This window comes from Tiliqua scincoides, chromosome 4, assembly GCF_035046505.1.
Source record: "Tiliqua scincoides isolate rTilSci1 chromosome 4, rTilSci1.hap2, whole genome shotgun sequence".
Lineage (NCBI taxonomy): Eukaryota > Metazoa > Chordata > Lepidosauria > Squamata > Scincidae > Tiliqua > Tiliqua scincoides.
In genome coordinates this window covers 56,569,044-56,641,132 of record NC_089824.1, presented here as the reverse complement: position 1 = coordinate 56,641,132, position 72,089 = coordinate 56,569,044, and the positions used below count along the sequence as shown (strand labels likewise).

At 43.4% G+C, this 72,089-nt stretch overlaps 1 pseudogene; it reads right to left on the bottom strand.

The window, feature by feature from the left end:
* Positions 1–33,885: 33,885 nt before the first annotated feature.
* Positions 33,886–34,005, bottom strand: LOC136650199 (5S ribosomal RNA; annotated as a pseudogene).
* Between the last annotated feature and the right edge of the window lie 38,084 nt (positions 34,006–72,089).

The window sequence follows — 72,089 nt, the reverse complement described above, 5'->3', positions numbered from 1 at the left end:
TGAGTTTCCTTGAAAAGTTCTTTGCAAATTCACCACCAAATCTAGCACCAAACTAGTAACAGCATCAGAATGTACAAGGGCAGCCTAATTCTCTGCAGTGCATGGACTTGTGCAGCGTGTGCTGCACGGGTGCTTTGTGAAAGTGCCATAAGGCAGTTTGCAATGGCCTTGCAGTTGCTGGCACTGGTGTGAAGGCCTACACTGGCCTGTGTGCAGTGGCAGAAGAAGCAGAATGTGCTGGATCAGGTAAGATCCACGCTGAGAAGTGCAAAGGCAGAAGGAGGAGGGGTGGGGAAGGGGTGTAATGGGGTGGAAGGGTGGTGATGTGGCAGGGTGGGCAGTTCAGGCTTGAGAAGGGGGTGGGATTGGTGGCAGCCAAGCATGCTGTGTGCTATCCCACTTCCCAGCAGTGGTGTCGCTAGGGGTGTGTGGGCTGCACCGGGTGACGTGCACAGAGGGGGTGATGTGCACAGGGGGTGATGCACTAAAATCTCAGTGGTTAGGAGTAACCCCATAATATTAGATAGTGTTGGATGTGGAATTTCGAGCAGAATGCAATGCAAAAAACCAGAGTGAAATATCTCCATTCTATCAAAAGTTATGGTCAAAAAACTGGAGAACAAAAAAATGCATGGATCCCTATGGAAAGTGAAAGTGAGCCGTATCGCGCGTTTACTTGCAAGTAGTAACTTGCCTTAGTCTGTCGGGAAGGGCAGACTGAGAGGAATCCAACGACACCAGAATAGTCCTGATCCAATGAATGCAGCCCCCAAAAACACCTGAGAAGGAAGTCCCTCCCTCCAAGCAGATGAATGTATTGAGCCGAGTGGAAAGCGAAACTAAGCCTCACGGCCGCATTTACACACAAGTAAGCAAACGTGCCTTGGCTGGCATGGAAGATCAGGTGAAGGAGAGTGCAAGGCTACCAGAATGGTCCTGATCCTATGTACCTGGAGCTAAACAAGTGCTCCAGAAGGCAGCCTCCTCCCCAACTAAAAAGGATCAAAACAGAGGCCTCAGCTGATAAGATGAACTGTTTTGAGACTTGCAAAGCCAGGTGGATCCTGACAGTGATCTGGTTTAAACAGATCTGGTTTAAAGTTCTTAAATTGAACTGGGCACTGAGTAGGGCTGAAAACCTGACTGATTTTTGTGGGAGCTGTTATTGCAAGCAGGCTACAGAGGAAATTCACTTGGTGGAACAGGGCTGGCTTCTGCTTATTTAATTATTACTTTAATTATTTATACTTATTTATTTTAATTTGCCTGATGAAGTTACTTCCACCATGACTTCACTTCTGGTGGGTCTTGGACAGGTTGTTATTCTAAAAAGTAGGTCCCAGTGCTAAAAGTTTGAGAACTGCTGCAATAAGGTGTTAGTAAGTTGACACCTTGGTGGGGGTGTGTGTGACACCACTAGTGATCAAAATAACTAAAATCACAGTTTGGAGGAATAATACCATCACGTTATTTTTCAATCAATGCGTAATTTCATGCAGAATGTGTTCTATCTTTGTTCTATCAAAAGTTACAGCCAAAAAACCAGTGGGGGCAGAGTGATGGTACATCACCATGCCCACCGCCTGGGGTATTGCCCTGCCCACTGTATGGGGGGTGACACGCTGGCATCCTGCACCGGATGTGATGAACCCTAGTGACACCACGGCTTCCCAGGCCCAATTCACTGACACAGACCCACTCAAACTTGCACCAGCTATCTAGCTCACACAGGTATGAGTAGACCTGTTAGGACCTGCACAGGTTGGGACTAGTCTCAGGGCAAGGGTACAAATGCCTCCTTGCCTTGAGGAGACCTCCAGCCTTCCAACTTCCCCCATAGGTTGCAGTGCGGCCCACACCGCTGCATTGGTGCTGGGAGGGAGTTTGGATTGGCCAAAAGCACTTATTCATATTGGTCTCCATACAGCCTGGCATGATGTTCCAAGGGTTTTGAAATCGTGCACTATCCCCCTGCGCGCACAGCATTCAAGGTATATTTATTTATTTAATATTCACCTCACCTTCCCTCCACTTATGTGTTATACTTCGTTGTGTGTTATCTAATTAGACTCCTTCTCTAGTCTGGTGTGTGTGCATGTGGGTATTTTTTGTAGGCTGTGAGATTACCAGGAAATTCACAACAAAAGTGAAAGTGTTATCTTGAAAGTACTCCAGCACAAGTACCGCGTACTTGAAAACACAACAGTGTTATTATTTACTCCTTTCTGGAACAGGAAGGTAAAGTGGCTATCTAAAACATAGCTCAAGGTCCAAATACACTTTGGCCAACACATTCAGCTTGGGGTCATTTGCAAGTCATTTGTGCAAGTCCTTTTCAACCATACAGACCCCAGAAATGCTGCAAGTCATTTGTGGCGCAAGTCCCTTTCAGCCATACAGACCCCAGTGTGAACCAGGCCTGTGAATGAACATCTGATTGTACAAAGGTTCTTGTATGATTCTTTCTCTCTTTTTTGAAGGAAAAAAGTCATGTGAACCTGGCCACCATGTGACTCCAGGTTCACATCAGAGGGTATCCACCTGGTGGAGAAGCAGACCTTGCACTTTTCTCCTTTACGTTTGTTTGGTGTCACCCCAGGCTGACTGTACAAATTGGAGCCACATATCTGTAGGTCAAAGATATAATTATGCAAAAACAGATGCATTGACACCATGTTTTCCTGCAGCTTACCTGTGTCTACAGCAAATTTGTGCAAATGTCACAGCTGATTCTGCTCTTCAATTTTTTTTTGTTTCTTGCCTATCTTTTAAAAGTTTTTGTACTTCTTGTTTACATTTTTATTGTTTTTTATTGCCTTATGATCAATGCTTTGTGAAGTTGCCTTTTGAAAGCTAATAGAAATACAATAAATAAATAAATAAATAGTATGCCCATTTTCTGTTCCACAAGAAACCTTTTCAACCAGCTTCCATTTTCTCTCCTTCGATGTGCCTAATTCCCTTCAGATATTTCTGTTGCCAGCTGCGCATTTTTCATTCAGGCACTGCTGACAGCTAGGAAAGTCATCTTGACAGAGCAGCAGAACCCCCCCTCCCATATATCGGTGTTAAATATTACAAGTGACTATTATGTCTGTGTTTTAACCTCCTTCCCCCAGGACTTCATGAACCCCTCCCACAAACCTCTTTCCAAAAATTCTCTTCAGCAAACTTTGGTGGAAAGTATTGCCTCAAATCTTCAGTGGATATTTGATAGTTTGCATCAGCATTTGCCATCCAAAGATTTTTACATTTACATTTGAAAGTACAGGCACCCCTCGTGTTTGCTTTAGATGTTTTTGGAAGAATGTGCTTGTTTGATTAATACCAAAGCTTAAATTTATGCTTGCAAATTTTTGAAATAATGCTGCTAAATGCAATTTAAAACATTTTTTAATTTATGCATTTTTTTAGGTACGTATTGCCTTTCAAAATGTAACCCCTGTGTAAAATGAAAGCTGCCAGTATCAGACACCTGGTATACGATAACAGTCAGTATTCAACATTCAGCAGTCTACACCAGAGAATGCTTGACTTGCTATAGCTTAGCAATTCTCAAACTGTAGGTCCAGGACCCACCAGTGGATTGTGACCCAATTTCTGATGGTTTGTGAAACTGACAGGGCAGAGTAGGCTAAGTGCATCAAGGGTTAAACAAGTGGCTGCTTGGGGGGGAAGCACTGCTACTCAATCACCGTTATAGCCACACCCCTGGGCATTTATAAATCAGGCAGCAGCCTCTAGGGCTGAACCACTGTCATAGTAGACAGCAAAAATACAATAGGAATGAGAGGTAGTTGCAATATACTAAAGGGCACAATCCAAACCTGTGCTGGAGCAGGCAAGCCAGGAGGCTTGCACTGCATCCAACGCAGGTTTGTTGGCTGCAGCGGCTCAGCCAGGGGCAAGGGGAAGCTCTTCCCCTTACCCTGGGTAAGGGCTGCACACCCCAATGGGTCTCCTCAGACCTGCGCCACCTCTGGAGGTGGTGCAAGTCCAAGGAGTGCGGAGTGGTTCAAAGCTGCTCTGTTCTCCCCAAGGATGGGGGTTGGGATCTGGCATAACCACCAGGTCCCAGACCTGCCCCTGTCTCCCCATGCGGATGCCCCCAGGGCCGCCCATCGCCTGCCTTACACCCGCCCAGAAACGCCCCCTCCCGCCTCCTCCCTGCCCCCCATGCCTACCTTTGCTGCTTGTGTCAGTGCGGGTGCGCTGGCACAAGCGGTGGGGAGGAAGCCGCTGCAGAGGCATATGGATGCGCCAATGCAGGTTCCTCCCACGGAGGCACAAATGTGCTTTACAGCACATTTGCGACCCTTCAGGGGCTTCTATGCCGGCATAACTGCCGGTTAGGATTGCACCCGAAGTAAATTTTATATTCATTTGTTGAATTAAAAAAACTCACATTTCAAATATCAGATTTCAGTTTTAAATTTGAACATACGCATGTTCCAATAATTGAGCTCAAATTTTGAAGTCCATTTGATTTTTGCAAATTTTTCAGATTTATTTATGTCTTAATGTTATAATTAACAAAACTATAAGAATTGCCATGCTGGGTCAAATGAATAGCAATTGTTGTAACATTCTTTCATATGACAGCAGTAGCGTGCATTCCATATTGTTAACTATTGTATCTGCTGCAGTGGTTCCCAATGTTTTTTCACTTGCGTACCCCTTAGTAGCCCATTTCTGTAAATTGTACCCCTCCTATTAGCCCTGCAAGGCATTTTAATGCCAGCCCTGTAAGGCATTTTAATACAGACCTGCCTTTTCCCACCATTATTCAATTCTTTTCCAAGTATCCCAAAGGTTCTGGCAAGTACCCTGGGGGTACAAGCAGCCCAGGTTGGGAACCACTGTGCTAGAGGATTGAACATTTGATAGTTATGACTAGTAGCCACTAGCAACTATAGTTGGCCTTATATTTCTCGACTGTATTTTCCCCTCTCCTGTCTCAGAAACTGGTCTGTGGTTCACAGGGCCATCCAACCATGCAGTCAATTGAAGCTGTCACCTTAGGCATCAGATTGGTCAGGGGTGCCCATCTCTGTCTGCCTACTTGTCTTCCCTGCTCCTCTTTCAACTTCTTGGACTGGAAAAGGAAGAAGGGGACATAGAGGAAATAGGAAGGGGAGGAGAGTGTTGGGCTAGAACAGGGGTGTCCAAACATTTTGGGAGGAGGGCCACATCATCTCTCTGACACTGTGTCGGCAGCCGGGGGGGGGGGAAGAATTATTTAGCATTTAAAATTTGAATAAATTTACATAAATGAATTTATTAGAGATGGAACTTATATGAATGAATGAAGGTCTTGCAGTAGCTCAAGGCCTTTAAAAGGCCTTGCACAAAGCAAGGCCAGCCTTTCGCTTGCTGCCACTGCTGCATCACAGACGTGAAACAGCAAGTAGTGAAGGAAGCCCTCATCCCACAGCTCAGGTGAAAAGTTGAACAGTCGTCCTCATGCTAAAAGCAGTTGTGTTGGGCCAGCACAGGCTCCAGCAAATCTCCGAAGGGCCAGAGGCTCATTGGAGACTGGGGGCTCCCCGCAGGCCTGATTGGGAGCCCCCGAGGGCCGCATGTGGCCCCTGGGCCGGGGTTTGGGCACCCCTGGGCTAGAAGATTGGAGAGTGAGAGGTGTAGAGGCGGCACAACAACATCAAGTAAGGTGGGTAGCATCTGGTATTCCTCCTCAGGTGTCAGATCATCTTGGGCCATCCCTGGCAGTTCAGTCAGTAATCTTTCTTCCTCTCATGAAGTTTACAATCATCATGAACTGCGGTTTTTCAGGCCAACTATCATTTCACCTGTCACTAGGGCCTGAAATGCCACACTGGAGTATGCAGCAATGCAGTTCCATTGCACGTGTACCAGTAGGGGGCAGTAAGACTAAGCAGATAGTGGCAGAGAGGGACAAGGTGTTTTTGCACTGTCTTTTCCATCCATTACTAAATGCTTGTTGATGTTCCAGAGTGCAATTCTCAGACCTTGCTTTCTGCCTGCTCTCTCTCTCTCTCTCTCTCTCTCTCTGGAGATAAGACATGTAGCTAGATAGCTAGCTGCAGAATCCACACCCCTCCTTTCTGTCAAAATGCATTTCCTTTGAATAAGCTTATCTTTGACTTTTGAACATAAACCTCATGCAATGCTTCCTGTCTGGACTTCCCTGCATAATGTGCCTTTTACAGCCAAATCCTATGGTCCCCCCCCCCCCCGTGATGTGATGCTGTGATGTCAAAATGGCTACCTCTGCATCCTGGGGGAGAGGGTAGTTGCAGGAGTCTAAAGTTCTCTTACCTGGGGGTAACTTGGACTTGCACTAGCATATCTAACCACTTCTTCTGTCTTCTGTGTTCCATGCACATACACAGGCTACCATGCTCATACCCAGGCTATCACAGAGAGGACACCCACAGGAATATAATGCTTTTGATGATCAAAGCCCACATCAATTACAAAATGAAATCATAGGCAAAAGGAATTCATGTACTGCAGGGTTTCTCAAACTGTGGGTCGGGACCCACTAGGTGGGTCGCGAGCCAATTTCAGGTATTTTATTTTTAATATACTAGACTTGATGCTACCATGGTATGTGACTGCATTTGGGGAAATGTTACAGACCTGTACTTTGAACAAGCTGCTATGTATATTCTTTTAATAATTATGATAGTCAGTGGGACTTATTCCTGGGTAAGTGTGGGTAGGATTGCAGCCTAGGATTGTTAAAAATGTTCCTGCTCGATGATGTCACTTCCGGTCATGACATCACTTCCGGTGGGTCCTGATAGATTCTCATTCTAAAAAGTGGGTCCTGGTGCTAAATGTACTGTACATGTGCACATGAAAATAAACAATTTTCCAGGTAAGATAGCCAGTGACGCGTGGTGTGGTCCAAGGCTGGGGAGGCACAGCACATGGAGCTCCTGGATGATGTCATGCTACAAGGCATTCTGGGGGCTATCCAGAAGCCTCAGTTGCCTGTGGAATCACAGCAGAAGCTGAGCTGCCGATGCGATGCTGCAGCTCTAGTCTCTCGGAGAGACTTCAATAGTCACAAAAAGTCTCCTGGAGAAACTATAGCTTGCAGCAGTGGGCAGCTCAGCCTCTGTAGTGATCACGCAACCACTCAGAAACTGGGGGGGAGGGGGAGAGTGCATGTGCAATCATAGGAGAGGCTGAGCTGCCTCCCCTGACCGCACATCCCTGAAGATAGCTTAGCCTTTTTTGCTTCTTCTGTTTCTACTCTATTTCTTCTAGAGAAATCTACCTGCCTTTTCCAAAACTTCAGTCTATTTTATTTTTAGTCTGCATAACTTCGGATGTCATTCCTATTGATTGTTAGATGTAGGTGATTTGGTGGGAAGACATTTTTGTTGAAAAATGAAGGGTTTGTCTCCAAGGAAGACAGCTCATCCATTATTTTGAAGATGCAATTTTGCCAGGTACAGGTGACTCAAAAGAAAATCAAGGCATCATGTTCACAGTAACAGAATGTTTTCCATCCCCAAAGTACAATTACCTTTGGTTTGGGGCATTAGGCTAATTATGTTTTTGCTAGGTGTATCCAATTATTTTTTCCCTGAAATTAGTATGACTAACTGCTGAGCTTAATGCAATTATATAAGTGCTTGGGATCTGAAATATCTACGATGACTTTGCACCAGGGACGTGTGGTGCAGGTGTGACAGAACTACCCCATTGTAGTCCGTGGACAAGCACCGCAGCTGCCCTGCCTACTTACACCCAAGGAGGCTTTTCTTATACCTGAGGAGGTTTTCCTTACACCAGCTTTTTCAGGTGTAAGGAGAACCTCATCAGGTGTAAGCAGGCAGGGCAGTTGTGGTGCTTTTCCATGGACTACAATGGGGTGGTTTTGCCTCACCTGCTACACCTGCACCGCACGTCCCTGCTTTACACCAGAAACTGACTGATTCCTCACATGGAGTCTTGATAGGAAAGATTTTGAAGAGCTTGAATTAACCATGTGTCATCTGTTAAATAAAACTGTGGCCTCTCAATTTCTGGTGTGTCCCCCTTTTGACTTCTGGGTCCCCTTTCTGACCCTGGGCCCAGATACAAATTACCCCCTTTACCCCCCTCTCCTAGGCCCTGCTCTCAGAGTTTTTGTTGTTTGCCTTTTGAGTTTAGTCGTTTATGGAATGTGGCTTGGTTCTCAGTTTTCCCCTTGATAATAGCTGGGTTCTACAACGTCTAATTATTTAGAGACTACTAATAAAAATCACAGGAGTTGAAAATAGTGATATTTATAGAATCGGGTGCTAATTGACTGCCTTGTAATAAGTATTCTTTTCTTGAGTAGTGTTGCATTTCAAAGGAATGCTTTATCTAATCTCTGTCTCTAATGGTTTTGAATGTTGATCTAAAATGTTGGGGGAAGGGAAATTTTGTATGATTTCATGTCAATTTTCAGAGAAGACAGTTGTCAAAAATGCATTCTGAGATGTGTTCAAGGAAAAGAAATAACATTTCAGATAAGGCTGCAACTGGTGCACCATTCAAAGCTAGGCAAAGGCCCCCTTCCCCCAGCCACAGTCACCACTTGGTTATTCAGGAATAGCTGCGAATTCTATAGTACCATCAACCAGTGAACATACTCCTGCAAAGGGATTGCAACCCCATTCAGGACTGGCTGATAGTCCTATACTTACATCACTGATTTCTGGATTTGGAGAACTTCTGTTTTGACTGGATTTAATTTCAGCTTGTTTGCCCACATCCAGTTTGGAACCACCTCCAATCAGAACCTCAACAGCCTCCTTAGTACTAGGTGGAAAAAAAAGATAGCTGTCATCACTGGTGACACCCAATGCCAAATCCCCAGATGAACTCTCCAGTGGTTTAATTAGAAACATACATCACTAGCCCTGATTCTTTTTGTTGGCAACCTTCAGTCTCGAAAGACTATGGCATCACGCTCTGAAAGGTGGTTCTGGAACAGCGTCTAGTGTGGCTGAAAAGGCCAAAAAGGAGTGAAAATCCCTTCCACACTGGGAGCAAGTGCAGTCTGTCCCTGGTCTGTCTCCCTGGCTATGGGTCCTCCTTCTTTGCCTCTCTGCCTCAGTCTGTTGGCCAAGTGTCAGCAGCTGGATTGGGCCTGTCTTTCAGTTCATTATCAAGGTGGGGATAGGGACATTTAACTCTATATGTTCTCCATGGTCCTAATCCACCTCCCCCCCCCCACCGCTGCTATTCAGCAAGAAAAAATCTCCCACAGGCACAAATGAGAGATTTTTCCCCCTTAGCAAATAGCAGCCGGGGGGGGGGGGGGGGGCTTGATCCAGACTATGGTGGGGACAGGGTTAAATTCCCCTATCCCCTTGCTATGGTGACAGTCTGGTGCAGACAAGATCTGGCAGCTGCTTGCCAAAGTTAATTGAAGCATGTCACAGTCAGTGATGTATTTAACTTCAGGCACATTTTGGCCCTTCTTAATGTATGTGATTACCAATTTTATCAACAGTTTTTTAGCTCAAGCTCCCAAAGCACCGACTTTTGGAGTCTTCTTTCTGTCACTGACTCCCTATAGCATCATCTGGCACTGTGACAGAGCTAAGAAAAGAGTAATCTCCATGTCAGAGCAATCACACAAGCTGACACTTATATTCTTCATTTCTCTGCTTGCTTTAAGAGGACAGAGATCCGACTCCTTCGGGAATAGCAGTCAAATCCAATTCACATTAGCGGATGCAAGAATGTTTACTATGGTGTTACAAGAATAATGAAAATAAGCAAACATGTGTCACACAGTCCACACAACCCACACACACCCAATCTAGATCCCACACATGGTCCATAAAGGAAGTCTTTGCTTGTAAGTACATAACAATCAAGGAACAAACAATAATCTTATCTGACAGTCTCATGATGGAAAGCAATTCCCTCTAGATAGAATGTTTGCCGCTCATACCTGTCTCAGAGTTTGACATCGTCTTAGTAAGCCTTGAGAATCAATTCTAGACTGAGCTATCATACTGTTCATATGAAAGTATCACAGTTACCAAGAAGATTGCTTTTTTGAGGTTGTCCATATGCGTTCAGTTTTAACAATCCAGCTCCTCTCCTGCAAATTAATATTCTGTTTCTCATGGTCAGAAGCAAGCCGGAATTCTGTCTGTACGTTACTCAGATATTTTAACAGATGCTTTCATTTCTCACTCTGTCGAATGCTGTCACTCCAAATAATTGAAAAGAAAAGAATTTTCTGAAAAGAAATTTCAGAATTGGAAAGTGGGGTGTAAAACAATTTAAATGATAGGTGCACATAAGGCCAGTTTCACAACTGTTTGGTTCAAGTCCCCTCTCAGCCTTGAAGCTTCCTGGGTGGCCTTGAGCCAGTCACGATCTCTTAGCCTCACCTACCTTGCAGGGTTGTTGTGAGGACAAAAGGAGGGGAGAAACTATGTAAACCACCATGAGCTTCTTGGAGGGAAGCTGGCATAAAAATGTGAAAAATATATAAGTAAGTAACTATAGCTAATATAGAGTAGCAGGTATACAAAAAAAATCATATTACATGTTTACTCGAAAGTACTTTCTTTAGTTCTCAAAGCCTGTCTGCCTGTCTGTCTCAAGACTCAGTAAACTTAATAGTCCAATCCTATCTGGGCCTTGTGCTGCCACAAGTGATGCTCTGGTAGCACTTTGTGGTGGTGCAAATGTTGGGATGCAGTCATGTGATTCCAGGCTACTGGTGCAAATGGCTAGAGGTGTGGTGCACAGGTCAGTGTCTCCCAGAGGCTGTGCCAGAGCAGGTAAGTTGGCAGCAGAAGGAGGTTCAGAGATGGCGGTGGGAGCAGACTGGAGGAGTGGATCTTGGTAGCAAAGGCACACACTGGATCCTATCCTCCATTTTTCAACTCACCCCGCCCTCTTCCTGTCCTCACATAGGCCAGTAAAATTGCTAGAATGAGTCTGAGGAGACCCAGAGGCTGTCAGAAGTCCTACCCAGAGGTAAGTAAATAATTATTTTGCTTACCTCTGGTTGGCCTTCTGATTGCTTCCACCCTCCCCACCATAGCATGCAGCATGTGCTCAGTTGATGTGGCTGCATGCTGTAGCATGGCGGGATACAGGATTGTTATTCTCATGGTAAAGGCAGGATACTTCTGACCAAAGGTTGGCTCAAGGTCTAGTCTGGTCCAAAGCTTTGAACCAAACTCTGGTCAGAAGTGTTCTTCTCTACTTACTCACTCTTTATCTATATCTAATCAGTAAGATAATCCATAATGCCATGGATAGCCATAAAGCCATAATATCTTCAAGCAGTATTAGATGTATAGACTTTTAACCCATTTGTGCCCAGCCCATAGGTGTACACATTTGATTCCTGTGGTGTTTATGCAATGTTGGGCAGAAATGGCTTAAAGAATACGTTAAAACCAGGCAGCATAGACTGCACTGTGTAAGCCTGCATTTAGACATTATAATGTCCACGCCCAACTAAAATAGCAACATTAGTAAAGTCACCTGAACTGAAACATGTTTTTCCTACTAGGAAGTGTTGTCAGGAAGACCAATAGTGCTAATGATCTTCTAGCACATTTCAGAGTTCAGTTACTACCTAATTATCACCAATCCGGTCTATTTTAATTTCAGCTCTGGAAGATGTTTGACTTGTGGTAGCACTAATGGTCTGTGGTAGACCCTGAAGTAAAGGAAAGCACAAGAGAAGCCTAGAAAAACAAGAAGCTGATGTCTGATTGCAGGAAATGAAAGTGCAAGACTTCTGTGGTCATCCCGAATAAAACAATTGAACAATGTCCTTCCCTATAGACCGAGTAACCTGAATCACTGACATATCCATAAGACTGAGTTTTCTTATAATAGCCACTGCCTTGGCTATTATTACTTTTAGAAATGATTTATGACAATGAACGATGGACTCAGTGGCTGAGTCATGGAGAAAAATCAATACACATGCTTGTAAAACTCCAGCAACGATCTGTTAGTGATACAGGTTGTGCATAAAATCTGAATAAAATCAGGTATAAAGAAAAGCTGTGGTTTCATATCTAAAAATGTGTCCTCAGAAGATAATAACACATGTTAAATCTGAGTTCTGCCCTGGAAACCATTTCCCCTAATTCCAGATGAACAGTGCTTACTCAGTGGTGAAGAAAATGCATTTTGCACATGGTCAAAGGCAATATTTGCCATGACTGGCATGTTCCAGGATCAAGCACTAGTAGTGAAACCAGGTTCCAGGAAAGAGCCTTTGGACCACAGGTGAAACAACTCTTGAAGGCTTGGGTAAGTTAAGGTGCATTACCTAGGATACATCAATATATTTAAGGATAAAGCAGGCCCTGCTGAAACCTGGCTGCTGTCTGAGGCAGCACCAAATTTCGCTGCTCTTTGGCCCAGGTGTACAAGCTGCCACCACCTCACGCAACTGGCAGCGGTAGCTTCCCCAGCACTGCTGGAAGAAGGGGAGGGAAAGCAGCCACGGCCACAACCACCTTGTCCACCCAAATGCTTAGGAAACTGGATGGGTGAGGCAAGTTGAGGCGACTGGAGTGGCTCAGTGATCAGGAGGCTGGAGCAGGTTAACGGGCAGATACAGGGTGTGGGCCACATCTCATCAGTTCACTGCTTCCCCCATCTCAACATGAGTCTTTCCATTGATGTCATGGGTGGGCCAGCCCCGAATAAAATGATACTGTCAATCCTATCAGCACTGCAAGCCTCTGTATGTCTTGATAGATCCCTTTAAGGGCAATCAGACTCACACCCAGGCACACCTTGGCTTCTCCAAGTTTGGCAACCACACATTCACAACCCTTAAAATTCAGCATTACTCACTGAGCAATTTGCTGAGTGTTCTTCCTTGCCCTTACATCATGGTGCATGACATGCATACCATAAGTGGTATGAAGGTGCAGAATCAAACTGAAACACCTTGTGTTCTGCAGGTGCTTGTCTACAAAAGAAAGTTCTAGACTGTCCACTTTCTCAATGCTGCATCCCCAGTTTTAGAGTGGTGAAGAGCAACTCTATATATGTCGTTCTATAATGTGATTATAATGTGATTATAGAACGGCAAATGTCACATGGGGGAAAATGTGAAAGTGTCCCATGTGAAAATTGCACCTTGTGTTAAAAGTTTATGGAGGATCAATTCAAGTCTTTGAGGAAGCAAAGGGAACAGGAAGTGTTTCCTTTCCTGTCCTTCGCATGATCTCCATCACACATGGTGTAGAACTTCTGTATTTCCTCAAGTAGGGAGGTGCAGTGGCTGTCTCTGCATTTCAAGCTTGCTTATCTGTGTGCTGGGGAGATGCGAATTCCTATTTTGCATGCAGCAACAGTGTGGAGTGAAAGGAGGGCCTAAAACCACTCTGAGAAACTGATCAGCCTAGGACTTTCAAAAGCTTGTTACTTGCAAGTATGAAAGGTACCTGTAAATTTTAATCACCCCTGCTTCTTTGCCATAGCATGGTGGTCTCTTAGAAATTCTAGACAGGCCAGGGGGCTTTTTTGCCAGTATTTATGCCATTGTCCAGACTTCGGTTTTGGATAAAGTAATTGTTCAAGTAGACACACAGCCCAGGATTGGTGGAGCTCTGCTTCACTGGATCCTGAGCCTCTGTTTCGGGTCACTGGCCCGACATGGAGGCTCTTGATTCTACTACGACCCAAGGGAGCTGCCAGTGCTGCCCACATAGTGCTTAGGATGCCACGGCAGCTTTTTTTGGCACCATGGCAGTCCAGCACTCTGGGCAGCTCAGGATTGGGCTATTAGTCCATTCACTGATAGAAAACAACATAGGACTAGAATATGCAAGTGTTCCTTGTCTGCATTTTGATGATATTCACAACTAGACCAGTACCCCAAGACATTTTTAAAAATAGGGATAATATTCTTGTAGAACAAAGAAAGCCAAATCCCTTGGGGCAGCCCAGATTTATTCTCAATAATGCAGCACATGCTGAAATAATATGTAGATTTTGGGTGAAAGTGCTGGAAGGATCAGACAGTCTGTAAGCCGTTTGAACCACCACTGTGCCAGACAGACATGAGGTCATGTTAAAGACACACATTATATGAGATTCTTTATATAGATTCTTATTTGAGGATGATAGGATTGTTGCTTCAAATGTTATTACTTGTTCAAGAAATATGTTCAGAAAAGAGAACAGTCCCCACAGAAAATGTCTACCTGAAGGTACTCACGTGACTACTTGAAAAAGTCGGTCAAAGAAAGTTTAGGACCTGTAGTGGGTCACATAATTACTGTTGAGGAGAATTTGCATTGAATGGCGCATCTTGACGTTTGGGTCCGGAAGCACAGGAAGAAGTAGGTAGCTACCTTGAAACAGTTTAAGAGTAACTGCTCTCAAATTTGCTGTGAAATACAGCAGTGGTTTGATGCTATTCCAGGATTGACTAGTTGAAATTTCTACTACCATATCCTTAATTTACCTTGCAAGGCATCTGCCTGATGTCCTGGTTGTGGGCTGGTTCAGTGTTCACTTAGGCTGTTGATGATTCAGCCCAAAAGATGTGGGCAGACTCTATTGAAAAGAGGCAATGTGAGGTGATAGGAATGTTAAGAAGAGTCCTGCTAGATCAGGTCAAAGACCCATCTAGTCCAGCTTCCTCTTTCACACAGCAGACCACCAGATGCCTCAGGCAGCATGCAAGACAACGCAATACCTGTATCCTATACACCCTTGCCTTTGGCATTCAGATATAGCCTAGAACCAGGAGGTTGCATATACCCTGTATATACATATGGATCTGTATGGGTTGCAGTGTGCATAGTATAGGGCAGTGTTTCTCAAACTGTGGGTCAGGTCCCACTAGGTGGGTTGCGAGCTGATTTAAGGTGGGTCCTCATTCATTTCAATATTTAATTTTTAATATACTGGACTTCATGCTACCATGGCATGTGACTACATTGTGGAAATGTTATAGATCTGTACTTTTAACAGGCTACTCTGTATATGCTTTTAACAATGATAGTAAATGGGACTTACTCCTGGGAAAGTGTGGGTAGGATTGCAGCCTAGGATTGTTAAAAATTTTCCTGCTCGATGATGTCACTTCCAATCATGACATCACTTCTGGTGGGTCCTGCCAGATTCTCATTCTAAAGAGAGGGGCCCAATGCTAAAAGTGTGAGAACCACTGGTATAGGGTATCTTGGGATGAGAATTCTATACTAATTACAGTGGTGCCTTGCAAGTCGAAATTAATTCGTTCCGCGAGTCGTTTAGTATTGCGAAATTTTCGTCTTGCGAATTGCGATTTAAAACAAACAAAAAAATGCAAAAAAATTCGTCTTGCGAAGCACGGCCATAGAAAAATTAGTCTTGTGAGTCACCAAAAAAATCACAAAATGCTTTCGTCTTGCGAGTTTTTTGTTGCGCGAGGCATTCGTCTTGCGAGGCATCACTGTATATATTTGTCGGGGTTAATAAAAAAAAAAACTAGGAAAAAAACTCGAAGAAAAAACAGGACCATAGAACAGGGTGATGTGGCCACAACTACTATAACAAAGCCTATAAGGAGGGGAAGGAGGGGGAAATGTCAGGCAAATGGTAGGCAGAAATAACTAAAAAGCAATACTTTATTCTAACTAGGAAGTGGTCCTGGGTTGTAAGACAATGTATATTTTCGTCAGCCAATGTTACATTTTTGTGGTGGAACTCCCTTCCAAAGAGAGCAGAATGACCTCTGCACTTTGTTTTTTTAAATATTAAACCTATTTATTCTGCAATGCAACTCAGTCTTAAACCCAGTTTTGTGTATGTGTGTGTGTATGTGTGTGTGTGTGTGTGTGTGTGTTTTATTATTGTGGATATTTTTATTTTTATTTTGACTGCCTGTTGCTTTTATAAAGGTTTCTGATAGTTTTCTCATTTTTATTTTGCTTTCGTATTTGCACACGGCTTTTAGTAAGCTACTTGGAGTTTTAAGAAAAGCCTGGTCGAAATCTCATACAGAGATAATGGCAAAAATGAATGCATTTCTTGCTGAGCATATATCCTGAGGTGTCTAGATACAGGGAATTACCTCTTTATTGGTAAATAATGGACGGCTATGTTCAGAAGCATTTTGGCTATCATTCTGGTTCTTTTGGAACTGAGCACGCTTTCCTACAATAACTGGAATTTTTTTTAAAATTAACAATCTGCTTAGGTTACTGCATCAGTGAAATGGTGTCATGCTGAGGAGGAGCAGGGGGTATGTGTAGCTCCAGAACCTCTTCTACAGCAGGAGTGGTGACATCATCAGCAGGGCAACTGAGGTGCTGCCGTGGAAAGGTTTTCAAAGCCATTAGCTAAGATGAATCATTGGGTGCAGTAAGAGGCAAACTGATCAATTTGCCTAGGGGTATGTGGCAATGTCTCTAGGTCATCATCTTTCCAGAGGGCTATTGAGACACAGTTCATGTTATATTAAAGCTGCAAACTTATGTAAATATACCTGTAAGTCCTATTGAACACAGTGGAACTTACATTGAGCAGACATGCATAGGTTTGCACACTAATTTACCTTTCATATTTATTTAGGCTATTTAGTAATCCCAATTTCCCAAAAGGTGACCGAAGCAGCGCAGGCTTGACACACTGCACGGTGATGTGAAAATCACCTGCCTACACCCGGACCAAGCCCGCAACCGAGAGAAATGGCGACTCCAATCCAAAATTGCGGACTCCGCCACCACAGGGGACATACACAAAAGAAGAAGTAATTCCATTTCTCAATTTTTATACAGTTGTTTTAAAAACTATTGCAACCTACTCCTGCCCCTGACCTGGCCCCATCTCGCCCCGATCTTCCCTCACTCTTAATCAACCTACTGTCGCAAAAGTTCTGTGCCTACCACTGATGGTGTGGGACTTACCAGTTCCCAAGTTGTCAATAGGGAGTTGCAGAACAGTGGAACATCAGTCGTGCCAGTGTAAGGCTAGCATAGGATCAGGGCCTTAAAGTTTCATGTTTTTTTTGTTATAGGCTTAATGAAGTATGACCGGGGGGGGGGTGGTGGTGTCACAATGAGCTCCTGCAATTTACCACTGCAATTTACCACTTCTATGGATCAGCTTTATGAATAATGGTGCCTAGAGATGCTTTGAAGGAATTGTTCTCAAAAATTATTTTCACAATGGCTTCAAGGAATAACAATGAAGATTTGTCACTTGATGGGCAACTGTAAGTTTGCAAACAATAATTGTGCCTCGTGCTTGGTTAATGAGGACATTGCATAACATTGCTTTCTTATTCAAGGAAGCATCAGTTCCTAATGATGATGACTTTTTGGATTCTTGCCAGGCCCCCATTAATGAGGTGGGTCTAATTACCTTGTTTCACCTTTTACATTTAGAGATTTTTCTGCCCTGTCAGACATGTTGGTGAAATAAATGCACACTTGTTGCTTGCTTGTTGAACAGTTTTCTTAAAGTGCAAGATTTTGGGCAATGCTCCCTTCAGATAATGTATGCATTGCTCTTCCAGAGTGGCATAGAATATGGTTGTTTGAGGAACATGGGTACCCATTCTTAATGCAACACTCCACCATCACTACATCCATACCATTGCGTAGAATTCTCTTCAAAATAATTCATTAAAAAGCTTACTCCGGCTGTGCCTTCCTCCATGACCCAAACTATGCTGTAGTGCTCATCCAGAATGTATTTATTTTTTTTAAAGGCAAACAAGAATGCTTACAGCACAATCCAAACCTGAGCTGGAGCAGGCAAGCCAGGAGGCTTATGCTGCATCCAAGGCAGGTTTGGGGCCAGCAATGGCTCAGCCAGAGGCAAGGGGAAACTCTTCCCCTTACCCCTGGCTAAGGGCTGCTGGCACCAATGGGTCTCCTTGGACCCGTGCCACCTCTAGAGGTAGCACAAGTCTGAGGAGACAGGAGCGGCTTCAAGCCGCTCCGTTCTCCCTGGGGACGGGGGTTGGGACCCAGCATAACTGCTGGGTCCCAGCCCCGCCTCCGGCTCCCTGCCCACCCACCGCTGGGGCCGCCCATCGCCTGCCCTCCCTCCGTCCTGAAACGCCTCCTTCCCTCCTCCTCCCTGCCCCCCATGCCTACCTTTGCCGCTTGTGTTGGCGCTGCTGCGCCGACACAAGCGGCTGTGGGGAAGCCACCGCGGAGGCTTCTGTCAGTCTCCGCGTGTTGGCACATATGTATGCACCGACATGGCTTCCTCCCATGGAGGTGCAAACGTGCTTTATGGCACATTTGCGACCCTCCTGGGCTGGCCCAAGGGACTTGGGCCGGCCCAACCCAGGGTTTGGATTGTGCCCTCAGTCTCCCTCCACCCTTTTTTGTGGCTCTGTAGTTTTATAGTTTACTTCATTCAGGCCTGTCCACTCAGTGGGTCAGCTGTGACCCCTAACATGGCACATGGGTGTCAACCATGCATTGTGGCTTGTTGGTTACTGGCCAGGCCCCTCCCCCTGCCCAGTTTTTGCAAGCACAGGATTATGAGAATACTGCTGCAAGCACAGGATTATTATGAGCTGCTATTGGGCTGTTTTCAGGTTGGTGGGTGACAGATTCAGCAGGCTTAATTTAATTCTTTGGAGGTTGTGTAGTTCATCTTTGCTTCAGGTTTTTAAAAGAGTGGGTAATCAGCAACACAGCTACTTCCCTTTACACCCCATCCATTATGTACCAATGAGATATTACACTGTTTTGCTGGATCAGAGTTTGTGGGATTGTCAAACAAAGTCTGAAATGTGTTTGAGTAAGGCACTTAGAAAGGGCACTTAGGATCCAAGGGTAAATCAGATGAGATCTCCCTATTCCAATTTGAATTATCAACAATAACAATTAAAACCTTAGAAGTGTCATATTTATGTATCCTGGTATCTATATCCTAATTACCTATGATTATTAGTATTTCAATAGGGTCTAGCAAAATCTAGCAAACTAAGGGCGCAATCCTAATCCCTTATGTCAGTACTTTCCAGCACTAGCATATTCCAGCCAATGGGACATGTGCTGCATCCTGCAGTTGGGTGTCACTCAGGGAGACCTCCTTAAAGTATGGGAATGTGTATTCCCTTACTTCAGAGCTGCGTTGCCCTTATGTCAGTGCTGGAAAGCACTGACATAAGGGGTTAGGATTGCGCCCAAAGGCAAGTAAGAGAAGTTTCTGCCACAGCAAAACATAGGCTATAACTTGGAATAATAGAAAACTAGAAAGCCCAGAACATTTATTATAAATGTCAAAAAATAGAAAAATAGCTTCAGAAGATCAAAAGTGAACATATTAAACCTATTGTTTGTTTTTTAAATGAAATTGGCAAATTACAAATTTACAGCACAACAGGGAATAAATGTTGTACTATATTATTAAAACTATGGATGAAGCCACTATACAGACCCCAATCAATCACCCTTGATAGGGCAACATCATTTTGTGCTGATAGGTGTCATCCTATGCTGCTAGGATGACACCATTTTCATACACCTTCCTTTGTGTCTTTCAAACCTGACTTACGTTTTAGACTCCTTATACCTAAGAATAGCTCCTAATTAATTAGCTGAAGGGAAAATGCAACCCAGTAAGAAGGGCTAACAAGATTTATTATCTGTTCAAGTAATGTGGCACTGCGCAGCCATAATTCCCATTGCAGTTAGTGATTGAAAGTAGGTTAGTGAAGTGAGATGATTTTCCTTTTGCTCTGAGCGTATATAAAGTTTCAGATGCTCAACGAAAGAGAGTTTCAGAAAAACAGCCTTTTAAATATATGTAATGGTAAATGAAAGAGGAGCTGGGCAGAATGCTACATCATTCCCATTTATCTCTGTCTTGTTTGAAGGTCTGATTCATGTGTTTGCCAACTTGGGTTCAATGGCAATGAGTCTTATTTTGTGCTGAAAAGAAATGCCTTACAGCAAGCACTCAAGTCTGTCCATTTGTGTCTATCCCCCTGCCTGCCTTGTACTAAAACATGGACCTGCTACTTTCAGGACATATTCAAGGAAGTTTGTTTTAAGTGGTATTGGAATATAAGCATTTAGCAATGTCAGAAAACAGACCCACATTGGCAATACTCTCCATGACACAGGTAGGATAAGAACATAAGAAGAGCCTTGCTGGATCAGGGCAAAGGCCCACTGAGTCCTGCTTCCTGTATCTCATAGCGGAAGCTACCTCTGGGAGCACAGAAGACAACAAAATACAGGTTGAGACTAATTATTCGCGTGGGTTCCATTCCAAGCACTGGAATGGAGTGGATGGCAAAAAACGCACTATAGCAAATCAATTTAAAAAACAAAGTTTCTTTGCTCCAGTGATTTAAAAACAGCCTTATTGACCTTTGTGATGTGAGATAAGAGTCATTAAAAAGACAATCCATCAATCAGTAGTCCTCCAAGAGCTTACAAAGAGCTGAGGGCTTACACTCAGCCCCTCCCTTCACCAATGCAAAGGGATCACCTTTCTTTCACATGCTCAGGGGGAAGGGAGGGGTCGCCTGGAGAGAGGAGGGTTGATGGATTGTCAGCCAGCTGCCCCCCCCCTCTCATTAAGGAGGCTATTGTTAAAGGACAGTTCAGTTTTTTAAACTAATTTTAAAGGGATGAATTTTCCCCTTCTCCAGGGATCAGCACATTCCTTCTCATTTGCAGGGGCCATTCGTGTTGAGTCAAATCCGTGTATAAAAAAATCTGTGTATAAATAGGCTGGACCTTGTTAGAGATTTTAGGGGTTAACCTAACTTCTCTCAGAGAAGGAACATTAGGAAAAAATGAATAGTGTTTTTCTGTTAAAAACAGGGTAGAAAATGTCAAGATGACCTGCAGAGAAAAACATGTGTGTCATAGCATTCCCAAAAAGAACATTCCAAGGTGTTGTGAAATCAAAGTGCAAGCCAGAACTTCTCCATACATGGATAACGGATTTCCCAGTAAGGGCTAGAGCCATGCACCAGTATGCCAAATAAGGAGAGGGAAGTGACATGAATATCACATGGGTCACTTGTTTTCCATCCAAATCTACAAGTACAGGAGTTTTGGGTGTGGTTCGAGGAAGAAATCAAAGATCCACCTTGGGGTAACTTAGAACCTGTATCCATCCAAATCTATTCTTAATCTGTAAATAGCATGTAAATAAATTTTCTATATGCTTATAAAGAAGTCTATGTCTGCTTAGCAATTTGACCCAGAGACCAAGTCCCAAAAATCTCTCTATCAACCTGTACCTGCATCTTGTTGCCACTCCCTTGCATGTGGCCTTCTGAAGTAGCCTGTTTCTAAAACCAGGAGATTGCACAAACTCATTATGGCTCGTAACCTGTGATGGACTTTTCTTCTAGAAATCTGTCCAATCCCTTTTAAAGGCATCTATGCCTTTAAAGGATAAGTTAGCCTGCTTCTGTAATTCAGAATACTGTTTTGTCCTGCACCTAACTCACTGCCCAATCCTGTCAGCCCCCGCCCTCTATTAGCATGAAGATGGAGTCATGCTGGAGCGTGTGCTTCATCCAGTGGTGGTGGGAGTGTGATTAGGAGTACTGTCAGAGGTAAATAAATTTTTTTACTTACCTCTGTCTGTGCTGGTGGCCTATGGGTCTTCTGGTAGCTATCTGCTTGGTAAACCTGTCTCTGAATGAAGATGTCATGAAAGTACAATTAGCAGTAGATTTGCAGATTTATTAAAATGTATCATCCTGGTAGCAGTTCTGTGTAACTGGCAAATATTGTTGACAAAATTAATAAATCTTACAAAACTCAGAGTACATTTTTTATTCCAAGGGGTTTCAGAGGCCTTTCCTGTTGAGGTTTGTGATGTGGTCTTAATTACTTTTCAGAGTAATGCAAGATGTAGTTCTGTGTGGGAACTACTATACCCTCCTATCTATCTAGGACAAGCCAAGACATTATGTCTGGCAAGCAGCGTCAGTAATTGCCAGACTGCCTATCTGGACAATTGATCATTCTTAATGTATTGGTGTGACAGAGCTATTAAATGCAGTGTGTGTTCCAACACCTAAAGAGCATTTAGTATTTATGGAGAAGGCTATTTCTTTTGGCTAGCCCAATGTAATGTTCTTACTGGGGCTTATTCTTACTTGAAAACAGCTATGTCCACATGTTCATCTATAGAGAGTTTCAAGGATTACTTCTTTGGAAAACACCCCAAATAATTCCAACTGAATCTATCTTGTTTAGTAATTATTTTATAGTATGGATGTCATTGATGTGATCAAAGAAGCCAACAGGGATTCTGCAAGCATTATTCAAGTCTTTCCCAAGCATGCATCTTAACTGCATTTTAATTCTTATACAGGTGTGCGCCACTTAATGACGGGGATATGATCTCCCATCCCTGTTGTTATGTAATTAGGTCATTAAGTGAACGTAGTCCAATCTGTTGCCTATGTTGTGTAAACAGACACTCCCTGCCAGACACTAGCTGGCTGCATAGGCTACTGGAGATAGATTGCTCCTTCTTTGCATTAAGAGCCTCTCTGTTGTGTAAACAGACACTCTGCTGCAGGCTACGGGAGACACGATTGCCTCATTAAGAGCATCTTTATTGTGTTTTGACCACCGTCATATATGCAGTCTGTTGTTAAGCAGGTGGTTATTAAGCGATGTACAACCTGTAACTCCCAACACTTAGCTACATGCATATGAAAAAGACAACATTTAAACATGCTGTGTAATAGCATTTTTTGATAATTCACATGCTTATTTAACTCAAGTTGCAGCTTCTTAAGGTTTATAACAGCTTCCTTGGCAGGTGTTCTATACATAATTTCTATGCATGTATTCATAACTATTCTAAAAGATACCTATTCCATGACTTCCCCAGTTTGAATTTCACCCTGCCATTAATTCAAACTAGGTGGCCATAGGCATGCCACTCCATTATTGCAAAGCAGCAATAATAATTAATACAATTCTGGGTTGTTGTAAGGACAACCTCAAGGGTTAAATACACATAAAAAGACCTGCAGATCCAGACAGGAATGTATAAATGTTGAATATGCTTCTGTTCATGATTAAAAGTGTGGCCAGCATCCCAAATCTAACAAAATCCCCCTCTAATGCAGCCGCACCACTGACATGTGTGCTACTTTCTGCATGTGGACAGTCCTGGAGCTCTCAACTAGGTAAGGGAACATTTGTTCCCTCCACTGCCCCACTAGGTCTATTCAGACCTGCACTAGCAATTTTGCTGGTGCAAATTCCAGTGAACCCGGGTAGGTGGATTGAGTCCAGGCAGTGGGATGGGATATCAGTGGAGCTTCTGCTGCTGCTAACTGCCCCCTTCCCTTCCACAATACATTTAATCCACACACCAGTACCCACTCTATTCAGCCCCCACCCCTGCTCATCAACTTGTGCCAAGGTACCTGCTCTGGGGCTGCCACACTGTCACCTGGCTGCCTGCCACCTCTTACCATTGGGCAGCAGCCAGACAAGTATCATATTTTGCTATAATAATAATAATAATAATAATAATAATAATAATAATAATAATAATAATAATAATAATACAGGTATTTCTATACCGCCTTTCTTGGTCCTCAGATTTCTCCTCAGACTTTATTCAAGGCGGTTTACATAGGCAGGCAAATTTAAATCCCCGTAGGGATTTTTACAATTTGTAAGGTTCTATCTTTCAAGAAACCACAACATTTCAGTTGTTGCTTTCTGATCTGGCTTCACATTCTGGCCTCCATCCTCCCACGCTCAGAGCAGATGGAATAACTCGGCTCAGCTTGTCAGCTGCTTCAAGGTCGCACAGTGCCGGTAGCCTTGAACCGGCGACCTTCAGATGTTATCTTCAGGCAAATGGAGGCTCAACCTTCTAGACCAGACCTCCTGCCCTGTATAAGTGCACTGTAAGTGCACTGTACCTCCTGAACATGTGTTCTGGCAACGCAGCCCCTATAAGTGCACTGTACCTCCTGAACATGTGTTCTGGCAACACAGCCCCCAAAACGTCTGGGCTATAAGGTGCAAATAAACTGAAACATCTGGATAGCACTGAGAACTGGGGGACAAAAGTAGGATGTGGCGCCTGATTTCCTGAAGCACTGTCTGGTGCAGTTGCTCATTCCTTTCTAAACTGGAAACCGATTCCAGCGTCAAGCAGAGCATATGGTCCGTGTTACTCAGAAAGCTGCACGAAGATAGCGTGTTTGTAGCACCATCTGCTACAATTTTCCTTCATGTTCAAAGTTAGCTTGAACTCTGTCTCTGATGTGCCCAGTTTTGGAGTCGCCTTCCTGAACTTTGGTATTGACCCAAGGAAGGAAATAAGGAGGCCATTGGTTTGTCCACTTTGTTCCTCAAAAACTCTCCCATCTCTTTGAATGCAAACAATGCCTATCCTGCAACTCTTGTGAGCATTTCCCCTAGCAATAATATCTGCTGTACTGGACAGTCCTCTAAAATGTAATACTGTCTTTTGAAAAGACCAATGAAAATGATGGTAGTGTGGTGGAAAGAAGAGGAAATTCTGCTGTTAACTGCAGAGTGATCAAAATCACAACTGGTAAATCATTCTCGATGTAGTCTTAATTTTGAGTGGTAGTATAACTCATTTGCTATGAGGAAGAAGGGAATCGCTATGTAGTTATGGCTGTGATTAATACAGCCTTGGCCTGCAGTTTCACACTGATTCACAAATGGATATTGTATTTAACCTACCTTCACTTTATTACATTCTACCTACATTTGATGCTGCTGGAGCTTGCTGTAATGCAAGCAGATAGAACCTAATGTGCTTGTCTGAGATAGAAAAGACATATGGGCAGCAGGTGAAAGGAGTGAATGCACACCTCAATGGGGCTGGCTCGAGGTTTGAGAAAATCCTTGGCAAGGTGCCTAAGGTCACACTGACTGAGCAGCAATCCAAACACAATCTGGTGGGTTTCCTTTGATTTGGGTGAGCCCCACCCGTCCCTCCTTATGTGGTAGCAGATGTAAGTTTTTTTTCTGTCTTGGTTGGCCAGCAGCAACAGTGTTCTAGCTGGTGGCTGCCACCTGCCATATTTTCCCTACCCAGAATGTCTCATACAGTGTTACTGGCCCATTGAGAATGAAAAAATCCCAATCACCACAATAAGGAGACCATACCCAGCTGGTGGTCGCTCTCGGGCCAATCCACCCCAGGAGCAGGGCACCCAGGGCAGGCATTAGAAGCACACCTGCCCCCCAGATGCTAAGCTTTCTGTGACCTTTTTGCCAATATGCTGACACCACACTACATAACAAGATTCATGGCATTGGCCTGTACCACTCACCCACCACACTTGTATGAAACACACAGGGGAAATGGTGAGGACATTAGGCAGAAACAAGGGACATTGGTGATTGAAAATAACAGTGAAAGTGCACTGAGCACAAAAGCACTGAAGGAAGCACCAGACATCAAAAACTTCAGCTGCAATAAATTTTGTAGTCTTTTCCGCAAGATTCTTTGTTATTTTTTGTTTCAGTACATTAACATGGCTACCCTCTGAGACCAGTACAATTGGGAGAATCTGCACAAGTGACAAACACCCAGCTTTCAGGGTAACTTATTGGGACCAATTCAAAGAAACAATTTTTTTTTTTTAATTAAGAGCAGCAGAGCCCAATGAAAAACACTTTTGCCCTTACCCCTTGCAGGGTTCCACTACTCACCAGAACAAGCAGCAGCAGTGAGCCCGGAACTGATGGTGCCCCATTCAAAGTGTGGAGCTCAGAAGTAGGTGGCCATGACATGATAATATCACCACCAACTGCTTCAAGCTTTGTAAGCAGTCGCTTGGTCCAGGAAGCGTCTCTTCCACCGGCTTGGCGCAGTGCTGCCTGGAAGTGATCTCTCAGACTCGGACAAGTGCCAAGAGCCACTGGGCTAGCAAAGGCCCTTTAGGACCATGCCCAATTTGGCCAAAATGGTCACATTGGCCTAAAGCTGGCCCTGAACAGCAGCAGTTCAGGCCTTGTTAGACTATATACTCCCATGGAGCAATATAATTTTTATCAGAGGAGGGCTATTAATATTCCATGCTGGCTCTATTGGACATAAGAATAGGATTCAGTTCTGACACTACTGGTCACTTGGAATTCTTTTTTTTTTTTTAATCCTAACATCTCCATCTCCTCTCCGGCAATAACAGGGGCTGCATAGGTTGCTGCAGACTTCTCCCCAGCAGCAAGCTGCTGCCACCTGGTTTCCTTGCCAACCAGGACTGACCAAGACCTCCTAACATCTGAGGCAACATACTAAATGTGGACCCCCTTAATCAATGGTGTGCCTGTCTCCTACCACTCTCCAGTATTCCAGCTCAGCACCCTCCTCCCCTCCACATTTCCCCTTCCTCTCTGTCTCCCATTCCTTCTTTTCCAGTCCAAGGTGTCAAAGGATAAGGAGGAGCAGCTGAGGCAAGTAGATGGACAGAGATGAGTACTTCCTATCACTCTGCTGCCAGGCAGTCCAATCCTGAGCAGCCCGAGTGTGGGGTTGCCATGGCAGCAAAACTGCTGCCGCAGCATCCAGCATGCCCCGGGCAGCAGCTGCTGCTTCCTCAGGAGAAGGGGACATTTGTCCCCTTCCATTGAGAAAAGGAAGTAGCCCTGCAATGGGGCTACGCAATTCTATGGTAGCTCTGGAGCTGCCACAAAATCAGAGAGCTCTGTGTCGCTCAGAATCCGGTGGAACAGTGCTCCACTAGTCCCAGACTCCCCCTGCCCCTCTCCCTCCTCCACCACGCCTCTGCCCTGTCCTCCGCCTGCCTTCGCCCCACCTCCCCCTGCCCAGGAATGCCTCTTCCCCACCTCCCCTACACCCCCACTCACCTCTCCACGCTGAAAGAATCACATACAGGGAAAAAGTCATGTAGGCTATCTGGAGTTCTCTGGGGGAAGGTTAGTATATAAATGTGAAAAATAAAGAGCCTTTGTGAGTTGCAAAAGTCCATCTGCCATAGGGTGCAACTGGACCCCTACCACTGACCTCTAAATTCAGATCCATTCCTGCTCGTAACCTGGAATATCCAATTTTCAAGTCACGTTCTAGAATCCAACAGGTTAAACAAAGTTGCATTAATACACAATCAGGACCACACTGACAAGTGTTCTCACAACTGAAACATCACATGCTACCTATGCTATTTTTGACTTACCAAGGATATACAGAAAAAGACGCGGTGGAACTTGTAAATTAATGTACATACCATTTTACTTAAAATAATTTGTTATCTTATTTAGTGTTATTTTTGCACATTACAGGTTTATAAAAAGAAACAAAAGCTAGAAGAAGGATGTGTTGGTGAGACATGTGTCTTCCTTGTGCATGTCATGTGAGAATGACAATGTGGTTTAGGTTCTTTTAAAACTGCATGTCCAGTTGTCCACATAACCATAACCATGAAAAATCTAATATAATCTGAAACGTACTGGAGAAGTAATTTTCTGTATTTTTTGTTTTTAAAAAAATCTATTTTAGACTGCAGATAGGGACTCACATGACTGAATGCTCCTCCATACAAGAGATTCCATCCAAAGTACTGAATGCCAACCAAATGCCATTGATACCTAATCATGACTCTCTTGCTTCCATAGATTTCAGTGGTGTTGGTCCAGATTCAATTTCTGTGGATATGACCCAAATAAAAAACATTTTACACTTATTTCCTAGTAGGCTATCTGATCAGCAATGGGATTCCTCGGACATATGCCGCCTATTTTGGTGGCATATGTCTGAGAAGAGGAAAGGAGCAGGGATGTTTAAAAAGAATAAGATCCAGTAGGTGCTACTGCTGCTGGACACCCCCTCGTACCTCTTCCCCACCACCAGAGATCAGACTGAGGTGGAGCGCAGATTGAGGCTGGGAAGGGGGCAGCAATGGGGCCACCAGTATCCTATCTTCCTTCCCAGCTTTGATCTGCCTTCCCAGGTGGAACCTGGACTTGTTCCACCTATATAGCTGGTGCATGTTTGAGTAGATCCAACAAGGCAGTGGGGGCTTACACAAATGTTCTCTTGCCCGGCGGAGACCTCTGGGATTGCCCCCTGCAGGATGCAGTACACACTTCAGTGGTGCAGCTGCACCAGCAGCAGAAAATTAAGAGGGACTAGGTTGCCCAAGATTCTCTTTGAGAAATAAAAAAGAGGTTATAAAACACTCCTGTCCTCAGTGTCACCACACAAGCCCACCTCAGGCTTCTGGGTGCAAATATCCACCAAAAGTCAACTCTACATCTGCAACAGAGTAGAAAGACAATATAGCTAAGAATTCTTGATCTACACCTTTCGTGCATCCTTTGTAAGTTGAACACGGTCTAGGCTTTTCAGAATAAATGATAATGGTACTGGGTTTGTCACTACAATACTGAAAGGGCATAAATGTTCTGTAACAGTCCATTTTCTATCCCAAAAGGGTGTGCATTAACCAATGTTAATTATGTTAGAAATAAGTGAAAGAAAACAAAACAAAACAAAAAAACAGGTAAAAGTGATCTCTTTCATCGTACCTACCATCTTTTGCAAAGCAAAGTCAGTGACAACTTTAGCGTATTACATTCTTCAAACCTGTCTTCTATACATGGTTTATATACCACCATAACTGGGGGGAAAAAGACAGGTTCAGAGGTAATCTGCCACTAGTGTCTAGAAGGCAACCACAAGAGAAGACTATTTCTTTATACCCTATTTGTAGGCTACCCTCAGGCATTCAGTTGGCTGCTATGAGAAACAGGATCCTGGATGATGGACCATTCACCTGCTCCAGCAGTGTTCTCCCCCCTCTCCTTAATATCTCAGTGCAATTTCCAGGACTGTGATCTAATACTAGTGAATACTGATTTGAAAAAAACAAAACACCCATCCTCAAAAAATTATATCTACTTTAACTGAGCCTGAAGTGGTTTGTTATGTTATTCTGAAATAAAATTTAATTATTATTCTCTTCATAGAAGTTATGTTTTAAAGAGTTGTTTTGATTAAATCTTTTGTCTCCCTTCAGAATAGCCCATAGTTCTCTTTCTTTTTTCCTCTTGGAAAGGGAGATTCTTTTTAATTATCTTTGTTTAGTCATACCTGAATTGTGACTACTTTCCATCTTGGGAGGAATGCCTGGAAATTAATCCTGACACAGAAGCTGTTTATAGTGATTAAAACAAAAGTCTGCCTTCCTTTTAAAGAAAGGATTTGCCCGGTGAACATTTGCCATTTAGATTTTATAGGCAGGCTCCAATATATGTGCCATTAATTGGCTGTTTTTTGTTAAAAAGAAGAATACTTAATTATAAAGGTAAAAAAGGGTTTTGTTCTCTGTCAGGAACAAGTGCTGTTAAATGAATCGACCCACTCTGTTACCAGCAGACATCAGCATATGATGTGACCTTCCTGATTTTTCAAATCAGTAATTAATGTTGCTCTGAGATTCATGTTTTTCTCATTTGGATAAAGGTGCCTCTGTTATATCTTCAGTTTCTCCATCAGGGATCAAGGCTCTTTACATCAGCATCCATTCAAACTGCTCACCTAATGCTCTCCTCAGCAAAATGACATTTTGCGAGTTCTTTCCGTTTCTGGTTCTGATTTCAGGGTCCCTGTTGCAGCCCTGAGACTTCTTCCATGCCACCTTTCTTAATTGCTCTAGGAAAGCTGCTCTGTCATTTAATTAGTGACCAAAACTTTTCAGACTTGGAGTGGTGGTCTATTTCACATGCGCTTGCATCCATCTCATCATGTGTTATTTTAAAATCATGCTATCTTTAGTCAGGTTTAAACTCATGTTGTGTGATTTTTTAATTTTATAAAATCTTATTTTTTTAATCTTATACAATGGTGTCCTATAATTATAAAAATAATGGCTGGATCCAAAAGATCAGATGAATGTTTGGAATGTGCACAAGGTCTTTTCCAGCTCCACCTTTCTGCTGCAGCTCCTCTGCATCCCTTCAGACCTATATGCACTGTGGCTTAGAGCGAATGCCTCTGGGTAAACATTGGCAGCACCCTTCGCGTGCATGTGGAAAGGCTTTCTGTTGTGGACTTCGACCACTGTTCCTATACACCCCCAATTCACTAGCTGAACAACCCCAGTGAGTCAGAGACGCATGTTCGCCTTACATTCCTGTGTGCTCTCCTACCTCACAGACCACAGCACTCAGTGGGATAGAAGTGCACAGTTCTCTGGTAGGTGCCACCAATCTTTTTAATAGCCCGGCCTTCAGTTATGGGAAAGCTGAAGTCCTACGGGGCTACTTGGCATCAATGAAATTGCTGGCACAGTTCACAGCAGCCCAGTATAATGTGGGGCTGCTTGGGCGGGGGGGAGGGGGTCAGGATCTGGCCTAAGTGCTGGAAGCCAACCCCTCCTGGGCCAAGTCCACCCACTAGCACACCCACAATCCTCCTGAGACACCCTCGTTCAGCCCACCCCAACCTTCATGTGCTGGCCTCTCCAGGCCAGTGCAAACTCATTCCTGCCTGGTGGGGATATGGCCGGAGATCAGAGTGGGAAGGAGGACATGTTTGCTTCAGCACTCTGTTGGCACACCCATAGAACCACTAGCCATCTGTGCAGGTAACCCTGGTACACACACCATCGCAGTGGATGCCAGGCCAGGCCAGCAGCTTGGTCTTGTGCTGATGAAGTATGAATTCCATCAGCACAAGATCCAGATAAGACTGGGCTGTAAGTACATCAGGTGAACACATGCAGTCATGCTAATACCACATGTAGACTAATACCACATGTTTTAATTGCACCTGAACAAGGTTCATAAAACATTCTCATATGGAAGACAGGCAGACATGCACGAGACTCAAACATTGTAAGTTGGATCTGTAATTTGCTGAGAAATAGCATGAAAATGATGATGATGAATATCATGTTTCAAAAAGAAAAAATATCTCAAAGCAGTTTGCATAGTCTAGAAATAAGAAAATGTTTCCTCATCCCCAAAGGGCTCACAACCTAAAGAAAGACACAAGGGAGATACCAGTAAACAGCCGCTGGGGAAATGCTATGTTGAGATGAATAGGGGCAATTGCCCTCCCCTTGCTAAATATAAGAGGGCAACCACTTAAAAAGGTCCCTATTAGCAGGATAAATGGTAGTAATCCATGACAGCAATAAATGTCACAAAAGTAGATTCAGCAGCAGCCCACAGAAGCTGTTTTCAATATCAATGTCATTTGGTTCAATACCTCTATCATCAGCTAATGTGGAAGGAATGATCTTGTCAAATTAATGGATGATATAGAATTGGAAGAAAGACTAAACATTCAAAATGGTCTGAAGACAGTACAGATCTGGGTCATATCATGAAAAGGAAACAAGGACAAAGGGCAGTTTTACATATAGGGAAGAAAATTCAAATGTAAAAGCCCACAAAGAAAAATGTATTGGCAGCAGGGCTTCTAAGAAAATCTTTTTTTCTTTTCTTTTCCTGTTTGGGTAGATAAGAAGCTAAATATGAGATAGCAATATCAAGCTGTGCTGTGAAAGGCCAATGCTATTTCAGGTTGGTTCAACAGAAATGTCATTAATAAGATCTCAGCACTTAATAGTGCCACTTTAACTCTGCATTGCTTAACATCGCACATAGAATAATCCCAGGTAATAATTCCTGTGTACAGCTTGAGATGGAAGCTGGCAAGTTAGAAAGAGGAGAACTATGAAGGATACCTAAGAAAAATCCTTGGGGATGAGCTTCCGCTTGGTGGGCTGGTGCACAAGTTGATACCATCTGTGGGTGTTTGTCTCTTTTCAAGGGACAGCAAGCACGGCTCTGCCATCAGCAGCTTAGGCCTAGAAAACTGACTACAGCTCTCCCTCCCTTTTGTCAATCACTCTCACCTAAAACAGCAGTCTTTTTCCCCTCACCATCTCTGGGAGGGTTTAGCCCTCCCCACCTATCTGTACTAGGATTCCCAACTCTAACGGATGATTTTATTCAACATGATATAATCTTGGAAGTTCCTGGAGATCTTGTTAAAACATCCAAGATGGCTTTATGCAGTCACCTGGAGTTTGATGCTAATTCCTGGAAACTGCCAGCTAATCCCGGAGAGCTGGCAATCTTACTCCCCCCCCATGCCTATCTTAGGAGGGGCTCTGTCCTCTCTGTCACCCTACCTTCCTCCCAACGTCTATAGTATTGCACAGTTGTTCAAAAGCATCTTCCCAGTTGTCAAAGCTTGCCCACTGCACCACAAAACCGGATCTAGATTGATAGTTTTGGTTTTGGAGAGAGGAGAAGCCCATACTGCCATGATGGAAGTAAATTTTTTATGGAATGTTATAGTAAGACCGACATTTCACTTACGTTTTAATATTGTGTGCCTGAAACATCTCCAGTCTGCCAAGACACTTCACTTATGTTTTAGTGTTGTATGCCTGAAACATCTCCAGTCTGCCAAGGATCTGTATAGCAGCAGTGCTTCCCCTCCTTCTAAATTTTTGTGACTAGAGCACTGTAGGGAGTGAGTCAGGATGAATATTTATAAGGACTCCAAGTTTGTTTTATTCATAGTGTTAAGAAGACATGTTTGTATGCATGCATACACAATGGTGGTGCTCAGGAATACTGACTTCTTCACGCTGAGTTTGGTCAGCTTTGGTATTGGTGCTACTTTTGGTATTGGTCCTACACACAGCTTTTTATTTCAGAAAAACTAATTATCAAGGTGACCCTTGAAAAGGCAATTCAGGGCCCAGTCCTATCAACTTTCCAGCACCGGTGCAGTTGCAATGCAGCCCCAAGGTAAGAGAACAAATGTTCCCATACTTTGAGGAGGCCTCTTTGCCTTCCTCCCCACCAAAAGATGCAGTGCACATCCCAATGGCACGGCTGCACCGGCACTTGAAACTTGGATAGAATTTGGCCCTCAGTCTATCCAATGATCAACCCTAATCACATTTATCAAGATCTGCTCTCTATATTTACTTATTTATAGTTTATGCTAATATATGCATAGTATACAAACGGGAATAGAAAAATAGTTCATTTGGTATTGAGCTTTTTTTCTTTTCTTTTTGATGTAACTACACCCACCCGTAAAGAATGGGATACCTCATAAAGCATCAGACCTCTGCTCACACTATTAGTCATGATCTGGAAATGATTTAACAGCTTAATAATGCTATAATATCATTTATCGGTTTGATTTGGGCTGATAGGTAATTGAATGGACAGAACCTGGTAACCTCATGACTCAGACGGGCCTGCTAGTCAGGGCTGCATTTGTTCAAATCTCATCTCTTCCCTGTCTGTGCATGCTGGGTGGATGTTATTATTACTGTATTTTTTAATTTCCCAAGTCAAAAGAACAAATGATAAAACATACAGAAGAAAAAACTTCAGAAATATAGTAGAACACTGAATTGGGGGCAATAATCACCCACAAAAACACAGGGGGGGGGAAATCTCAGGAGTTTTTAACCCCTGCCTTTCCCTGGATCACCTGCAGGCTCTGTAGGAGCTGAACATGTCCATGAGATTGGGTGAAACAGTAGGTGGCAGGCTGGAGTAGGTGAGTACACTGGCAGGTGTGCCCCCCACACAGCCCACCTCCATGCTGCCCATCCCCAGCCTCAGATAGCTGGTACCTCCTTTTCTCAGTCATGCTACAGGCTGCCCACATCCCCCATCCATTCCCGTATCAAGTCTATATCTGTTGATGTAGCCAGTCTTAGAACTGGACTACTAATGGTTGGCAACCTTCAGTCTCGAAAGACTATGGTATAAGCCATGGGTGCTCAAACTTTCAACTTTAGGGATCCTGGACCTTTAAAATTGTGAAGGAGCGATAATTTTAGCAGGTGCAGCTTGTCATCTGTGGGATGACAAGTTGCACCTGCTGAAATTCTCTCTTCTATACACTTGTTAAAGGTCCAGCATCCCTAAAGTTGAAAGTTTGAGCACCCCTGGTATAAGCCTACAGCACCCGGTATTCTCAAGTAGTCTCCCATCCAAGTACTAACCAGGCCTGACCCTGCTTAGCTTCCGAGATCAGACAAGATCAGGCATGTGCAGGGTAACAGTTGCTGCATAACTACTGATTATACAAAGTTTACTAACTTTTTACTGAGATCTTGTTTTTCAATGTAGTTGAGTTCAGCATTTAAACTTATACAGTTTACTGAACTGTTCTGTTTTTGCAGTTGGCTAGAAAACAACTGCACAGCAAAATGGATGGCCTTGTTTAAAACGAAAAGGTGTTTGGGAGCTGAATGCTCACATGATGACCACCTTCTTTTCTCTCTTGAAGTGTTGGGTTCGTCAATATCAACACGACACCCTCCTTGAGTGAGACCTGAGACAATTCCCCCCACCCCAAGAGCTGGCAGAGTGCATAAATATTAAATCCTACCAGAGTGCATGAATTTGATTGTGGCATACAAGATAAGTAAAGTTTTCTCAATCTGGCCCATAATGAAAAATAAATCCAAATAAACTGAACAATACATCTGAGCAATGTTCACACCCGTAGTTTCCCCAACCAATCTGTCATCATTCCATGCTTAAGGCTCTTGCCAGGATGTCAGACTAAATCTCACAGCTGTTTTTCAGAAAACTGAACAAAGATTTGTACAGGTCGAACCATTTCCTCTTTCCTGTTTTGATTAATTTTAAAGTAAAGATCAATATTTTTCTTTACTTTGACAGAGGCCTATGCATCAAACACTGGAGAAATTAAAATGCCGCAAAAGATTTTCTAAGTCACCCATCAAAATAAGGGGGGAAATGGAACTGTATTCCAAATTTTGTTAATGTTAACAGAAGTGTTTGCCATTATTGTAATGCGAACATTGGCCACTGCACTAGGGAAAGAGAAGAAATGACACTGAAAAGAATTATAGATGATTAGAATTATCCTGAGGGATACTTCCATGAAAGAAACAAAGACCCCCTGCCACTGGCCAAAGATAGATAATCTTTTGAGAAAAATTCCCTTTTTCTTAACAAACCTGCACCCTCAAATTTAAGTTGCATGAAAATAATATGAAGTGTTTGTATGTAATACAGTATAACCATTTAAATATAAGCACACCAGGGCTGCAATCCTATACACACTTTCCTATATGCCAATCCTGACAAAAGATCGACTGGCACAAGTCCCCTGCACCAGCCCAAAAATGTTGCGAATGTGCCGTAAAGCATGTTCACAGCTACTCTCAGGCTGGCTAGGCTTGCTGGTGCCAGGTCTGGACCCAGAGGAAGTAAGTTTGTGCAGACCCAGGCAGGCCGGAGCAGGCGATGGGAGAGGGTGTTTGCTGGCACAGATCCAAGTAGTCCCATAGTGGTGGCTGGGGCACAACATGGGGTAAGGGGAAAAATATCCCCTTACCCTGAGTTGCACTCCAGATGGCACCTGCCTTGCGCTGGATACCACGCAGGTCACTTGGCCTGACTGTTCCAGCGCAAGTTAGGATTGGGCTGTAAGTCTCATTGAACACAATTTGACTCATTTGTGAGTAGACATGCATAGGTTTGTGCTGTAGGAGAGCGTCAAAAAAGATATAGCAAGGCCATATCACTTACATAAAGTTAAATGGATGTGGGCTTGCATATTAGCACAAGACAACAAAACCACACGGCATTGCTTTTGCTGGATTGGATCACACTGAATGATTGGAATCAGGGGTTGACCTGATCCTGCCCATCGCAGAGCCTACCACAGAGCCAGGCTGACCCCTAAACCTCAGTACCAGTGACAATGGTAGTGCCCAGTGTTCTATCAGGAGCAGTTGGGGGGCACCATGGGGATGGTCAGGTGCAGGGTTGTACTCAGGAACCTGGTATTGGCATTGTATGGAAACTTACAGCCATACAGATGGGCGCTGGCGTCAATAGGGACAGTTGGTCTCCCCTGATCTTCCCCTGCTGGCCAATCTGTTAGCATTATAATAATGGCAAACATTTCTGTTACCATTAACCAAATTTGGAATACAGCTCCATCTTTCCCCTAAGGGGAGCACCAGCTTAAAAGGGCCAGATTGCCCGGTTAGCAAGGACTAACAGACTTAACAGTTAAGACAGATTTAAACAAATGCAATATAGCAACCAAGCTGGAACAAACTTACAGTGAGTCACAACAAACAACAATTCTCTACAAAATATTGAATTAAATAAGGAATGATTAAATGAAAGTATTATTCAGAGTAGGCAATTACTGGGTGACGATATTATCTGCTGCAGACAATTACTCAGTAAAAATATTACTGGGAATGGGCAAATATTCAATCAAACATTTGACAAGGACAGCAATTATTCAATAAACATCCATAATTGTACCCAATGGAGCACACTTGTCATAAACAGTGCAAATAATTAGGAGGCTCAAAGGATATTGCAATGACTGCCCAGGTTCCAACAATTTATGCAGCAGCTGATGCCATGGGATATTCAAAGCCCTTTTTTTTTTAAGTCCTAGAAGGTTAAAAAAAAATTTTTTTGCCAGTCTTTCTTGGGGAGGGACAAATGACAGCTCTAGATGGATTGACGTCATGAGATGGCCCGAAATAAGTGTGCCCTGAGCAGAAGCAAAGCTATCAGACATCCGTGTGTGTGTGCAATGCATGATGGTTTCCCCTGCAAATTTTATCCCTGACTTTCCCCACCTGAAATGGGAAGAAGCTCTGCTACAGAGTACAACTCAGGTTGGGTTTTTTGCAGGTGAGAATCAGTGAGTGTGCTTGAATTATGGGAAAACGGGTGGTGGACCCTTACTGAAACTCACAAATTCCCCCCAACTTAGTCATAACATGCCCCCCCCCAAGTATTCAAAATATGACAGTTCAGGAACCAAAACAAAGCATAAGGGGGGGATCAAGTCTTTGTAAATTAATTGCTGATTAAGCACCCTTTTCTACCCACTGATTCAGCCCTGTATTTGCATTAAATGGCAGGCAGATGTTCAGAATATGCATAATGGATGCTGCATGGAAAAGACTGAGGGCCCAATCACCTTTCACCTTCCCTGGTGAAATGTATCCTGTGGGGCCAGGGAAGCTGCCAAAGGTCTCCTTGGGGTAAGGGAATATTGGTTCCCAGCAGTCCAGATGGATCTACTTGGATCTGTACCAGCCTTTGAGCTGGCGCAGAACTGAGGAGTCCTGTGTCGGGCAGCTCAGCTTGGGAAGGGGCATGGGATCCAGCAGCAGCCTCTGCCACCCTTCCGGGCCCAGTTTCACCTCCTTCCCACGTCTCTCTCAGGGAAACATACTCCCTGGCACTCCTGGCTCACATCCTTTTCGCTCTGAGGCCTGCTCAGCGGGTTCACTGCTGGTGTCAGAGTGCCTTACGCCACTTTTATGATGCCCAGTGCTGGCAGTGGAGCTGGATATATTGGCCGCCACCAGTAATTTGTTCTTGTTTAAAGTCTTGTGTGTTGCTATCTCCTACTACCACTAGATCTCTCAATTGGCTTCTTTTCTTGTCTTGTTTTCTACCTGTGTAGCAATGGCTGCTGTTCTCTCTATGTTTAAGTAAGGGCCCAAACCTATACCCCACCATCCCATAGCACACAGTACCACTGACAGAGCCACAGGGAAGAAAGTGAGGAAAAAAAATGCTTTCTTACTTATCTCCCCATAGGCTGCCTGGCCTCCAGTGGGTTTCCTTAGACCAGCCATTTTCAATCTTTTTCAGCTCACTGCACACTGACAAGGCACTAAAGTTGTCAAGGCACACTACTAGTTTTTAACTACATTATTATGTTACAATTAATTTAATTAATATAATTTAGGGCACAATCCTAACCAGGTCTACTCAGAAGTACGTCCTATTTTGTTCAATGGGGTTTACTCTCTGGAAAGTGAGTTTAGGATTGCAGCCTTAGATCATTACATGACAATGAAATAAATTCCCAAGAAGCTTGGAGAGGGAGGTATATGTGGTTTCTGGAAAGTAAGAACAATGTTTTGAAGCAGGTCTGTTCAAACTGTTATCAATCGATGTGCTCTGATATGCCAGGAGGTGCTGGCAAATAGAGATGAGACTGAGCACACTAGAGAAATGTGCCATGAGGGACAGTGAGGAGATGTGGCTGAAACAAGTGCAGGACTCACTGGGGTGGGGGGGGGAGAGAGAGAGAGAGAGAGAATGGGAGGCAACTGGTTTTGAACTTTGGAAGGTGGGGAAGAGGGAGGGGAGGGGCAGTCAGAGAGGGGTTAACTGCTATTATGATGGGGGAACGCGTGTGCAGGAGGGGAGGAGGTGTGGGGGGGGAGAAAAGCATCACTTGCCTGTTCATTTATTCAAGGAAGAGTGTGACCAAGCCTCTGTATGTCTACTCAGAAGTAAGCCCCATTATAGTCAGTGAGGCTTACTCCTAGGTAAGTGTGGATTGGATTGTGACCCAGTGCCTTTACTACCAAAACCTTGCCAGGGGAGGCAACGCAGGCAGGGTCACTTTGGGGCATTACAGGCAAGGAAAAGGGTCCTTCCAGGATCCTTGCCAGCCAGCTGCTTCTGGTTCCTACCTGCTTCCACCTTCTGGCTCGCTGTTCGCTCTCACTCCCTCCTGCTCTGGCCGCTCAGCCTAACTCCCTCCATGTTCCCTCCCGCCCGCCAGGAGCTCTTCCAGGCTTCTCAAGCTGCCTGGCTGGCTGTCCAATCAGCGTGCGGAGCAGGCACCAGCAACAGCAGGAGCGTCCAAACCCCTTCGCGGCTGCCCCTTTTTCTCCTGCTGCCCCGAGGCTCCAAGCCGCTGCTTCTCTCTGGCGCACGCAGCTGCCGTTGCTGCTGCTGCTGCCTGACTCCTTGGCCCCGCGGCACACCTGAAGGAACCTGGTGTGCCGTGGCACAGCAGTTGAAAACCGCTGCCTTAGACCCTCGCCAGCTATTTTGTGATTCAAGGGAGGGAAAAGGGGGATAGGGTCTTGGCATGTACCGCTGCCATCAAGATCTTCCCCCTCCTGTCCTGAACCACTCCTGCTGCCAACCTACCTGCTGCAGTGGGGTACCTGGGGGCCGCTGTCACATGTACAGTGTCTTCAGCCATTTACCTCAGTGTCCCCAAAGCACAGGATGGTGGTGTGGCTTTTGCGCCACTGATCCAGAGCTTACTGTGGCAGATTGTGAAATTTGTCATCTTAAGCCTTAGATAAGATTGGGCTCCTTGTCTCTAATTTTCTTTGATTGTCCATTTGCTACTGTTTTTACTGCAATCCAAAAACACTTATTGAGGAATAAGGCCTACTGAATTATAAGGGATTTACTTCTGAATACACATGCCTAGCCTTGGATTATAAATCCATTATTTTATGCTTTCTTTCTGTATTTTCTACTGTTATACTACTGTGTTGATCAAAAATCAGTTAAGTTTATGTCCTTTCACTTTAGAACTCATTTGACAAAACTCATTATGTGTTCTTGTCAAAGGGCCAAACCACTCTACTGTCCAGGATTTCCTAGGAAATGAAAGGTCCATTTTATTTCATCAAACTGCTTGATCTCTTCTTCTCCACAGTGTTGTTTTCGAGTTCAGGAATTCTCATTTTCTGTCCTCTTTCTGAGCTTTGCTTTGAACCTGTTCTCATGAACCATCCAAAAATGGTGCAACAGAGATTTATGCAAAAAAAAAAAAGTGATCTGTGCCAAGTGATTTCCCCATGTGCCCATGCTGGCTCAGGCAGCAATCAGCGGTATGCAAAAATAGCTGCAGTCCTATTATAGTCGAAGAAAGAGAGCAGAACCAAAGAGGGCATATGCATTTGATTTCACACAAACAATATCCCATGCAGAATATGCCCCCTGCCATTCTGATAATAATTTGAAGATGCTGCATAATAGGGTGAAAACACACTCCTAAATGTTACTTTAATTCTCATTTGACAGGTGAAGTCTCAGTATACATGGGGATCCATTCCCAGACCACAGTGGATACAGAAACCTGTAGATAATGAAATTCATGGCTTCTGCCCACTGGGACTCTGAACATGACTGGAATGTGGCTTATTCTGGTGACATTCAGAGCCTTTCTGAGGCCCGTAGAGGCCACCTCAGAATGCTGCTTGGAACGGTTTAAAGCAGTTTCCGGTTTTTGACTGGGGGGAGGGGCTCTAAGGCTCATAGAAGTGTCACCGATGTCATTCGGGAGCTCAGATGTGGCTTCCACCATGGATTTGGAACCCGTGGTTAGTTAAAACTGCAGGTTCTGAATAGGTGGTTAGGGAGTCTTGACCGGTATATGATCTTGTCATTTAACTAAATCTGACTGGCTACATAGTGCAATGACATCATAATACTAACTGTCTGATCTTTGATTGGCTGGATTACACAGCCAGCAGGAAGGAAGTCTTCTTTAAAGAGAAGAAAAAAAGAATGCACCACAGCTACCAAAAGGGACAGGGAATAGAAGCAAAATGGTGCATTCTTTTTTAGTGGGTGGAAGTCCTTTAGCTAAGATTTTAGGTCTCCAAACAACAAGGATGTAATCAAGGGAAAGCTGGAGTTCTCAGGAGTTCTCCTGCAGCTGGAGCAGTGATGTCATCAACAGGAATTTTCAGGTACTACCTTTGAAACTTTTTCCAAGGACCTTAGCTCAGCAACATTGGGCTCAGCAGGATAAAAAATGCCCAGGGACTTATGAATATCTAGCCCATTGTCTTTTCCAAAGGCTACCTGAGAGATAATATGAGGCTCACATTACCTCAGTTCTATGCAAAAGTACCTGGGAGTAGGTCCTATTGAACACAGCAGGATTTATTATAGGCTTTTTTATACATATTTATTATATCGGCAAATCAGCAAGGACTCTAACTTACCTAGGACATTTTAAATCCCATTTAAAAAACCCACTACTATTGTATCCCGCTACAAAATTACAGATAATATGAGCTAGATCTTTAAATGTATAGTAAATTTCAAAATAGAAATAAGTTGCAGGAGGAAAAAAAAATTCTAAAGAAGAAATGTAAGATTGGTACTTTTTGCCATCTTAGGGCGCAATCCTAACCCCTTATGTCAGTGCTTTCCAGCACTGACATAAGGGCAATGCAGCTCTGAGGTAAGGGAACAAACATTCCCTTACTTTGAGGAGGCCTCTGTGAGTGACACCCAACTGCAGGATGCAGCACGTGTCCCATTGGAACCACTATGCCAGTGCTGGAAAGCGCTGACATAAGGAGTTAGGATTGCATCCTCAATGATGTTTGGGTGGGACTGTGGTCTGGGGGTTGCCATGAAAAGCTCCTGCACTGTACTATGATTACACCATTGCCAGAAAGAGTTATTAAAAAAAATCCACACAAAAAAATTCAACCTGGTCCTTCTGAGAAATTGATTAACATCAGTTTGAAAAAGGTATACAAAGGTATTGAGCATTAGAAATTAAGTGGTATTGAGCATTAGATACCAATACAAAAGGCATTGAGTATTAGAAATTAATTGCTGAAGGAAACAGACAGCCAGGCCCATAGCCTAGCAAACCACTCTTGTGAATAAAACCACTGTTTTGCCATGGTTTGCACCTTGGAAAAACATGGTCAGTTAGAAGAGTCTAACCTTCTACTGATATATTTAACAAACTTCACATGTGTACTGAGTGTTTGGTATGGGGAGAACATTCCAATACGTGTTCCTCTGCCACAGTCAAAAGTAGGATGTCAAAAATAATTTGACATCACTGCTTGCATACACGTATGTTTATTGAATCCAGAAAGCCATTAGTTATTCACAAAAGAGAATCTCTAAATTTCTTTTAAAGGGATTTAAAAGGAATTAACCAGGAGTGGAATTCTAACTCAAAAGACAGTAGGCCTTACAAACCATTCCAGGCTAGGAGATGGAATTTGTGTGCATGCAGACCCCAAAATCTATGTACTGTACACAAATTCTTGTACAAAACTAAGGCAATGTATGACAAAAATCTGAAGCACGCTGGGGACAAGCTGTCTGTCAGTCTAGCTGTTTTCTTGCCAGTTCTCAACAGTCTGAGGGAAATGAACTGCAAATGTGTTATCTAGGAGCAAGTTTGTATAGAGTACTTACAAATTTTTATTCCAATTATTTTGCTGATTTAGTTCATTTGCCATGTGTCTATTGTGAGTTGCCATCTATCTTCTTTTTGAATATTGCTGGTTTCTGGCTTTTCACCGAACTTTGTAGACTATAACCCTGCAATAGTCAAGGGTTTCCTATACTGGAAATATGGTGATTTTTAAAAAGTAGTCTAGAGAAAGCACCGGAAACCTCCCTCCATCTCTCTGGTGAAACAGTTTTTCATTCATAACTCAGAGCTATGACGGTTGGTAGAAAAGATGAAAGGTTTACTGCATTAGATCAGTGTTAATGAATCACTGTGAAGCCATTTATCAGACATGGAGAAGGCAAATGATAGCAGTACAGTATGTCCAATGTTGGAACTTTAAAAATGTATTCCAAAAGAACAGAGTTTAGGATTTGGCTTGCCTCATTTCTGAGTTTAGAAACAAGTGAGTCACAGAAGAATATTTGCTGCAGTGGCAGACTGTGCATTTCTGATTTTAAGACTGGAAGTCAAATGAGTAAAGAAACTTTGGTATATAAAAACAACATACTGTATATTATTTTTTGCCATTGAAGGAGAGTCTTTTTGCTCTAGATTTCTGCAGGATTTCAGCACTTTTGAATGTTTAATAAGGGTAATCAATACATTGCAAGGAGAAAACATGGTAATTTCTCTGTTGCTTATTCCACTATGCTACAGTAGAAAACCTGGGGGCAGTGGTCAAAATAAGCTTTTTGAACTCAACTCTGTTTAATTCTGATGCAAATCAGAAGGAAACTCACCAAAACACTTAGGTTATAATAGTGAAAAATTCAATTAACAGAAAGAAAGCATGTGACTTGTTGGCATCCTTCAGTCTCGGAAGACTATGGTGTCACGCTCTGAATGGTGGTTCTGGAACAGAGTGTCCTCTCCAGTGCGCAAAGCCTGGGTAAAGTAGGTATGGAGGATAGGCTGCTACCCATGCAGCAAATCCCCCCTCTCCACGTCGCTGAAATGGTCCAATGGAAAGGCAGAGGCCAATACGGTTGGTTCCAGCGGCGTCGCAGGAGTTGCCAGAACGTGACTGTGTTCAGCCATGAACTGCCTCAGGGACTCCGGCTCCGGATTTTGCCTCGAGGTTGACTCCTGAAGCCTTTTCCATAACTGGATGTAGCCACAAGGCAGTGGAGGTTTGGGATCAGAGTTTTCCTTCTCTCAGATGAGCTGCCTTCCCAGGCTGACGAGTCCCATCTACCTGGTGGCTGTTTAGTCGCCTCTTACGACAAGTACAGCCAAACCGAGGGCCTATTCTTATCCCCAGCCCCCAGGGGAAAAGCATGTGACACTTCTATAGAAACAGATTTGCTATTGTAAATGACCATACAGTGGTGTTCACAGTGTGCTGTCAGTGGCCATTCCAGAACTGCTACTGCAATTGGTGGGAGTGTTGGAGGCCTGTGGCCACAGTTGGCTACAGGTAGGACCACAGGTAAGCCAGTGAGGGGGAGGGCAAATGGGGGAAGAAGGAGAAGTTTCTCAGCAGGGATGGCATTTAGAATGGGAGAGGGAAGCATAGATCCCTGTGCCACTGGCATGCACCATGATCCTCTTCCTGTTCCTCTCCCTTTTCCTCTCCCTTACTCTTCTTGGTTCTGCATCAGCAAAATGGCTGGCACAGATCTGAGGAGACCCAATAGGGCAGTGGAGACTTGCCCTGGAACATTGGGGTAAGGTAACAAATGTTCCCTTACCTCAAGGATGCCTCTGGGACTGTCTCCCACCCCCCCCACCCCCCAACACAGATGTATCACTTGCTCCATTGGCCCTGCTGCACTGGCAGGAGGGTTTAGTTAGGATTGGGTTGTTAGTTTATTAATGTATATCTCACCTTTCTGCATAAAATGTGCTCAAGAAGACAGCTAAATACTGAATATACATAGTTACTACAACAAATGCCAGCTTCTTCACAAAAGTGAACTGGCTGCTTCTCATTGTCTTCATCTGGTCTCTCAAATGGCTGGACTGAGATGCCAGTCATTCCAATTGTTGCTACCTGCATATTCTAAAAATGATATTTGTTGTATCTCAGTGAAAACAATATACAGTATATAGCAGGGGTGTCAAACAGAAGGCTTGGGGGATGGATGCGGCCCACGGAAGCTTTTTATCCTGCCATCAGGCTCTCAGCTGTTGAGCAGTGCTAAGGTGTTACTGCAGCAAGGACAGCCCACATGAAAATTGGGCTCTCCCAAAACTTGAAATATGATCAGGATTTGTGTATTTTCTCTTCTGTCATTTGCAGCTAATGAGTTCCTAAGTGAAAAAGTGTATATTTTTGGTTATGACCTGATTAATGACATCATTTCCTGCCTAATGACATCACTTCTGGCCCTCAGCAGGCACCATGAATGTTGTTTGGCCCTTGGTATGAAATGAGTTTGACACCCCTGGTATATATGATATATGACAACTTCCCAGTAACAGCCCAATCCTATGCTGCCTGGAGCACAAGCCTGCTGTGCTGCCGTAAATCGCTACCGCTGAATCCTGAGCGCTAACCGGGCAGCGCCAGCAGCACCTCAGAAGAAGGGAACTTTAGTTTCCTTCTCCAGGGTAAGGAAAGTAGCCCCCAACAGGGCTACTTGATTCTATGACAACCCTTGGGCTCCACCGGTCCTGCTTCCCTCCCGCCCCACTCCCTCCCCCAGTTCACCTCCTCCCCACCCTTTCCCCACGTCCCCACTTATTTCTCCACCGCCTGGCGGTCCATGCAACTGCTGAGCAATGGAGCACCGGTGCTAACCCAGAGCTGGCTGGCACAGAGTTAGCATTGGTGCTCTGCTGGCACTAGGGCCTCACAAATGTTCTTTACCGCACGTTTGCGACAGTGTATCCTGGCAGTAAGGCAGCACACACTGTTTAGGATTGGGCCCCAAGTCTTGCCTCCATTTCCAAAGAACATCACTATGGGTACCATGATTCTAACTCCTTACCCAAGCCAGCAGAAAAAAAAAGATTTATTTTCATTGGCACAGGCAAATCTTACAAAGGAGAAATTGTTCCTTTATCAAACTTGATGTCACACATCTCATTTGTAATCATATCAGGTGCATATCTAATGAATTCCATTAGGAAAACTCTCTAAGCCACCTTCTGATGTACACATTAGAAATTGGACAAGCTTGAAATTAGCTTGCTTGCCAGCTGCTATCCATGGAGGATGCAATTCTTGTTATGAGTACTAGAGTTGTAAACAAATAATAACTTTCTGATATACATACCGATTCACAGCCAAATTAATTTTAGGTATTAAAATGAGTTGCATGACTTCAGATCTTGCTGCTTATATTATTTGATGAATTGCTACTAGTATTATCAAAGGCAATTGCATGTTTAGCTGGTCTTTCCATCTTAATGCAAAAGGGGAAAAAAAATCTACTTCAAAATCAGATTGTACTCTATTGTACTCTACCACCTTTCCAGCAGAGAATATTTGTATGCTTGTTCATCAAATATTTAGATATTTTCAAACACTTTTATCCCACCTTTATTCCCTGGGGCAAGCCACAGTAGCTTACAATCATCAAAACAAGACAAAAACAGCCCAATCCACCATAACTCCCTGAGTGGTGATGCAGCAGCATCAACATGGCATCCACTGCATCCTGCAGGGGAGTTTTGGTCTCCAAAGGCCTCCTCAGGGCAAGGGAACATTTGTTCCCAATAGGCACTAATACCAATAGTTTTTATTTCCATTATAATTGTCATCATCATCATCATCATCAAGAACAACAGTATTTATATACTGCTTTTCAACAAAGAAGTTCACAAAGCAGTTTTCAGAGAAAATCAAGCAAGGGCGCAAAACAGCCCTTTACTTGGGCTGGCACAAGTCCCTTGCGCCAGCCTAGGAGGGTGGCAAACGTGCTGTGGGCAGTGGGCGGCCCTGAGGGTGGGCAGTGGGCGGCCCTGGGGGTGGACAGGTAGTGAGCAGGAGGCGGGGCTGGGATCCAGCAGTTATGTTCCCAGGGAGAACAGAGTGGCTTCAAGTCGCTCCGCTCTCCTTGGACTTGTGCCACCTCAAGAGGTGGCGCAAGTCTGTGGAAACCCATTGGGCCAAAGATGCCTTACCCAGGGGTAAGGGAAAAAGTTTCCCCTTGCCTCTGACTTAGCTGACTTGGGCCCCTATCCTGTGCTGGATACAGTGCAAGCCTCTTGGCTTGCCTGATCCAGCACAGGATAGGATTGTGCCTTAAGGGTCCAATCCTAATGAACCTCAGCCCTGTCGCTGAGCTCGAGCACCAGTGCTGGGTTTCGCAAATTCACTGTAAGGCAGTTCCGTGACACCCTGCAAGGAATCAGCACTGGTGCTGGCCCAGCACCAGCAGTGCCAGCCCATCCACCAGATCCTATCCTCCGTGTCAGGATGAAAAGCTTGAGACAGAGTTCCTCCAAAAAAGCTAGCGCAGAATGGAGAAGATCCTTTGTGGTCCCTGTGCCCTTACTTGGGGGAAGGGGACAAAAGTCCCCTTCCCCCAAAGAGGTCTCTGGCAGCCCCAGCAGTACTGCTGGGTGGAGCGGTAGCCATTTTGGTGCAACTGCACCCAGTGGAGCTGCCAGGGATAGGATTGTGCTGTAAATGGCTTCCTGTCCTAAAACGGATCACAATCTAAAGAGATGCAAAAGAACACCAGCGTTCCATTACTAGAAAAGGCACTGTGCTGGGGTGAGGAGGGACAGTCACGCTTCCCTTACTAATTATAAGAGGAGCACCAGTAGTTTTGCAAGCCTTGCCCAGTTTCTCCCCCTTTCCATCCATCTGCAGCTTGCTTCAATCGGTATACTTCTCCCCACATCTTCCTCCTGTCTTTCTTCCTGTCTTTCTCTTGCTTTTTCAGCTGCTTATCTATTTCTTCATCTGTTCTCCATCCTCCTCTTCTCCCTCACTTGTCACTCCTTGCCTCTTTGAACCCTCCTGCTCTTGACAGCCCCACCCTCCTACCCAGCAATCAGCCAGGCCAGGCCTGTTCAGTTTTCCATTTGTGATGTGCAGTGATGACATCATTGTCTGCAACATTAGAGCTGGACAATTGAGCAAGACTGTCCCATTCAGATCCACCGGCTCCTTAGGGCAAGGCCAAGTAGCACAAACAGTTTGTTTAATCCATACCACCCAATTGACTTATTTGTGAGTTTAGCGAATACATGGAACAAAAAGGATCATGTGCTGAAACTGCTTTGTTTTTTGTTATTAATCTACAGAGAAATGGCTTCTTTTAGTTCAGCTGGTAACATTGAAAATACAGCAGTATCAACTACAAGACATATTTGCTTAATTTTCAAATGAATAAATGAACAGAGTAGAATTGAAACATAAAACAAATTATATGCAAGAGAAGTCATTAAAAATGACAATTAAAATGGGCTCGCAGGCTCCTAGGATTGCTGCACTGTGACCCACCAGATGGCTGCTGTTTTGCCATGCTCTTCTTCCGTTGCTGCCATGGCAAACTCTCCTGTGAGATAGTCTTTCTAAACAAGGGACTGATTTAAAAATCTATCCATGGATCTCAGGAAAAAATATGGGGACACTATATGGCCATAAACAGAACCAAAACTTTATTAAGGAGAGCAGCATAATTGAATGTATCAATTACATCCGCGTCCAATGAGAATCCCTTGGAGATTAAGCCCAACCTGCATTCCAGTTTTGCGTTACATAATTTTCATCAATAAGCCCAAGCAGAATAGAAATGAATTTGGAGAGGAAACATAATGCAAAAAATTCTTCTAATGTGAATATGGTAGCACAAAAAATGATAGTTCTATTTATAATATTGCTCAAATATAAATGTTTTTATTTATTTATTTTCACATTTTTCAACAGTCCTACTTACAGCTGCCTTTTATTTTAGGCAGTTTTCTCAAACTGTGGGTCGGGACCCACTAGGTGGGTTGCAAGCCAATTTAAGGTGGGTCTTCATTCATTCAATATGTATTTTGAATGTATTAGATTTGATGCTACCATGGTATGTGACTGCATCTGGGGCAATGTTGCAGATCTGTACTTTTAACAGGCTACTATTTATATGCTTTTAACAGTGATGGTCAATGGGGCTTACCCCCAACTAAGTGTGGATAGGACTGCAGCCTTTGGGATGTTTGGAGATTAAAAAAAAAAACAGATCAGACTGTTTGGAAGGATTAGGAGGGTTATTCTTTATTTTAAATAAATTTTTATACTTGTAAAACTTTTAATTTACTTACTTGATTGATTTAATTTTGTTGTCTAGGGTGTTAAAAATTTTCCTGATTGATGATGTTACTTCCAACCATGACATCACTTCCAGGTTAATGACATCACTTCTGATGGGACCCAATAAATTGTCATTCTAAAAGGTAGGTCCAAGTTCTAAAGTTTGAGAACCAGTGGTTTTGGGGCTTTCAGAAGACAGAATGGATAATGACCATAAGGACCAAACATGGTATTTCCATGTATGTATTGGGGCTTCTGGACATGTACAAAATCATCTCAGGACACTCCTTCTACCTCATGTTGCCTTGAAAGCTGGGGCCCCTTGGAAGCAAGTTCTGATGTCCTGCAAGAAGATGCAGTAGGAAGAAGTTTTCTCCAGCTCTAAACTCTTCATTTGGCCCAAGGCAAATTAGCTTATCCCGAAAATGCGGCAAGCAACTATGGCATCCCCAAATCCTGTCATTTTTAAGTATGCTACCTAACTCTTGCTCAGGATATGCCAGTATAATGTGGGCAATGCACAGGGATTTAAAATGATTAAAAAGTGATTTTCTGTGCAAGGGTCTTTGAAAACCCAGGAGATAAGAACATAAGAACATAAGAACATAAGAACATAAGAACAGCCCCACTGGATCAGGCCATAGGCCCATCTAGTCCAGCTTCCTGTATCTCACAGCGGCCCACCAAATGCCCCAGGGAGCACACCAGATAACAAGAGACCTCGTCCTGGTGCTCTCCCCTACATCTGGCATTCTGACTTAACCCATTCCTAAAATCAGGAGGTTGCGCATACACATCATGGCTTGTACCCCATAATGGATTTTTCCTCCAGAAACTCGTCCAATCCCCTTTTAAAGGCGTCTAGGCTAGACGCCAGCACCACACCCTGTGGCAAGGAGTTCCACAGACTGACCACGCGCTGAGTAAAGAAATATTTTCTTTTGTCTGTCCTAACCCGCCCAACACTCAATTTTAGTGGATGTCCCCTGGTTCTGGTATTATGTGAGAGTGTAAAGAGCATCTTCCTATCCACTCTGTCCATCCCCTGCATAATTTTGTATGTCTCAATCATGTCCCCCCTCAAGCGTCTCTTTTCTAGGCTGAAGAGGCCCAAACGCCGTAGCCTTTCCTCATAAGGAAGGTGCCCCAGCCCCGTAATCAGCTTAGTCGCTCTCTTTTGCACCTACAAAACCCCAACGGACACGGTCATCTCATTCATTTACTACAATCAACCTTTATGGAACTGAATACAAAACAAATGAATGTCTCCTATGATTAGATTCGTTCAATAAAGATTTCTTCTACAACCACTTTTTGCTTTTTGCTGTGGATGATCCTAAAGGGAGGGCCTGAAATTGCTACAGCCGCATCTTGTACAGAGAATCTAATACTAAACGCACAGAAAAGCTACAGGCATAGCTCAGGTCTGTTTGCTGTAGTTGGGATTATTACTCCCAGCAGCCTTATGACAAAGAATATATTTCCAAATACATAAATCTTTTCTTTCTGCTAGTTCTGGCTAGCTTTCCATAGCTAGGTTTCGGCATTTATGGCTTGATTTTTTTTATTGTCATTTTTTCAACATTATTGTGAGAGATACTGCAATATCTAGTCCAGTCACTGTTTTAGTTTTTTGTTGTTGTTGTTCAATAGAATTATGAATGGCCTACTAATCTGTTATTCTATTTATTGTAATACTCCAATACAAGGTGTTATAATTCATGATTCTCAAAAACTGGGTCAGGATTGTGTTTGTCCCAGGCAGGTCAGTTCTAAATTGATAAGTTACCACTGCATATTCAATTGGTAATGAATGATTTTTGCAATCTAATTATGTCTAGCAGATAGCCTCTGCTGGACAGAACAAGGCAGCCAGCTAGCTCTTTTACTATTTCAGATTTATCTTAGCACTTACTACAAAAATCTGTAGTGATGGTCTCATTTTGTCAGTTATTGGCAGCAAATATCAAATATCTGCAATGAAAACCTTACATTTCTTTGTAAGTTGACCTCTATTATTAGTGTTTTGGAAACTAGCTGATTTGGGTAGATCTGGGGCCAGAATTGAAATGAGGCTGACAGCATGGCCCATCATAAAAAAAAAACTGTTCACAGCTTTTAAGAGAGAGAGGGAGAGAGAGTATCTAGCCTATGTTCCGATCCTATCCCCCACAAGCCTATGCGATATAGCAGTACCAACAGAGCATGCTTTGCCTTGTATTGTGTGTGTCTGTGGGGGTGAACCAGATCACTAGGGAGAAGTAAGTAAAAATATTGTTTGCTTATTCCGCGTAAGCCACCCGGCTGCCAGTATGTCTTGTCAGATCTACATCAGCTATTTAGCTGGTGTAAATCTGAAGAGCATTGGGGCACATTGGGCTGGAAAAGGATAATAGGAGCCACCAAGATCCACCCCACCTGCCCAGTTCCTTGCCCCAATCCTCTCCGAATCCTCCCCCAAACCATCCATGACCCACCTCCACCATCCCTGTACCTGCTCTGTCATCGCCTGGGTGAGCTGTTGGTAAGTGCGCAGGGTAAGTGTGCATTTATTACCAAGTGATTCAGTTTGTCTTTTACTTTCATGCAACAGCCATGTGAGATCAGGGCTTGGATCAAGGCCATGGCAAAGAATGCTGTTATCCCACTGAAAATCATGCCCCTAAAATGGTTAATGCCATTGTAACAAATGGCACTTTAAGCTTTAACTAGGTGCTTCAGGGGGCCATGTTGGCAGGAACACGGTGTGGGAGCAAAGAATTGAATACTGTCTCTGTCTGCATCCCACAGTTCCCATCTGAACTGTGACCCCTGCAAGGCTGTAACACATGACTGCAAAAGAAAGACCCTCCCTGTGCTATCAGGTCATAAGTATAAATGTGTCATGCAGTTCGGGTTATCTTTTTGTCATATAATTCACAGCTGGGTCATTGTGGCAGGTCAGGTGTAGAGCAGAGATGCTGTGAAGGTAATTCAGTTCATTCATGTGATTGTCCAATCCCCTAAGAATGTTCATGGACATACCTAGTATATTAACACAATGTTGATGTTCCTTCCACAAGCTCCATAAATATTTTTGAAAGGAAGATAATTCTTCTTGGATTATAACATTAATTAAGCTCCAATTAGATTGAGTGGAAAGGTCAGTGGTGTTGTCAGCCTAATGAAACCTGTGTGGTTATAAATACAGCTTATGTAAGTACTGTCATGCTGGTTGCAATCCAATGCCTGCAATTTACTTTTGTGGCACATCCACATGGGACTTTGCTGGGTGATTGGATGTGCTTAATCAACACGTCAAATCTTGGCAAACCAGATATCCATTTGGTCATATAAGTTCTTCTCTTTGGACTTATGATACCAATATATCTATTTTTCCTCCAACAAATCCATTTGATTCTGATAGAATGAAAGCACCCAAAAAATCCATTATTGTCCTGACTGATTGATTTCTTCACCAAGAAATGGCCTAGCTTGAAAATATTGATAATGCTACCAGGCTTATGTTTCATTCCTGTTTCAAGTTCTTGTGATGATATGGCCCTATTATTTTTAATGATGTCTTTACACGGTGGCACTTCCCAATTTCTCCATTCCCTAAAGTCTTATTATATCATGCCATATAAAAGAATAAAGATAATGGAGAACAAAATTGAACTCACTATGCTATGAAATGTGTCTCATACTTGGAGAGCAATTCTAGATTTACAAATGTTTCTTTGCAACATGTACCCTTTTCTTTCTTTTTTTTGGCTCATAAAATAAATTTTAATGGCCATTTAAAGAGGATGTGACTATTGAGAAGAAGTTCCTTTACCTAGGCAATGAATTGCTGCATCTGATTGGGACCACAGCTACCTGAATATTTGGCAGCTGGATGCTTTGGTGCTAGTTTACAGGAATGAAATATCAGTAGCTCCATGCTTCTTTTGTTTCAAATCCTGCAGTAGTTTGGAAAATTAGGAATTATGATGGGATCTAGAAGTCCTAAGAAAGGCTGAGTAAGTCCAGTGTGCTTGAGGAAGATATGACTCACTTTTTCATGGTCTAGTAAGCCATATGCATAAATGAGGGCTGGGAAGGTTGATTAATAAAAGGAAGAAATAATAAAAGAAGCAGGCTTAGAAAATGGTTTGAGGGTTGGAAATACTCAGGTGTGGATCATAGCAAAATACATGGTGGCAATTACGAGCACACTTAAAAGCAAAGTGATACCTTAGCACATCTAACAGCCCAATCCTATCCACAATCAGATTGAGAAGAGTGAACCTCACTGTTCACTAGCTATATTTATTCCAGTATCAGCTTGATGGTTCCATTATATCTTTGACCCTCATTGATATGGTGAGAATTTGACTGTACATGGATCTTTTCTCGTGATGGAGTCAAACCAAGACAGATCCTTGAGCTTGATTTTAAGAGATGTACATTTGGGGATGACTTTGGTCTGTCCGCTCGGATGTGGACATCCTTGTCTACCCTCTGACCTGCCACTGACCTCTGTCAAGTGGGTTTGAAGGCCCCATCAGCTGGTGCATGCCAATACTAGCTGGCCAGCAGGCTAGAACCTATTGTTTGGAGGGAGGGGAATAAGACAATGATGTCAGGGAAGGCACAAAATCAGCTGTCTGCAGTGGTGCTGCTTTCTAAGTATCTCAGGGAAAACTCTTTCTGACTGAACCTTATGCCTAAGGTTTTATATAGGGAAACATATGAGGAAAGACAAAGTAACATGGGTATCTCAATCATCATATGCCCTCTGAAACTACTGTATTTGGAGAATTCCACCATCCCATCCCCAAACAGCTCTATATCTGAAGCACTTGCCAGCCCCAAAACTGAGCTGCAAGTTCTCATATAAGAACTTTCAGCTCAGCATTAGTTTATGGAACTGCTTATCCAGAGAAGTCTAAGAATAGTGAACTGGGATCATATCTATTGCTGGGCTTTGTGAAGTTATAACTGGAGATTTGACTTTGCTATATTTACTAGGAACGTTAATAGGATTTCTCCACAAGGTGGTAGAAGTGAGCAGTTAATTACAGACAATGTAACATTCAGGGTCTATGAATGATTACTTGCCATTTATTCTGAGATAAAAGCAAAAGGAAACATATTTTGTTATAATTCCTCAATATGTGTGCTAGAATTCTTTAAAATTGCTTGACATATTTAGAAGTATTTTAACAAAATTCAGGAACTCCATCAGGAAAAAACAAAACAAAAAAGGGAATCTCTTTCTGAAAGTGCTTTCAAGAGCCATACCTCAGCCTCCTCATGATTCTTTAAGGGTGAACTGTATGTACACTCTGGGGGTACCACTCCCCTTCACAATCACTGAATATGCATCTCAATCTAGAGAACAGGTGTGACTGATGCTGTTGGTTAGTCATTACTTCTCTTTGTTACTTGATCCTCACAGACAGCTGTCCCACAGGCAAAGACACTATGCAGACCCCAAGGGAAGCCTACATCCTGCCTGAAGTGACCAGTTTGAGCCCAGCTGCTGCTGGTGAGGTTGATGACCTAGGGCCCAATTCTATCCAATTTTCCAGTGCTGGTGCAGTTGTGCCAGTGGGGTGTGCACTGTATGTTGTGGTGGAGGGACAGTCACAGGGGCCTTCTCAAGGTATGGGAACATGTGTTCCCTTGCCACGGGGCAGCATTGTGGCTACACCAGAGTTGGAAAGTTGGATCGGATTGGGCCCCTAGTCCTTCCCGTCAGGCCCCTGTGGCTCCATGTCAGGCAGTGAACCATTCGCTACCTCAGAATACTAGATGCAAGGGAGGGCACCAGGATGCAGATCTCTTGTTGTCTTGTGTGCTCCCTGAGGCACTTGGTGGGCCACTGTGAGATACAGGAAACTGGACTAGATGGGCCTTTGGCCTGATCCAGTGGGGCTCTTCTTATGTTCTTATAACGAAATGGTGCTGCCAGACCTCACTTGCACCTGTTACTTGACTGTCTGTTAGATCACTTGCAATGGCACAACAGCCTTGCTGGGAGGAAATGGTTGGTAACCCCACATGTGTGTGGCTTAGGATATGATTGGTGTTTTGCCACCATCTATGCCTCACCAGCATAGCATCCAATAGGAATGAGTGGCAAGTCTCCATTCTCTGTTCACACCAGGGTTTCATAAGCTTTTCATGAACTTACCCAGCTTTTGCTAATTCATAAATGAATGAAAATGTGAACAGAGAGAAGAGTATATTTTTAAAATGTTGTGGGAATATAGTCCCAGTTTTATTGGACAGGTGTGACCTAATAAGGTTAGGATGCCACGCTATCTCAATCATCTTTTCTGCTTAAAGCTATTACTCTAGCACAGGGGTGTCCAAACCCTGCCCCGGGGGCCACTTGCGGCCCTCGGGGGTTCCAAATCTGGCCCACGGGGAGTCCCCAGTCTCCAATGAGCCTCTGGCCCTCTGTAGACTTGCTGGAGCCCATGCTAGCCCAACGTAACTGCTCTCAGTGTGAGGACAACTATTCAACCTCTCACTTGAGCTGTGGGACAAGGGCTCCCTCCACTACTTGCTGTTTCACATCTGTGATGCAGCAGTGGCAGTGAAGGAAAGGCTGGCTTTGCTTTGTGTGAGGCCTTTTATAGGCCTTGAGCTACTGCAAGACCTTCATTCATTCATATAAGTTCCATCTCTAATAAATTCATTTATGTAAATTTATTCAAATTTTAATGTAAATTAATTCTTTTTCCCCCGGCCCCCAACACAGTGTCAGAGAGAAGATGTGGCCCTCTGTCAAAATGTTTGGACACCCCTGCTCTAGCATTTGTAACACATGCAAGTTCCAGGCAAGGCACTGAATTCTTTCTTAGGATGAAGTCAGAAATACATAGTCCAGTCCATGAATGAACTTTGCATTTAGTAAACATCCAAAATGAATGCCAATAGTAACTGAAGTTGAGTTTCAGAATAAATAAATACATGTCATCAGTTATAAACTACCTCACAGATAAAAGACCAACTGTTCTGACATTAACTTTGATGTTCATGTGGATATTAGCATTAAAGTTTTTAATGTAATTGTATTGCTTGCAAAATGAATTCAGTGAAATTTTTTCTTCAACTTTTGGAGACACTAATATTTCTCTGCATGATTGCACCTGGCACAAATTTGGCACTATGACTACTTGTGAGTAGAGGAAACTGTTTCTGTGAATTGATCCTCAGTTTCTGACCAGATGAGGATGGTAGACATAGTATAAGGTAATTCTTCAAAGCACTTCCCATGTTCAGTCTGTTCTCTACATTTCCGGCTTATCCCCTAGGGACACTGTGCTGATCCAAATGGTAACATCAGCACAGTTGGCAGGAATCTATAACACCCTGACCGACGCCTGCAATTTCATGCAGTGCTGAGAAAAAGTATGAGTCAACAAGTATGTTTCCACAGCATCTCTTATGTAAGTAGAGATTGCTATTGTGCTTTGACACCCTATATTCAACACTTGACTTTTGAGAAGTGGTCTTGAGTTATGCAACCCAAAAGCTGAGTTGCAATAACTTGTAAGGCCTAGGTATCTTTTTTTTTCTTTTTTTAAAGTTTTGGTAAACTGGTAGTTAATGTGGCCATCTCATTGATATGCCAATGCCAGTTGCACTAGTCTGGATAGTCATGGTGCAATCAATCTTATGGCTTTCTACTCAGAAGCAAGTCTCACTTTCAATGGGGCTTGCCCCCAGCTAAATGTTTATAACTTTGCAGCTCCACTGTAGAAAGTGCCATCAGATTTTCTGCTTATTTTATGCTTTGTACAAGGTAGTGGTTTATTGCAAGGATTCCATGGCTCCCCTGGCTGGTTTCCACGGCTCCCTGGGCAGCCACGGCTCACAGTTTGGGAACTACTAGGTTTAGGACTACAATCTTGCATACTTTCCAGGATCCAAGTCTATTAACATTAATTCTTCTTGTTTCTAGAGAAAACCATTTAGGATTTTAATCCGTTATTAATAGTATTTCTCCAAGGAACTGCAAATATTATTGGAAACCTATTTTAATGATTTTTAATTTTTATGAAAAATGTTTTAATTTTATTTAAAATACTGCTTTTTATAATTGACAACAAAATCATAAAGTGTATTACATAGTAAAATAAATGTTAATTGGTTTAAAATTCAGTGGTGTCACTAGGGTTTGCATCACCCAGTACAGGAGGCCAGCAAGTCACTCCCATGATGGACCTCCTTCTGTGCAGTTGGCAGGGCAATGCCCTGGGCAGTGGGCATGGTGATGCACCATTATCTCGGCCCCGCTGGGTTTTTGGCTATAGTATTATAGTATTGTATTGGCAACCTTCAGTCTCGAAAGACTATGGTATTGCGCTCTGAAAGGTGGTTCTGGCACAGCGTCTAGTGTGGCTGAAAAGGCCAGTCCGGAAGTGACAATCCCTTCCACACTGGGAGCAAGTGCAGTCTGTCCCTGGTCTGTCTCCCTGGCTATGGGCCTTCCTTCTTTGCCTCTTAGCCTCAGACTGTTGGCCAAGTGTCTCTCCAAACTGGGAAAGGCCATGCTGCACAGCCTGCCTCCAAGCGGGCCGCTCAGAGGCCAGGGTTTCCTACCTGTTGAGGTCCACTCCTAAGGCCTTCAGATCCCTCTTGCAGATGTCCTTGTATCGCAGCTGTGGTCTACCTGTAGGGTGCTTTTCTTGCATGAGTTCTCCATAGAGGAGATCCTTTGGGATCCGGCCATCATCCATTCTCACAACATGACCGAGCCAACGCAGGCGTCTCTGTTTCAGCAGCGCATACATGCTAGGGATTCCAGCATGTTCCAGGACTGTGTTGTTAGGAACATTTTCCTGCCAGGTGATGCCGAGAATGCGTCGGAGGCAGCGCATGTGGAAAGCGTTCAGTTTCCTCTCCTGTTGTGAGCGGAGAGTCCATGACTCGCTGCAGTACAGAAGTGTACTCAGGACGCAAGCTCTGTAGACCTGGATCTTGGTATGTTCCATCAGTTTCTTGTTGGACCAGACTCTCTTTGTGAGTCTGGAAAACGTGGTAGCTGCTTTACCGATTCACCTCCCTGCATTACAATCTCTGCACATAAACTGGAGGTTTTCCATGACTTTGTGTACCTTGGCTCAACTATCTCCGACACTCTTTTGGCTATAACTTTTGATAGAACAGAAATATTTCAGTGCAGTTCGTTTCATTGCATTCTGCATGAAATTATGCATAGAATGATATATAACATTATGGCATTATTAAAAAAAAATACCAAGATTTAAAAAATATTTGCCAGTAGTGGTGTCGCTCCTCCGTGCGTGTCACCTGGTGTGGCCTGCACTCCCCGCACCCACCTAGTGACACCACTGTTTTACATTAGATAAATATTCAAAGTGATACTAAAAAAGACTGAGGATGCAGGAAGCGTTTGGCAGATTCTAAAACACAGAGAAGAAATACATTGCAGTTTCATAATATGTTTTCTTAGTAAATTCCACCTGTAATGCCCAAGCCTTTTTGAATCAAGATTACCAAATCTAGAATAGCACAGAATATTTTTAACCACAAGAGTTCAACAGTGGAAGAAATACTGTATATTCGAATATAATTGACAGTGCCACTGCTTGTCAAATTTTCTGTCTTTTTCTAGTCTAATGATGGCTTTTGACGTATAATAATGTACAAAGCTGGCAAATGGGGCTTAATGGTATGAGTCGTGGAAATGGAAGAAAGAGAAGAAGTTACCCATTCGTCAAAATATTTCATGCCTAGCTTCTTAATGAATCGACTGCCTCTGTTGCCCCATACAACAGACATCAAACATCTGGTTGAAGAACCAATATCCACAGAACCAGACATTAAGGGCCCAATCCTATAGACCAGTAGTGCTGGCACTGGAGCCCAGCACTGGTGCTGGGTGTCATAAATGTGCTGTTAACCACCAGGGGAACAGGGAGCGCTGGCACTGGCCAGTGCCAGTTGGTCTTGGGCCCAGTGCTGAGAGGATGCTGGCCAGGGTAAGTAACACTGCTGGGTGGTAGTGTAGCTTTTTGGGGGCAGGGGAGGTGTTCTGGGACAGGGGGAGGGTGGGGTGGGGGACAGACTGGCAGAGGCCTCTAAGCCAGATCCTATCCTCCATGTTGGGCTGAAAAGCTCAGCATGGAGCTTCTCTAGTCTATGCTGGCACAGATTGCAGGACCTGTGGTGGGGACGAATGTCCCCTACCCCAGAGGAAATCTCTGGTGCCACTGCATCCGGCAGCGCTAGGGTTGTTAGGACTGGGCTGTAAGTTTAATTTGGCTGTGTTTGTGCTCCCATGGCATTTGATCACCTTTCAACAAGGAGCCACACAAGAAGGCTGTGAATATCGGTGTCAGGTACTGCCCTTTGAGCTATGGGGTCTGTTCTTGGAAGAGGACATTGAGGTCACTTTCTGCCTACTTGATTGTGTGTGGAGGGTATGTCAATGGGTACTGAGTTGACCAACATCATCACATCATTCAGGACCCAATCCTATCCAGTTTTCCAGTGCTGGTGCTGCTGTGCCAATGGGGCATGCACTGCTACCTGTGTTGAGGATGCAGTCACAGAGGCCTCCTTAAGGTATGGGAACATTGCAGTTGCACCAGTGCTGGAAAGTTGGATAGGATTGGGCTGTCAGGCGTTGCTGCTGGAATACCTGTGTGCCCTGTGGGAAGGCAAGAAAGGCCAGGGAGCTCTTGTCATCAGCTTCTGAAAAGACCATCAGCACCAGAGACAACGCTGCTTTGAAATGATTCTTTGTTTTAATATTGCAAACCACCTTGGGTGCCTTGGCTAAGGCAGCAAGACAGTACTGTATACAGATGCACAAACAAAACAACAACAACAAGAATCCCAAATCAGTACATTGCTGTGCATCGATTGGTGACTTCACTGTAATTAGTGCAGGACAGTTTTCAGGGTGCAACATCATGACTGGTGAATAACAGCAGAGCTGCTAGGAATGCCGTGGAAGTGCCTGTAAGTTCTGCTATGTTGGCGCAGCTACTAGTGTTTGCTGCTGGGAATATAGAAGGCCAAACATTGTTATGCTGTCATTAGCACAGGTATAGCAGCTGCCTCGCCTAGCAGGACTATTGGATTAACCTGCTCAAAAAAAAAGGAGAAAGAAAAAGAAAACTCAATGACAAGTTTCACCAAGGGTGTTTTGCTCCAACCAAAACAAGATGCTAAAATAACAGGCGATGAAAATCTTTTTAAAAGAAAAAAAAAAAACACCAGTTGCAGCTTTGAAAAGTGCTAACAACTACTATTTAAATAGCATTTATTATTGAGAATAGGAGTTGTGGGCTAGAACCGATCGTGTTAACATGAAGCTCCTCTGAGGCCCTCAAAATACAGAATAGTAATTAGCTCCCTGCAGTGCTATTTTTATTAAGCGTAACTAATAATTCTGTTTTGGTGTTGGCATGAAGCACTTATACAGGACCATCGCTTATTCAGCAGCATTTAGAATCAAAATAACGGTATGTTCTGCAGTCAGCATTGCGTATTGGAACCATTGGCTTTAGCCATCATTTTAATGCTTGAGAATGTTAGTTTTAGTGACTGTGGCTTGTCATTGATGATTGTGGCTGTGTTGCAGGTAGTGAAATTAGCCATTAGTGTGATACTGGGTGCTGCAGAGTTTGGTTGTGGTTTGACCAGATATTTACTAAGACAAATAAATATTAAAAACAGCTGTTTTACCTCTTTTTGTGATTTTTGAAAGTAATACAAATCAACAGTTTAAAACTTTGTTGTTGGCATCATTCAGTCTTGGAAGACTATGGTATCGCGCTCTGAATGGTGGTTCTGGAACTGTGTCTAGTGTGGCTGAAAAGGCCAATTCGGGATTGACAATCCCTTCCACACTGAGAGCAAATGTGTTACGTGAAAATCCCCTTTTCCCTTCCAAGTTGTGGTTTTATATCTGGTTATGTATTTTGGACTAAAATGCAGGCCTAAAACTCCTCTTACAGGCCACAAAAGAGTCAAATCATATGCTCACTCATTTCTCATGTTGTTGGCAACCTTCAGTCTCAAAAGACTATGGTATTGAGCTCCTTTCTCTAGGGACAAGCAAATGTCTCTATATTCTCCTAAATGTCCCCTAAAAATGTGTATTGTTTTAACCTAATCACTGTGCCTCCTGATCCAATCATTGTTATGCAAAACAAGCATGCACCTCCAGAGGAAGAAGTCTATTGTTCTATTGTTGTAGCTTTATCACTCTTAAGCACCTTATGCAAACTGCCTCCCTCCCCCAGGAGATCAGTCATGGCTGATACCCAGTCATCATGTTCTTGCATGCTCCACGTGTCCTACTGTGTGTAGTGAGCATGCGCATCCAGGAAGCCACATCTGGGTCATTCACATCCAGCTTCCAGGTCAGCCATAACCCTTTAAGAGGAAGCTCCGGCCACATGGTCTCTCTCTCTCTGGCTGCCCCCCAAGGCACAGGTCCTCCATAGGACTCTTCCACCCTCCCCCCACAACTGCTTCCCAGGACAGGTAAATATATCTTGCGACTGGAATCTTTTCCCTTCTATCCTACCTATTTCTCCCCTTCTCTCCCCATTTTAGTTAGCAACTGGGTTATGCAGACCAGGGACCCCTAAAATCCTTTCCTACAACCTATCCGTTTCTGATTCCTTCTCAGATGCACCAAATACACGGCACATGCAACTACCATAAAGCTAGGTACACTAGACACAAGTACTAGAAACCTATACTTATCAATTCTCCATGTGCATTATGTTTACCTATGTGTTTTGTAATAAAAATATAATCTTTGATTGAAAGTTATCTTTCTCCCAGTCTCCTCTTTAAGCTAAACAAGGGATTTTCTCTGCATTACGCTGTTTTGTTATCCAGCCTGCGATCCTGAGGTCTCCAAAAAGGATAATATACTAATTCCCCTTAAAACATAACAGCCCCTTTTTGGTAACAAATGTAGTCTGTCTTCCTGGCTGTGGGCCTTCTTTCTTTGCCTCTTTGCATCAGTCTGTTGGGCAAGTGTATCTTCAAACTGGAAGAAGCCATAGTGTACATCCTGCCTCCAAGCGGGACGCTCAGAGGCCAAAGTTTCCCATTTGTTGAGGTCCATTCCTAAGGCCTTCAGATCCCTCTTGCAGATATCTTGTATCGCAGCTGTGGTCTACCTGTAGGGCGCTTTCCTGCACGAGTTCTCCATAGACGAGATCCTTTGGGATCCAGCCATCGTCCATTCTCATGACATGACCAAGCCAATGCAGGAATCTCTGTTTTAGTAGTGTGTACATGCTAGGGATTCCAGCTCGTTCCAGGACTGTGTTGTAGTTTAAAACTACATACTTGAATATTATTACGTATGCGTATCTCTAAGTATTTATATAAATTTTTTGTAACAAAATGTGCATGAAACAACAAAAACATGTGTGATGTTTATTCATGCCTTACAGCTCTCAAACATCTGATAGTGATGAAATATGGCTCTTACATTAAGCAAGTTTGGCCACCCCTGAAATAGAGTCAAGCATGCTCTGTACGCACAAGGTACCAGCCCATGGAATCTTCCAAACAGCAGCAGCCAAGTAAAGGTTACTTCAAAGCCAGCAGATAAATGTGCCCTTCCTTTTGGATTTTGGGATCTGACTACTCTTGCCACCACTGCAATTTCAGAGTCACATTACTGGCTGGGATCATGTTCTCCTGGCAGGCACTCAGCACCATGTACACATCGTTGTAGTAGTAACTTTATTGTCATTGTGCTACAGCACAACAAAATTTATGCACCTTAGAGATACAAGCATAAATATATACTACAATTCCAACAATCACACTCTACACACTCACCCACACATTCTATACAACATGCATCATAATATAAAAACAGTATAACAGACCATAATGCCCAGGAGCATGGTAACAACTATATCGCCTTATTCAACGTAGGATAAAAACTGTTCAGGAATCGTGTGGTGCGTGCTCTGATAGTTCTGTATCGTCTACCCGAAGGCAACAGTTCAAAGAACTTATGAGCTGGATGGAAGGGGTCTCTCAGAATACTGTGTGACTTCTGCAGATAGCGAGATGTATAGATGTCCTCCAAAGCTGGTAGATGAAGGTTGATGATGTGCTGCGCGATCTTAATAGTTCTCTGCAGAGCTTTTTTGTCCCCTGCAGAGCATGCCATGCATCGCACATTAAAATGAAATAAAAGGGTTGTCAGACAACCTCAGACACATTTGGGTGATTAAAGTGTTCCTTCCATGTGAGGATGGAGATGGAGATGGGGGAGGGGAGGCATGTTCACATTCTGCTGCTCATTCTGTTGGGCAACTGGTTGAAGAGTGTCATCCAAAACAGCCTGAAGCCCATTTGTAGATGCAGGCTTTGGGTGGTAGCATTCTTCAAGTACTAGAGGCATTATGATCACACCTTTTAAAAATACCAGAAGATTCAAATGTTTTCTATAAACTTCACAACAGTGAAGAATTCCTAAAAGGTCTTCACAAAAAGAAAACGAATGAACCTGTTCCCCGACCAGAAGGTGTAGAGAGGGTGTCCCCAAAGCGCCCAGGAGGATCCCTGCCTGCCTGTCTACTCAGAAGTCAGTCCCTTTATAGTTAATGAGACTTACTCCCTGGAAAGTGTGGAGGGCCTCAGAGCCTGGTAGGCAGGGTTGCCTCGCTTGCTGCTTCCCACCTCAGCTCCTCCTCAGCGTCCTCTGCCCAAGGTAGCACAGCAGGTGCTTTCTAGGTGGCGCACAAGGGAGTGCAGTGTTCCCAGTCATGTTGTCCACCTGTCCCCACCCAAGGACCCCTTCCGCCCCCCTGTCCCAGCCCTGATCACAACTAGGTCTTATTTTAGGGGTAGGTCTTATATTTCAGCAATTCTCAAAAAACACACTAGGTCTTATTTTCGGGGTAGGCCTTATTTTCTGGGAAACAGGGTAGCACCAGACTGGCAGACTGATGGTATCCAAGAGAGGAAGGGAGTAGCACATGAAGTAAGAAAACAAGAGACAGCAAATGAGAGCAAAATGGCTTACAAAGGAACCCAAGAGAGCAGTTTGCTGGAGATGGGTGACCAAAGAATGAAGTGACATGTGTGCATCAGAACCCTCACCTCTAAAACTGAGCCATACCAGAGCTGCCCAACTGGTCATGTGCATGACAGGCAGCCTCAATGCTCCTGTTTACAGCAAATGGCTTCCTAGCATCCCCTGCTTCTGTTCACGAGAAGGAGATGCAGTGCAGATCAGAGAGGCTGCCTGCTGCACTTATCTTAAGGAAAGGGAAGGGAGGAATAGGGGCATGCCTGCTCATTTGCCCATCCACCCATCCCTCCATCCTTCTTTGTGGGGGTACGTGCACACACAGAGGCAGCATTCAGCCTGCCTAACATGTATGTTGGCCCCATACTCTGGGTAACTCACCAATGAGGGAGGCCACCAAACTTTCCTTCCTCATTTCGGAGGGAGGGGCCAGCCAGCAGTGAGCAGACGTGCCTTTCTCGAGCTCTTGAAGGGCACTCTGTTTTTCCCCAAAAACTGCAGATCTAAAGAGACCTGGGGATTGTTTGTCAGGAGAAACAAACTCCTCCATGTAATGGCTGATCCCGGAGGAGATAAAGCCTGGCCAGGGGACTTTCCCGGGAGATTCCGCTCTCTTGGCAGTAATGGTAAGAATTCATTTTGAATCAAGCTGAAGGCCCCAGCTGGGAAAGACTTTGAAACACTTAAGTAAGTGTTATTCCATTTGTGTATGCCTTGCATGGATTGAGTAATTGACTGCCTGATTCGGTTTTTTTTTTGCCGTCAGAAGAAGCGGGGGAGGTTCCCCCCCTCAGTTGTTTATTGGTGTGAGGAGAAATCGTATAAGAGATTTACCAAGCTTGTTAGGGTTATCTGAAAATATAATTACAACTTTATAACTTTGCATTTCAGTGGACTACAAATTAATTGTCCTTGGATAAAGTTTGTGTATTGGAGCGTTTATTGCCTTGATTTGATACTTTCGTTCGGGATTGCCTGAAAGTGGCTGGATGTTTTGACATTCTTGAGGTCTGAGGAATGTCGGTTGCCAAGGCTACAAGTATAAATAAGAGATAAGAGAACAGAAACAAAACAAGAACAGTGCACCAGTGACGTCTATTGGATTTAAAAAGACATTGCAAGAATTGGATTTGTGTTTATAAGTGGAGCAAGGAAGATAATATGCTGAGGACATCTAGTGGTCTTAAAGAGCATTGCGAGCAAAAGATATTTGAGTTCCACAGGAAGGAAGAATGAAGATGGTGGGTAAGAAAGTCCGAAGTTTGCCAGCATTGGAGACGGGATTTGGAAAATTAGTACAAGAGGAAGCGAAAGGGAAAGTCTGGAAACAGGCTATGCAAGACAACATGGAAAAACTGTTGGCAATGGTACAGCAACAAATAAATCAATCTGCACAGATTCAAGCCAGCGTGGATGTTTTAACTAAACAATTAGATGAACTTAGTTGACACCTGATGGATCTGAAAATTGCACCAGAAGAAGATAAACAAGAGATTGAGAGATTGGGACACAAGATAAGAAAAGACCAAGGTAAAATATCGGAGACAGAAGAAAATCAGCATGATGCAGAGACAACGTTAATGGAAATTCAGATGGATAGTGCAGCTCGAGTGGTGAGGATACAAAATATACCAGAAAAGAAAGAAGATACATCATGACGGATTGTAAGATTAATATCAGAATGGATTGATATACTGAAGAAGGAGATACCTAAAGAATTGGATTCAGCAAGAAGAGTGAGCACTTTTTATTTGAGAAAACACTAATTACCAAGAGAAATTCATGTGAAATTCATCAGAACCTTTTACAGAGATAAATTACTGAAGGCTTCACAGGAAAAGAAATGGACAGTGGATGACAATAAAGCTAGAATTCTGAGACAAGTTCCACTGAGAGTGAGGAAGAAGAGAAAAAAGAATTGTTAAGGCAAGGTGTGGAGATTGACTGGTGGACGCACCTATAATTAGATTCAAGATTTGGAAGAGACAAATAAGAAGGTTTCTATATGGAATAGATGCCATTTGATAGACTATTGCTAGAAACAAAAGAAAAATATAAAAAAATGTATATTTTTTTGTCAAAAAAACATGCATGCATTGTCAAAAATGTCAAAATCCTGCTTGGATTTTGAGACGTAAGAAAAAATAATGTATGATAAAATGGGCATAAAATATAGACCATAATATCATAATAGATCAATGTGAACAGATCTAGAAGCATGACATAAAACTTATTAGAGCAATAAATTTTAAAGAAAAGATATATAAAATGTTTTATAGATGGTACATGACACCAAAAAACTGGTAAAAATGAAACAGAATATATCAAATAGTTGTTGGAAGTGTAAATGTGTGGAAGGAACATGTGGTGGATATGTAAAAAAATGCAAATCTATTGGAGAATGGTAAGAAATGTAATATAAGAGATTGTTGAATTTATGATAACGATGAAACCTGAATTATTTTTGCTTAATAGTATTTTAGAAGTTATAGATAAAGAAAATGATGTGTATTTAGTTATTATGATTTTAATTGTAGTGAGGATTTTATATGTTACATACTGGAAGGATTTTAAAATATTAATGTAAGATGAATTAATAGAGAAAATAATGAGGCAATGGACAGGTGTTCAGAAATTTTGGATTAATAACTAAAAGTGACACAAATTGAGCAATGGAAATCTTTTTATGCTTGGTTGAAATGAAGTTTTAGAAATATATGATAGAAATATATGAAACAATATATGATTGTTTTATATATATATTATATTTGATTTGATATAATAGATGAAGGATGAATGAAAAATGATATTAAGAGGTAAATTTAGAAGAGGAAATCGATTAAGCTATGTAATGATTTATTAGTTGTAGTGATATATGATAATGATATATGATTACCTGCACCCCTTTGTGTGTGTGTGTGTGTGTGTGTGTGTGTGTGTGTGTGTGTGTGTGTGTGTGTGTAGTGGTGTTAGGTTTTTTGTGTTATGTGTGTTTGTTTATATTTGTTTTTGGAAAATAATAAAAAAAAAACCTTTCCTTTCTCGTTTCCACAGTGTCAACCACTTCTCTACCTCCCCTAGGTACTGAAGACTTGTCAGCAGTCAAACCTGAGCAGCTCACACAAATTCCTCAAGATAGTACAGGCATTGGATTGAAAACCATAAGTGTTTCTCCTGTGATACTCTGAATGAGGTTTGGAGCTGAGTTATTGGATTGTTCAACAGAAATGTGAATGACTCATTTCCACAGCCAGTCTTGCTCTGAAACTCACTCCCTGATTCGTGAATGGAAGAGTTTTCTTCTTACCCTTTGTCAGAGAGTAAAAGGCTGCTGTGATGACTCAGATGGCAGCTTTTGCAGGTAATGAATGGGGCTACTGCTGCTCATTATGTCTGAAAGGCAACACCTGAAATCTTTACTAATGAAGTCATTGCAACTGTTGGTCTTATATAACTACTTCCTCTGGAAAGTACATGAAAGTTTAGTTATGTGACTTAAAGCCCAATCCTATGCATTGTGACCCAGAAGTAAATACTATTATACTCATTGGGACTTACTCCCAGGTAAGTGTGGTGGATAGGATTGCTGCTTTAGGGCCCAATCCTATCCAACTTTTGAGAGCTGGTGCAGCTGAAATGCAGCCTTGAGGAAAGGAAACAAATGTTCCCTAACTTGGAGGAGGCCTGCACGATTGCCCTCCCATCACAGGATGCAGTGCATGCCCCATTGGCATGGTTGCACCAGCACTGGAAAATTGGATAGGATTTGGCCCTTAGTTCATAATTTTAACTGAACGCCATAGGAAAAAGAGCCACTGTGGTGTAGTCAGCTATGAAGCTCACTGGATGATCTGAAGCCAGTTACTATGTCTCAGCCTAATCTACCTGACAGGGTTGTTGTAAGGATAAAATGAGGAGTGGAAATCATATATATCTTCCCCCTCCCCCAACTCCTAGGAGAAACATTAGGAGATTTTATTTTGTCCTTTGTTTTCATTTTTAAGAATTCTGTAGTCCAAACTCTAGCTCTCTAAACAGCTGGAGGGAGAAGCAGGGTATACAAGGCATGGGTTCCTACTATCCTCTGCTCCTGTTCATTTGGAAGAGGTGCAGAGCAGGGAGGCTTTCTCCCTGCTTATGCCATTTCTATGCCACACACTCCGGCCATTTAAAGTTCTTATTAAGAAAACCTGATCAAGTAGGCATGGCCAGTAGTACAGTAAGCTGAGCCAGCGGACTTCCCATTCAGTCTGTGGGGCAAATGCCCCAGGCGTGAGCCTCTAGGGTCTCCAACATAAGGCCCGGGGGCCGGATGTGGCCCATAGAAGCTTTTTATCCAGCCCTCAGGCTCTCAGCTGCTGAGCAGTGCTGAGGTGTTACTGCAGCAAGGGTAGCCCACATGAAAATTGGGCTCTCTTGAAATCTTGAAATATGTTCAAGATTTGTGTATTTTCTCTTCTGTCATTTGCAGCTAATGAGTTCCCAAGTGAGAAAAAGTGCTTATTTTTGGTTATGACCTGTTTAATGACATCACTTCCTGCCTAATGACATCACTTCTGGCCCTCAGCAGGGATTATGAATGCTGTTCAGCCCTCAGTATGAAACAAGTTTGATATCACTGCTCTAGGACCCTGTGGATGCCTCTCTGAGGCTCCCAAAGGGGTTGGAAACTGTACTTCTGGTTTCCAGTTTAAAGAATTGGGGAACTTCCGGAGGCTTCCCTGACACAGGTATGGGTTGTGCGAGGCTCCGTGAGCCTCGGTTGAGGGGGGGGGTGGATTTCTGTGTGGGAGGCAGTGATAGCCCATGGGGCTATCTGTGAGATGACAAGCTGCACCTGCTGAAATTCCTGCCTCTGTTCAGCAGCCCTAAAGTTGAAAGGTTGGCCACCCCTGGGCTCAATGGTCTGTGTGGCATGTCCAGTCACCACCACTGCATGTAGAGCAGCAGCAGCAGCAAGGTAAGCACAGATGAGGAGTAAAAAGGAACTGGGTACCTTCTTCTTCTGCTAAGATTAAAGAAAAAACTGAGCTGGAAATGAACTCAGAGGGTCAAAAATGTTGTATCCTATCTGAGGTGATAATTAAGAGTGGCAGAGGTCTGAGCCAAGGACTATGAAGTTCAGCAACAACATCTCTCACTATCAGGCACTCTTTTATCACCCACAGGGAGGTAAGATGAATTGAGCCACTTGTAGCAGAAGGCATCTCCCAGAGAAGGCTGAATGAGTTGCTTTCACTACAATCCAGCTCAACTGATATATTTACATAAGAACAGCCCGACTGGATCAGGCCATAGGCCCATCTAATCCAGCTTCCTGTATCTCACAGTCAACCAAATGCCCCAGGGAGCACACCTGATAACAAGAGACCTCATCCTGGTGCCCTCCCTTGCATCTGGCATTCTGACATAGCCCATTTCTAAAATCAGGAGGCTGCACATACACATCATGGCTTGTAACCCATAATGAATTTTTCCTCCAGAAACTTGTCCAGTCACCTTTTAAAGGCATCCAAGCCAGATGCCATCACCATATCCTGTAGCAAGGAGTTCCACAGACTGACCACACGCTGAGTAAAGAAATATTTTCTTTTGTCTGTCCTAACCCTCCCAACACTCAATTTTAGTGGATGTCCCCTGGTTCTGGTGTTATATGAGAGCGTAAAGAGCATCTCTCTATCCACTTTATCCTTCCCATGCATAATTTTGTATGTCTCAATCATGTCCCCCCTCAGGCGTCTCTTTTCTAGGCTGAAGAGGCCCAAACACCGTAGCCTTTCCTCATAAGGAAGGTGCCCCAGCCCAGTAATCATCTTAGTCGCTCTCTTTTGCACCTTTTCCATTTCCACTATGTCCTTTTTGAGATGTGGCAACCAGAACTGGACACAGTACTCCAGGTGTGACCTTACCATAGATTTGTACAACAGCATTATAATATTAGTCATTTTGTTCTCAATACCTTTTCTAATGATCCCAAGCATAGAATTGGCCTTCTTCACTACTGCCACACATTGGGTCGACGCTTTCATCGACTTGTCCTCCACCACCACCCCAAGATCTCTCTCCCGATCTGTCACAAACAGCTCAGAACCCATTAGCCTATATGTTTGCCTATAAGTTAGCCTATTTGTTTTAGCAAATTGTTTTATCTTACCTTTTTGCATTGCAAGCTGATCGGCTTTAATCTGATTTGTACCTAATAAACAACCACTTTAAATCCAACAGCACAAACTTATGCAGTTTTTCTTGGAAGTAAATTCCTCTGTGCTCATTGTGGGACATACTCCCAGGTAAGCGTTCATAGGACTGCAGCTGTAGTCATTTTGCCTAGGTTGGGGATGGGGTTGTTCTTCATGTATTATTATTGGAAGTTTGTGCCTCTGACACACTGCCACCTTCACAGAAACTCAAAACAAAGGATTAGCAAATGGATTATCATTGCTGCAGCGGTCCTAGTTAGATAATATGAAATGAGGAGACTGGGGGAAACTAGCTCATTCTTGTTTCTAATAAGATTTAGAATTTAATCAAATATGGCACACCCAACAGATGTTGCTTTTCCACTATTTTGCTACCAGAGAATAGGGCAAAGAGGGAGATGGCAAGTGCTTGTGGCACTGTAGAAGCCCTTACAATAAGCAGCTCTAGTCTTCAAATCCTCTTTTTCAGTTGCTGCCAAGTATTCAGGATTAAAATCTGCTGCTCTGTATGGTCATTTAAAAAAAAATTCACCCCTTTGTCTGGAATTGCTTTACATGAATCCCGGATGAAGGTCTGTGCATTTATTACATTCACTCGGTGTTGCGCCACTCCTGCTGTGTCATGTGCTCAGGGGCCTATTGAATTAGTGGCAGAAAAACCCAACTGCAAGGTATTTTGGAAGAATGTGGATTGCATAACTAGACTACATTCAGCCATCAAATCGGATGTTAGAACAGAAATTGACCATTGCCAAATTGTCAAGAAGAACAGAGTTCAGCTGGGACAAGCTTATAGATCGTTATCATAATAAGCCTATGTCATTCCAAAAAGTTTTCCTAGGTAAGCTCCAGTAGTGAAAGTGGTTTCCAGAACCGAAGAAGGGAGAAGAAAGTGTAGCTGTTAAAATAATGAGAAACATTCTTTAAAACTTATCTTCTTTTAGCCTATTTTCTTCCTTGCTGCTCTCATTACTATCTATCAATCCTTTAGACTCCAAGGAAGAGAACTGTATGGAAAGGGACACCTTAATGAACCAATGATTTGCTTTAAGATTTTGTCACACAGTATGTATGCTCAGCACTAATTAGAGACTAGTAGCCTCTCAATTAACTTGTGAGTACCTACCGTGATGGAAATTGAATCCTTAATAGTTTGATTGACTGAGAAAGCAGGTGATGACCTGCTTGTATCTTCAGAACCAGTTCATTAGTTTCTCCTAATGGCTATTGCAGGTAAACACTGATATTTCATTATCCAGCTGCCAACTGGAGAGTGAGGTGCAGGGGGAACCTTGTTAACTAGAGTCTTGTAGGGTCAGTGTGACTCATTCTTTGTCAATAGATATACACCTGCTAGCTCTCATTAATAACCATTAGAGCTCTGTTCACCTCTTGGATCAAACATCAATATTTTTCATGTTCTAAAATAAGAGACTTGCAGGTGAGAAGATTTACAGTTTAAGATGTTCTGCACTGTCATGTCACTCCATTATTGTTCACTATCATGAGAGAGCAATGGAGTTATCAGGGCTAATATTTCTGTGTAATGTGTCAAGCAGGTAGCTCTGAAAAGGAGCTTTCTTTTCCAGATCCTTTCAGGAGGTCAGGCATAAATATAGAGTAAACAAACCCATAAATGTGTCTCTTGTTGGATGTTTCTTATGAAGGACAGGAAAGAGTTCTTATTTCTCGGTGAAGAAGGGGCTGATGAACAGCATTTATCCTTTGGCTGTCTAAAGTTGGCAGGCTGGTTCTTTATCAAGGGTGCATAAAACAGAGCAAATGCCAGTTCAAAATTGGAAAACATATATTTAAGCCAAAGGAGGAAGGCACTTGCAACATTTTAAGGGTAGTGGAAGTGGTTGGGACAGACATTTGCTACAGTGCAAGACTATTAAGTGGAACTGGAGATAGACTACACCCTGTCAGGTCTATCCATTTCCAAGTTCATCAGAAAGTCCTGGTGGCTGCTATTAATGCTCTAAATGACTTGTAACCCACATGGATTTTGAAAGACCACCTTTTCCCTCATAAGCTGCTTGAATGTCAAGCTCTTAATCGGAGGCTCTTTCCTGAGTCTCCTTACCCCACTTCCTGGAGTGTCCAGAGAAGTGTCCAAATAGTGTCCAGAGAAAGGACCTCTTCAGTTGTAGTACTCATGTGGAGATATTATCACCTGACACCAAATCTGATGTCCTTCCTGCACCAGAATCCTATGCAATCCTATGCAATATGTCAGGACTGATGCAGCCATACCAATGGGGGGTGCACTACATCCTGCAGTGAGATGCAGTCGTAGCATTTGTTCCCTTACCTCGGGGCTACATTGTCACTGCATAGGTACTGGAAAATTGGATAGGATAGGATTGGGCCCGATGTCCTTCCTGCATCTTGTTATTTGGCCAGGACTTCAAGCATGTCATCCAGCTGGTTTTGGCTTGATAACCTTTTACAGTTCTTCACTTCATTGTTTGAATTTGTCTTATGCTTTTCTATATCATTTTATTATTTTGTGGAATGTTGTTGTTGATTGAATGCAATTTTTATTCTCTGAGCCACCCTGAGAGTTGTCAGACTGCAGACCAGTACAGAAATGTTTGAATAAATAAGGGCACAATCCTAACCCCTTATGTCAGTGCTTTCCAGCACTGTCCCCTTTCCAGCACTGACATAAGGG